The sequence below is a fragment of the Grampus griseus genome (genome assembly GCF_964374135.1).
Source record: "Grampus griseus genome assembly, chromosome: 5".
NCBI classification, from domain to species: domain Eukaryota; kingdom Metazoa; phylum Chordata; class Mammalia; order Artiodactyla; family Delphinidae; genus Grampus; species Grampus griseus.
Genome location: NC_138998.1, coordinates 17206755 through 17278843, shown reverse-complemented (window position 1 = coordinate 17278843; position 72089 = coordinate 17206755). Strand labels below are relative to the sequence as shown.

The following is a 72089-nucleotide window of genomic DNA, read 5'->3' as shown; positions in this document are numbered from 1 at the left end:
TAACCACTGGACCACCAGGGAAGTCCCACTAGTTCCCTATTGATGGATGCTACTGTTTGACAGGTTTTTTTTTTAAGTATTCGAGGTCAAATACATCCTAAGTGATACACTGGTCAGTAAAGAGCAGAGGGTGAGGGGGAAGCCCTAGGAAACCACTTTAGAGGTAGGATGAATTTCACCAGGCACACACATTGCATAGCTTTGGGTGATCTTGGTTCTAACTGATAGATTTAATTGCAGTGGGCTGGACGTGAGGTGAAGCAAAGTACCGGAAGCACTAAAGGAAACCAGGCCTTATTGTTGACCCTTAGAATCTGATGACAAGGAATGAGTTAACATGATGCACTGTTAACAGGCATTTTAATTCTTTCTCATAATGAAGAGTCCTGAATTCCTGAAAAGGGCACCAGATACAGAGTGAGGGAATTGGGATCTAACCCTGCAGAACATCAGATTCCTCAGAGAAAAGTGCTGTGGCCTCTACTGTTTCAGGACCAGACCCCCAAGGGAACAAGATACTGAGTGGGACTTTTCCTTGGCCTGGGAATTGATGGCCAGAGACAAAGGCGAAAACAGAGGATTCTACAGAGAAAGGTATCAAGGAGCCTCTAAAAATTGGGGCCAATCAGCGGCCCACCTCAGCCATCGCCCCCGTGCTCCTATGTATAAGCCAAAGACAGCTGGCAGGGGGTAGGAGTGAGGGTGAGAGGTGCGGAGCCAGGGGAGAAAGTGAAGTGTTGGAGTTGTGAGCCGTCAATTTATGGGGGTGGGAGGGTGTTGTGGTTATTTCTATGCAAACTTAAACTCAAGCGAAGGGGTCCCCAGGGGTTACTTGTAAAGTAACCTGCAGGAAGGGTGGGTGGCCACTGTATTAGTTTTCTATTACGATTATAACATTACTACAAATTTAGTATCTTAAAACAATGCAAGTTTATGATTTTACAGCTTTGGAAGTCAAATCCGTCTCCGTGAGCTAAAGTCAAGGTGCTGACGTGCTCGTTCTCTCGCTCTGGTTCTATCATCACACGGCCTTCTGCTAACTTCGACCTTCTTCCCTCCCATTAGGACCCATGTGGTTATCTTGGAGCTACCTGGATAATCCAGGCTAATCTCACTATCTCAAGATCCTTCATTGAACTGCATCTGCAAAGTCAGAGAGACTTACCTACCATATAAGATAACATATTCACTGGTTCCATGGGTTAGAACATGGACATCTTGGGAGGCCATTATTCAGCCAATCACAGTCATAGTTCCTTGATCGGAATCACCTTTGGCACTGGACTTGTTGAACTGCCCTCCGCTTACCTGAGTGGAGCAAAAGCGAATTGGAGAGGGATGTGGAATTGAGGGGGGATGGCCATGGGGCAGATGTCACTGGCCGGTTAGATAAGGATGTGAGAGTACCCAGGGCATCCAGAGAGCGGCCTTCACTTGGCGAGGGGGATCCTGGGAGAAAGTAGCTCTGGGTAGGACTGCTAGGTGCAGGAAGTGAGGGGTTAGGATTGGATGAAGTGGGCTTGAGCCAGATCTCCCAACTCGATGTGGGAGCAGGAGAGAAAGCAGACCACCACCTCTCCCCACATCAGGCCCTGCAGTCACAGTCTGGTTGGTTATTTGGAAGAGAAAATGTTGCATCAAACATAAGATGGGGAGGTATAAACTGCATGGGCTTTTTAATAACTTTTTTTTTTTTTTCATTTTGTGGTACGCGGGCCTCTCACTGTTGTGGCCTCTCCCGTTGCGGAGCACAGGCTCCGGACACACAGGCTCAGCGGCCATGGCTCACGGGCCCAGTCGCTCCGTGGCATGTGGGAACTTCCCGGGTCAGGACACGAACTCGTGTCCCCTGCATCGGCAGGTGGACTCTCAACCACTGTGCCACCAGGGAAGCCCTTAATAACTTTTGATAACCAGAAAGCTAGATCTACCCGAGATGTCATACTAGCCAGTAGGGAAAGAAGAGTCAACATTTGACAGTTGGGGTTCAGTGAAGAAAAAAGAAAAACAACAGTTATTTCATGTTTGTGTTACTAGCAAGGGCAGGCTCTTCAATAAACCAGTTATATTTCTTCATATCAGGGCTGGGACTCCAAGGAGAGAAGGAAGAATCTTAAAAAGACTAAGTCACAGCAGCTATCTTTGCTTAAGTGCCACTTGCAACATCCCAAGAATGAGCGTTTTCCCTCTGGGTCCACACTTGCCATAGTTATGTGTGGTTATCTGTGTAGTTGAATAGCGTGGAGGCCCACTTCTAGCTGAGTTAGAGGAAAGGATTTTCAATTTAGAAGTCCTCAGGTAAACTTCTTAAATGGTTGTTTTTCTGGAGTGACCCACAACTGAACCTCAAACTTGCCTGGAAGGAGGCATTTGAAGGTTACCTATCACCCTCCTGCAATAGCACCATTCTGCAATATTCCATTCCTGCAACTGTTCCATGGGAGGCAGTGGAACAAGGCGGGTAGCAGGGCAGACAATCCCACGTTCTAATCCTAGTTTATCACTTCCAGGTGTGTGACCTTAAGCAGGTTTCTGAACCTTTGAATCCAACATACCTAGTCCAGATAGGTAAAGCACAACCTTTTCTTGGTGGATTTTGGGCACTCTTCAGTATCTGGGGTGGTGGGGTCACGTTATGTGAACTGCTGCAAACCCACCCTTGAGTTTCAAGGAAAAGAGGTCTCAGGCTGACTTCTGCTACACACAGACATTTACTAGCAAGTAGGTACGAAACATGCATAGTCCCTGTTAGTAAGCTTGATGGAGTCCCAGCTATTGATTCCCCATAGTTCTTCTTGCATAAAAGTCACCTCTGAGGGAAATGCAGCTATATATGTATATATATATAATATATATATATACATATGTATATTAACATCTTTATTGGAGTATAATTGCTTTACAATGGTGTGTTAGTTTCTGCTTTATAACAAAGTGAATCAGCTATATGCATCCATATATCCCCATATCCCCTCCCTCTTGCGTCTCCCTCCCACCCTCCCTATCCCACCCCTCTAGGTGGTCACAAAGCACCGGGCTGATCTCCCTGTGCTATGCAGCAGCTTCCCACTAGCTATCTGTTTTACATTTGGTAGTGTACGTATGTCCATGCCACTCAAACTTCGTCCCAGCTTACCCTTCCCCCTCCCCGTGTCCTCAAGTCCATTCTCTACGTCTGCATCTTTATTCCTGTCCTGCCCCTGGGTTCTTCAGAACCGCCTTTTTTTTTTGGATTCCATATATATGTGTTAGCATACCATATTTTTCTCTTTCTGACTTACTTCACTTTGTATGACAGACTCTAGGTCCATCCACATCACTACAAATAACTCAATTTCTTTTTATGGCTGAGTAATATTCCATTGTATATATGTGCCACATCTTCTTTATCCATTCATCTGTCATACCGGTCAGAATGGACATCATCAAAAAAATCTCCAAACAGTAAATGCTGGAGAGAGTGTGGAGAAAAGGGAACCCTCTTGCACTGTTGATGGGAATGTAAATTGATACAGCCACTATGGAGAACAGTACGGAGGTTCCTTAAAAAACTAAAAGTAGAGTTACCGTATGACCCAGCAATCCCACTACTGGGCATATACCCTGAGAAAACCATAATGCAGCTATATTTTAGTGGCAGGATTCTGTGGGCTGTTTTGTTGGAGTCAACAGTCCTCTGGAATCAGCAGGTGCACACCAGACCTTTTACAAGGGTTGATCAGCCTTGGGGGTCATTGATAAGGGTTAAGTTTCTTAGGTACCACTGATGCCAGTGGGTTCTTTAAATTGTGTTATTCATCTATATATGTTGAACAAGCTGTTAACTTTACCAATGGAAAGTCATGTTTAGTATCCATTAGGCTAATGAAAAAACTTCAAGTGCTGGTGAGAGATAAAAATACCTGAGGAGCTTATAGCAGCTCCCTCTGGAGTGGGGCCTTTTGATTAAAGGCCAGCACACCACCCCTGGAGTGTATATTCCTGATTAGGGCATGACTGTCACAAGGGTGTAGCCCAAACTAACTAATACATATATTTAGAGCACACTGTTTATGTTGAAATATTTGAAAGCAAACTACAGATGACATGAGACCGCTCACACCCTGGCTTCCTCTTCCTCAAAATGAGGGTAATAAAACCTACCTCACATGGTTGTCACCAGACTGTTAAATTATGAGAAAGCTTACTATAGTGCCTGGTAAATAGTAGCGGCTCAGAAAGTGTTAGTGATATTGTTATTTTTTGCTTAGATACATCCAAGCAAACTTTTTTTTTTAAAAGATGTTGGGGGTAGGAGTTTATTAATTAATTAATTTATTTTGGCTGTGTTGGGTCTTCGTTCTGTGCGAGGGCTTTCTCTAGTTGCGGCGAGTGGGGGCCACTCTTCATTGCGGTGCGCGAGGCTGTCACTATCACGGCCTCTCTTGTTGTGGAACACGGGCTCCAGACGCGCAGGCTCAGTAGTTGTGGCTCACGGGCCCAGTTGCTCCACGGCATGTGGGATCCTCCCAGACCAGGGCTCGAACCCGTGTCCCCTGCATTAGCAGGCAGATTCTCAACTACTGCACCACCAGGGAAGCCCCCAAGCAAACTTTTTAAAGAAATTATGTACCCATTGAACACTTCGAAGTTGACATCTAAAATTTTTCATTACAGATTTTTATAATAGCAAAGGATTTAATTTCTGGCATGTAGTAATTATTAACATTTTAAATTAAAACTGATGTATCAATCCTTTAAATATATCCAATGGAATCTAAATACAATGATTGGGTGCCAGCTATCCCTATTTTAAAAACACATGAACAAGCTTTTCTTTCTTGTAAAACCTCTTCTGTGATATTTAAAGTAGAACATTTTATTTCTTTACTTTTTCTCCTTGAATTTGCATTTCCATTTCACTTACTCTACAGAATTTTATTCTAACATAATATACTTTTATGCTTGAAAGTCTTTTATTGATCACGCTATTGTATTTTCTGCAACAAATATGTGTATGTAAAAAAAGGTTTGTAATTATTTCCTGTTACCTCAGGGCTCCAAATGTTAAAAAACATTTAGCTTGGGTTGTCATTATAGTTATTTTTTTGTGTAGAGTTGATCAGAATAACAAACGTATGATACTTCTTTTTTTTTTTTTTTTTTTTTTTCCGGTACGCGGGCCTCTCACTGTTGTGGCCTCTCCCGTTGCGGAGCACAGGCTCCGGACGCACAGGCTCAGCGGCCATGGCTCACGGGCCCAGCCGCTCCGCGGCATGTGGGATTTTCCCGGACCGGGGCACGAACCCGAGTCCCCTGCGTCGGCAGGCGGACTCTCAACCACTGCACCACCAGGGAAGCCCCAAATGTATGATACATTTTGATAAACATGTGCCAAAGAAAAAGTAAGCTTGTATTAGAAATAAACTTAATAAAATGATTTTTTCAACTAATTCATGTATCTGGATGAATACTGTTTATTTCTAGAAGGAGACAGGAGTTGGGGAGAGCAAGAACAAGCTGGAACCCACAAAGGCAGACCGAAACCTTTCCCATTTTCCCAAATACTTTCCCATTTTTATTTTTATTGATATGAGAAATGAGGACATTTATTCATGTATACAGGAAGTTGGGCATGGAAGGACTCTTGCTCCAGCAATGACATTTAATTCTTTGAACTCTGTATATTTTAAGGGATATTATAACAACCCCTGAGAATTAACTTGTAAAGTAGATTATGAAAGCAGTGACGTTGTTGTTTAGATCATGTGGACCTGGTAGAATTGATTTATCCACCCCACCTGGGCAAGGAACCACAATTAGCTGAGGTGTTTGCTGAGGGCAACAGTAAAGGTAAGAACTAAAAACTCATGCGCAGTTGAAAAAATCTAATAGGGTATTTCTTTCTTTCTTTCTTTCTTTTTTTCGGTACGCGGGCTTCTCACTGCCGTGGCCTCTCCCGTTGCGGAGCACAGGCTCCGGACGCGCAGGCTCAGCGGCCATGGCTCATGGGCCCAGCCGCTCCACAGCATGTGGGATCTTCCCGGACCGGGGCACGAACCCGCGTCCCCTGCATCAGCAGGCGGACTCTCAACCACTGCGCCACCAGGGAAGCCCTCTTTCTTATTTTGATATATATCAGCCAGATAGTTTTGTTTTTCTTCCCTTATTATTCTTTTATCACATTTTAAAATGTGTCAATAGTATTTAACTTTATATCTCAGTATGTAAGTTACAGGATAGCAAAAGGGGCATGTGAGTCAGCTAGAAGAATGAACAGCACCCAAGAACAAAAAAAGGAACTTGGCGTCTCCTCTTGGGGAAGGGATTAGTGGGATTTTGATTGAGCTGTGGTTCAGCTCATTGGCAAGAGGCGGCAGCTGGGTCTACTTTAGCTTTTCTGACTCCTGGGCGGGGATGTGTGTTCAGCTAGAAAGGCCCTGGCTTTTGCAGGACACCATTAAGGTCAGAGGCAACAAGAGCTGACATAGGTTTTGGTCTGCCTTTGTGGGTTCCAGCTTGTTCTTGCTCTACCCGACTCTACAACCATCTTCTCTTCTTGACCCCCCTGTCCATCATCAGTCAGGAAGACAAGCCCTGACTGTGATAACTAATTTTATGTGTCAATTTAGCTCAGCTAAGGGATGCCCAGATAGCTGGGAAAATATTATTTCCCCGGGGGTGGGGAGTGGGAAGTCTGTGGCTTCTGGAAGAGACCAGCATTCGAACAGGTGAACTGAGTAAAGCAGCCCGCCCTCCCCCGTGCGCGTGGGCATCATCCAATCCACTGAGGGCCTGAATAAAACACAAAGGTGGCAGAAGGGCGAATTCACTCTCTCTTTGCCTGAGCTGAGACATTCATGTTCTCCTGCCCTGGTAAGTTGGTACTTCTGGTTCTCAGGTTTTTGGACTTAGATTAGGATTTACACCATTAGCCCTTGATTCTCAGGCCTTTGGACTCAGGCTAGATTATACCACCGGATTTCCTGGCTCTCCAGTTTGCTGATGGCAGTTGTGAGACTGATTTCTCAGCCTCCATAACTGCATGGGCAATTCCTATAATAAATCTCCTTTGATCTATATGTATAGCTGTCTATATATCTGTATCTACATCTATCCTATTGGTTCTGTGTCCTCAAGTCCGTTTTCTACGTCTGTGTCTTTATTCCTGCCCTGCCGCTAGGTTCAACATTACCATAATGTTTAGATTCCATATATATGTGTTAGCATACAGTATTTGTTTTTCTCTTTCTGACTTACTTCACTCTGTATGACAGACTCTAGGTCCATCCACCTCACTACAAATAACTCAGTTTCATTCCTCTTTATGGCTGAGTAATATTCCATTGTATATATGTGCCACATCTTCTTTATCCATTCATCTGTCAGTGGACATTTTGGTTGTTTCCATGTCCTGGCTGTTGTAAACAGTGCTGCCATGAACACTGTGGTACATGTCTCTTTTTGAATTATGGTTTTCTCAGGGTATATGCCCAGTAGTGGGATTGCTGGGTCATATGGTAGTTCCAATTTTAGTTTTTTGTTTTTCTTTTTGTGGTACGCGGGCCTCTCACTGTTGTGGCCTCTCCCGTTGCGGAGCACAGGCTCCGGACGCACCGGCTCAGCGGCCATGGCTCACGGGCCCAGCCGCTCCGTGGCATGTGGGATCCTCCCGGACCAGGGCACGAACCCGTGTCCCCTGCATCGGCAGGCGGGCTCTCAACCACTGCGCCACCAGGGAAGCCCTTGACTCTGTATTTTAATTCACAACATCCCAACACAAGCCAAACTACTCAGTTGCATTTCACAATTATAGTTCTATTTGACAGAATCCCTAATCCATTGGCTTTCACCGTTCTGCATTTCGTGCACCCCAACACCAGCTGGCCCGCTTAAAGTTTGAGCTCTGCCTTTAACCTTAGAGGTGTATAAGACAGAGAAAGGCAGGAGTTATGGGTTCCTGATTGATTAATTAACAAAGGGAGAGGTTTTTATACCCTGTGGCAATGCAACCGTAAGATTTGGAATAGGTGAGGGCTAGTGTGGGAGGGGACTATTGTGGTGCAGCCCCCTCTCCTAGGTGGATCAGTTTGAGCAGAGTACCTAAGGAAGCATAGGGTCTAGAAATCCGGTACCTTAAAATAATCCCTGCTCTAGTTTCTCTGGGAAGGTCTGTGTTTATCTGCAGAGGTGCAGGCTCTCGTGTGAAGACTGCTCATCTACACCTTGGCGTGGGTCCTCAGTATCCCCTGATGTCCTGCTTCTCTGGCCAGGTCTCAGTGCAGGGCGGCAGCTCGTGCCCTGTACAAAGGAGCCAGAGTGCAAGAGGAGGGAGGAAGTCCAGCCCCAGGCTCACCAGGCTTGCAGCCTGGCAAGGAAGGGCCTTCAGGTACCTCATCTTCTGGGGAGTTTTCTGTAACCTGTGCAGAGGTGACATCTGTGCTAGTGGAGACCCAGGTGCTGGGTGCCCATCCCTAACATTCTCCCGGTTCCATCGTCTTCCCAGTATCAGGGCTTTAGGCCTCCAGGGTAGGAACCCCAAATCATCTTCATTTTGGCGTTTCAGTGGCTTTGTGTTGATTGTGGAAGTGGGGGGGGTCTTTCTTAGATCATCTACTCAGTCATGTTCAGAGGACAGCAGATCTTGGAGTCTCAGGGGCACGCAGACTGTAAAGTAATCTTCATCGTATCCTCCCTTTTCTCCTTTAAACTCTTACTCCCTCACTGCAAAATCAGATGCTTTCAGCATCTTGAAAATTATACACGGATCCTTTTAACAATTTAGATATCCAATGCTTGCTACAGAAATATTTTTAGAATAGCATTTTCCTGATTATAAAAATGATACCTGTTCATCATAAAAAAATCTTGGAAATTTTTTGAATGAAGACAAAAAATTCTACCGTTCAGAATAAGTATTAACATTTTCTAATTATCTACTTTTCATGTGTAGATGTCTATGTAGCTCTATTTGACAATATTAAATGTAAGGTCGGATCTTAACAAACGGCACCGCGAAACAGAGGAAAGCTTCAAGTGAGCTTTATTAGGGAGCGCTCCCGGGCGAGGTTCACTGGTCCGAGAGAAAGGGGCCAGAGAAGTCGCACCCGGGCGAGGGTTGGGCAAGATTTTATAGGGGAAGAAGGGAAAGGGGTGTGGTGAATCTGGGAGGGCGCAGGGTATTCCTTATTTGGTGGTCTTTTCGGGTATCCTGGGGGACCGTTAGTCCCGCCCCTCGAAAGGCGGGAAGGCTGGGGCGGGTGCAAAGTCCCCAGGTCAGTTCCTGGAACTGGGTGGTCCGGAATGTCTCCAGGGCAGTTTCTGGAACTGGGTGGTCCGGAGAATTTCAGTCTGATGCAACCTGTGAATCTGATTGTGTTCCCCTGCCTCGGGCCAGTTGGCCTTACATTAATAATGACCTGTATTAACAGTTTTACATCTTGCTTTTGTCATTAAGTCTTCAAACAATTTGTTAAAAAATAATTAAAGAGTGTACTAGGAAAAGCACTGTGCTCGGCTGTAGGGTATACAGTGTGTGTGTGTGTGTGTGTGTGTGTGTGTGTGTGTGTGTGTGAACTCATATAGGCATGATTATATTTTCCAGCCTGTTCCCCAAAGTAAAGAGGCAATAGATGTTATCTCTGCCCTCCCAGACTTTCCAATCTAGTAGAAGAAATAATACATGTACGTAATTAATTTCAGTACAGTGGCAGCATATAATAAATCATGAATTCCTCAGAGATAACTTGGAGATGGGATGAATCTACACATGCATATTCTGGGCATTTTCCTGTTCTAGTAGCTGACATTGAAGAACTATAACAATAGTCTTGGAGCTTCCCCTGATCTGTGAATGAACAATTTCTGCTTTTCAAATGTAGAAATCATTGAAAAGTTTGGTATGCGCATGACAAAGGGATGTCGGGATCAATGGAATTTGTCTCATTTTCATTGTTCCCCACCTCTGAAAGGTCATTCTACCAACACTCTGTTTTGTCAGAGTCATTTAGAGTCCTGGGGAGCTCTGCCACCTGTCTCTGGAATGTTTTGAGGGTGAGGAATAGATGAGACATTCAAAGAATGAGGAGAGGTTTTGCTCCTCCCTCCTTGGTGTGCCATGGGAAATCACTAATTTGGAGTAATTAGGGCTAAGTAATGGAGAAGGCATAATGGGACATTAGCCATGCATATGACACAACAGGAGATTGCCCCTGCTAATGAGAGAAGACCCAGTCTCCAGTAATTCAGAGACTGCACAGTGAAGTCCCATCTGAAAAGTGAGACTTCCAGGCAGGAGGGGACTGGGAGATCAGAAGTGAGCCTATGATGGGTGAATGTACCCTTTACAGAGGCAGAGAATTCCCAGTGTGTCTCCTGGTGTGTTTCACGTAATTTTCTCCTGCTTCAGTGTCTGATCACCATTATTTATAAAAGGGATAATCCAAAGACCAAGGGGTCACCTATGCCTTTGTAGCTGAGGCTCTGCAGACTTAACTGGTTACCCTTCCAGAAAATGGAGGTGGTATTTCCAGTGCTTTTTATTGTCTTTCCTGGGAAGCTTTCAGGATTTCGGTGAATTTGCTTACACTCATACTCATGGAAAAATCCCATTAAATCTTGCTTCAGGGTGATTTGATTTTATTTGGGAAAGAAGGCTCTCTTCCCACCTTCCAACAAGGATTTGCATATGCTATTTATTCCCCCTTAGTGCAGATATGCAGATATTTTATAGGAAACTGTGCAGACCTTATTTGGCATTCTTTATTTAAGGAAAAGAATCACTATTTTGTTGGCACTCACCGTTTCTGCAGGGAGGAAAGTCATTACATGACAGGAGATGGGCCATCCAATACCAGGTGGAGAAATTTCAGAGAAAGCCGCCACCAGAGCGCACTGCTCCCAGAGCACTGTTCAGAGCGCGAATACACTTGGGTCGTCTGAGGGATGTAAACAGCCGGCCCAACTTCGGAGTATTTTTTGGATATGCTTGCATGGAAAAATCAGACTAAGAAAGTAAGTCAGGTTCCACCTTGAGAAAAGCTTCAGTGAATTTATCCCTGACTGCAAGGGAGCCCCTGTAATGACAACCCCATTCAGGTGGAAAATGATATTCTTGGTCATCTGACCATGGAAATTTTTTTTAGCAAGACAGGAAGTGGAAATTTAGTTTGTTATCAAATAATAGTGGTAAAAAGCAATAAAAGTCTTCCTCTGAGACAGGGACAAGGCAGTGAGGCTCCGCCAGAAGGCGTGCTGAATTGTCATTACCAGGGTGGTCATCTGTATTTGGTCCACCCATTTTCTCAGTCTACAGTTCACAAAAAATATTTGCCTAGGGGGTGCGATGTGTGGAGTAAATGCTTTTCTTTGTGCAAAGCCAAGATTCATTTAGAAAGGAGGACTGACCCCTGGTGACCTCTGTGCCCCTCTGCCGTCCAACTGAGCTCTTGGAAGGCAGAAATCTTTCTGACCACGTGAACTTCCTGCTTAAAATCCCTTAGGCTTCCGGATGATACCCACACTCTTTGAAGATCTGGTCACGGGCTATCCCTTTAGCATCTTCTCTGATAACTCTTCACTCTGCTCTCTGGGTGCCGGTCCTACCTACTTTTTTCTTTTTTTTAATCTAATACTTACCAAGCCTGTTCTATACTACAAGTCAAACACTGTGCTAAGGATTTTTACATGGGTTAGCTCATGTAGTCCTGATGGCAACTCTACGAGGTAGGCACACAGAGGTTAAGTGACTCACCTGAGGTCCAGTAGTTAATAAGTGCTAAAGCAGGATTTGAATCTGAGCAGTTTGACCACCGAGCCCATTCCCGTCACTGCTGGGCTCCACCGCCTTCTAACCTGAAGGCACCATGCTCTCCCGCCTCACTGTCTTTGTTTATGCTGTTCTTTTTGTTTTTCTTCCTCATGGATTCCTTTCCTTGTTTAGAAATCATATGGACGTCACCTCCTTCAGGAAGCCTTCTCACATGCACTCTCCCAGCACCTGTACTTAATTGTCATAGCCCTTGTCACACTTGTGTGTGTGTGTGTGTGATATTTTTTATAGTCTCCCTTGTCACTAGGCCAACAGCTTCTTTTAGGTAAGAATGACATCTTTGATCTCCACAGTCCTACTCTGAGTTCCCAGAACTTAGGAAGTCCTAGTAAGACAGTCAATACAGTTTTTTCTTTTAGGCAATGAATGCGTGACGTGTACCTTTTTCTCACCAAACAGTCTGGATATGAGGGTCCAGGGCGGGGGTAGCAGCTCTAGGGTGAAGGGTCCCAGTTTCCTATCTTTTTGATTCACTGTCCTGAAGGTGCTGCTGTCGTCCATGTGAGCCTAGATGGACCATCTCCACAGTGTCCACCCACATTCAAACAAGTGGGAAGAGTGAAGGGAATGACAAAGCCCTCACTCTTTCCCTTTAAGGACCCAACGTGGTATTTGCACTCCTGACTTCTGCTCACATACCATTGGCTGGAACTGAGTTACGTGGCTGCATCTCGCTGCTAGGGAGCCTGGGAAATGTATTCTGGGAGGCCATCTGCCCAGATAAAAGCTATTAGTGTAACTGCATTACTGTAGAAGGAGGGTAATGAATATTTGGGGATAACTATCAATTTCTGCCACAGTGAACAAGAATTTAAAAACCACCGGAGCGTCTATCTTGGGCATGTTAAGTTAAAACAGCAGGTGGAGTGTTTGAATTTTTAGTTTACTAAATAGAAATTTATTTTATAGAGTCTAAAGCCTTTAACAGTTTTCTGGCTGGAATCATTTGTCAGTGAACATAGGATTAGTGAATCAATTTAGTGGAACCATGGAGGAGTGGCCCGTCGGGGAAGGTTTCCTGGAGGAGAAGCATCCGATCTGATATTTGACGCATGTGTAGGAGTTAAGCCAGCTGATGACCAACCCATGTCTCCAGGTCCAGGGGCTGCAGTGGTGACCAGCTATGCCTGGCCCACCCCCAGCTTCACGCTTGCCCCTCAGACTTCTTGCCTTCTGTTCTGGGGCCTCCCTGTTGACACCGATGCATGGGAAGTTATGAAACCCCCATACATACACAACCGGAAAGGCAGGGCAGAAAACACCCCCTGGAATAAACCTTCAACCTGAGAGGAGAGCTGCTAGATACATTTTTTCCCCTTTCTCACCCAGCTGAACAGTCCTGAGGCACATTTTAAATGGCTTCTCAGGATTTCCCGGGAGGTCCAGTGGTTAAGACTCTGCGCTTCCATTGCAGGGGTCACAGGTTCATCCCTGGTCGCGGAATTAAGATCCCACATGCTGCAGGGGGTGGCAAAAAAAAAAAAAAAAAAAAAAAGCTTCTCAGAGGAGTGGCAGGAGGTCAAGCTTCTAGCACCCTCCATGCATCTCACCCTGACGTGGTACTCCTCCTTCCCTGTCTCCCTCCCGGTGTCCCTTGCTCCTGTTTCGTGGAATTTCCACCCCTAAATAAAGGAGAAGCACGGAAGCCTTCACCTCTCAGACTCTGCTTGCTGGAGAACACCTTGTTTCCTCAAATCCCGTTTCCCATTCCGTCAGCAGCAGGAAGCCATTCTCCTCTGTGCTATCTCTGTGAAAGGGGTAAGGTGCACAATAACCATCCACATGAGTACCCACCCCAACTTGCCCTGAAAGAGAGCGGAACTTCTGCAAAGACTCAGAGGCACAGGACATTTTCAGAAAGTCATTCAACCACACATTTCAATTTAGATCTCATTGATCCCATGTTAGCATGGGGAGACAGAGTTATTAAAGACTACGGTTGAGTGGTTCCTACCCTGGCCTCTGTCTCTCACAGAGGAGCTGTCATTGGCATGGGGTCGGGGAGGGGGGAAGGCAGGGAGGTGGACCTGCCAGCATCAGCGCCCCTCACAGCCTTCAGGAGTGGAGACAGATTTCTCCAGAGTCAAACTAATGTTAGGATGAAAGTCCCTCTCCCCAACCCCATACCCACAAAAAATCTCCCACAGAGACTCAGCAAGGCACAAGAATCTCATCTCGACTGTGGAGTCCCTACTTTTTAAAAAAGTCGCTTTAATTTTTATTTTTTATCGAAGTATTGTTGATTTACAATGTTGTGTTAGTTTCAGGTGTACGGCAAAGTGATTCAGTCGTATGTCTCTCTATATGTATACATACACACACACACACAAACACACAGTAGGTCCTTAGAGTTCCTACTTTACATAAAACCCAGAGGAAATCTTGTGAAGTTTCACCCGTTGACCAGTCTTGTTTTTGCCTTTTATTTGTTTAATTGTGAGAATATGACATTAAAGAAATTTGAGAAAAAAGATCAAAGGTCAGCCACAGTCCCTCTCACCGAATACAATGCCAGGGAGCAGCTGTGGTAGGTGATCTTCATGGTGTCATCTGCAGCCAGGAGCCTCTGGGTCTTGACTGTGATTGTGCTTCTCTCCCCTGTCCTGGTGAGGCTGGTGACAACCCATCACCTTCGCAAGCCCCCCAGTCAGCCCCAGCAGGGCCCCCACACTGCCATTCTCCCCTGTGCCTGGAGTGGAGCGGATCCTGGAAAGGTCTGAACTGGAGGGTACGATCCAGGTGGTTCCCTTATTAGCCCTACAGGGGCAACCCTCTGGGTGTGGAGGCATCTTCCTGCCATTGGGAAGAACTTGAATGTTTTTGACACAACAGCAAAACACATGGGCTTATGATTACTTTTCTTATAGAATCGTAAAAAATAAAGTGTAAAGGGAATCATCCACAATTCCATCATCTCCTGATAATCATTCTTACTATCTGAATATATTTTCTTGTATATGTACTTATAAAATGTTCTCTGCTCATCACGTGATTGCTTGAGCCTCCATGCTACCTTGTTAACAAGAAGCCCAGAATCTCTCCCTGGAATTCTGTTCTATAGGATGCCCCACTCCCCATGCTTATTTGTTGAAAAACTCCAGGAGCTTACTTGGGATAGAGCAGCTTAGTCCTGTTTCCAGATGCCAGGTGTGAGTACCCTCAGAAAACGTGATCATTCCTCTCCCACTCATTGCATCATAGAATTGCTCTTGAAGACCGATTCTGTGCTATTGGACAGATGACCTTGGTACTCTCTGAAGCATTACAGAGGTGCTTCACATGTTGGCTTCAAGGTCAGAGTCATGGAGTCCCAAAGCATGAAACAGCTGAGGAATGGCTCAGCTGGGAAGTAGCCCATCCCAAGGCCTTTGTGTTGAGTCTGGACCAACTCTAAACTCCCCCCAGTATTCACAGCAGCACTATTTACAAGAGCCAAGACATGGAAACACCCTAAGTGTCCATCGACAAAGGAATGGATGAAGAAGTTATGGTATATATACACAATGGAATACTCAGCCATAAAAAAGAATGAAATAATGCCATTTGTAGCAACATGAATGAACCTAGAGATTATCATACTAAGTGAAGTAAGTCAGACAGAGACAAGTATCATATAATATCGCTTATACGTGGGATCTACACAATTGATACAAATGAGCTTATTTACAAAACAGAAACAGACCCACAGACATAGAAAGCAAACATGGTTACCAAAGGGGAAAGGTAGTGGGGAGGGATAAATTAGGAGCTTGGGATTAAAATATATACACTACTGTATGTAAAATAGATAAATATCAAAGACCTACTGTGTAGCACAGGGAATTTTACTCAATATCTTGTAATTTATAATAGAAAAGAATCTAAAAAAGTATATATATTGATATATGTATATATATATATATATATATATATATATATATATATATATGACTGAATCGCTTTGCCGTATACCTGAAATGAATACAACATTGTCAATCAACTATATTTCAATAAAAATTTAAAAAAACTACCCCCTTTTCCTCAGGGTAATTTTGTATCATGGCATCATTGCCCTTTGCTGATAGTACTGGATCTTGCTTAAGACACCATGATTCTCCTAACAAGTTTCCCTAACTTGAATTTCAGTAAGCAGGGCTGGGGCATTACAGTACCTTCTTATCCAGAAGGAGCCTGGGCACTGTATGCTCATTTACCCATTCCCACAGTTCTCCAGTCCACCCTACTAGGGGGAAGGGAGCTTTTGCTAAGCTCCACAAAAGGTAGAGACCAGTCACACCCTTCTCTCCAGGGTCATGGGTGGCCGCCACCTACACTTCTATAATTAACGGGACTCCTCAAGCAATGGTATATCGGTCAGTGTTTAACCAGCAGATCTCTGAAAAGATAAAAAGCCCTGAGTTTTCGTTTGCCAATTTTTGTGACGGAAATATGCGTACCAATTTCAACCCATCCAGGTGATGCCACAGGACTTGGAGTTGGGTGTTGATGAACACCGTTGGCACGCTCTGCCCTGGGAGTCCAGCCAGCTGCAGGACACCGCTGCCTCACGTGACTGGGCAGGACAGAGACCTGCTCTGAGTGCACCTTTCATCTTTGCCTACAGAGAACTGCTAGAAGCATTTTCTAAGTAAGTGCATAAGTAACTAAAGTATACCACATTACATACCTAAAAACTGAGATCATACCAAACAATGTATTCTTTTAACATTGAAATAAGGCTTCTGGTATCCAGTTGTTTTTTGTACTTATCAAATATCTTAGAGGAGGTTGATTATTTTGTTTAATTATCAGGTTTAAAAACCTGTGCCCATCACTCGAAGCACCTCCCCCTGCCCATAACTTAGTAGGGCTCCTAGTGCAGAGAGCACCCCCTTCTGGGGCAGCTCCCTCCACCACGTTTCCCTTGTTTTCTGGGGATTTTGTCCATGGCCTTAAACATACATTGTGCTAAGATGTGATTTAGTTAAAATAGGAAAACCTTATAGGATCTGTGTATTGATTCAACATATTTTTATTCAGAACTTATGGTGTGCCAGGCACTGTTTTTCAGTGCTGAGATTTATCAGTGGACAAAACAGACAAAATTCCTGTCCTTGTGGAGCTAACATCCTAGCGAGGAGAGGCAGACAATGAATGAATGAATGAATGAATGAATCAGTGCTGGCAACAAGGACCAATGACATGCTGGGGCAGAATTCACTTTTTGCTGGAGGAAACAGGAGTCTTGGCACCTTTCAGAAAGATTCCAAACGTTGGTTAACTTGCTGTGGACTCTTGAAGGGCACTGTGTGAGGTCAGGGAGATGGCAGAACAGCATTCAGCTTTGATGTCTCCCTTTCTATCAACCCTCAAGACTCAGACTCAATGACTTGAGAGCAGTACCAGGGACCCTGGTCCAAGGGCCCTGGGAAAAGATGGGCTGGCCCGCCTCCCCTGTGCCCCCCGCTTACCCAGTGAGCCTTGAACTAATTAGCGAGCAGAGGGAGGGGTGGGGGAAGGAGTCCTGGAGGAAACCAGTGGCCTTGTAGTTCACTAGATGTAACACACTGGGCAGCTCGCTTACCTTCTCTGAATCTACTTCCTCGCCTGGAAAACAGGTTACTAAGTCCAACTTCAAGGTCGTTGTGAAGCTTACAATAGCATCTGATACACGGGAAAGCATATTGCAAACCTAACACAATTTAAATGCCATCTCTTTCATATCCTTTTGATTACGAGCTAAAAATATAGTGACAGGTGAGTTAGGCTGGAAATTGGTCATGTGCTTTCTTTGTGATTCTCTCTCTTGCTATGTAAACAGCATTTCCGATACAATACTAGATTCTGAAGCTATTTTCAAGTAGGGATTTAAAGCAGAGATTAAAGAAGCATGGATGGTAGCCGGTGGGAGTGTGAGACTTCTGATTAAGTGTGAACCTCCTCTGCTGTAGCAGAGGGCTCTTGGGATTTGACCTAATTGGCAGGTTGCAGCGGGTGCTTCCTTGTTCCTGGATTCTGGAAGGAAGGGAGAGGTTCCCATGGTGTGAGACTTGGGTGGAGGTGAGATGTATGGGCTGACAGAATGTTCAGGTGCAAGAGTGTTGGCGGAAAGACCCAGTCCATGTGGACAGTGGCCGCTTTACACCTCTCAACCTTCCTGCCGTCTTGCGTTAAATTCCATTCTGTGGAGTTTAAGGGAAAAGCCGTTTCCTACAGTTGTAAATTGCACACACAAGGTGACCCTTGTTGTAACTTAACAACAAACTTAATTTTGGGTCATTATTTGCCTGATACCACAATGCTACTATCATTTCATAGGCCGCTCGGCATGTTCACTGTTGCTCTAAAAACATCCAATTTATGTCAAGGCATTTGCATGAATGAAATGGTCACTTTTAAAATTTGGTAATAGCAATTGTCAGAATGTGGACCTAAGTCAGTGTTAGGAAACACTATCTATAGCCTTCAATACCATGTCTTTAAAGTACACGGACACATTGTGTTTAAAAACGTAAGTGAAGTTCTTCACTATTAAAGTTCCACTAATGCGTGAAGCATTTTTTTTCTTTCCTTGATGATTGTTGCACTATTGTCTGAAGGAGCCTGAAGTAGTTAATGTAACTGCTGTCATCCTAATAATTTTGGAAACAGATTGTGGGTTGTAGTTATTTAAAAATGAGAAAATTGGAGCTCAAGAAGGGAATGCTATTTTCTTCTGGTGCAAAATATCAAGGCAGACTAATTACAAGAAGTCAGTTTTTCTGACTAAACAGGTATCTGTTATGTCTTTTCCATAAAACGTGCACAATTACTGGGCTGTACTGTTCTTTTTCTTCTCAGTTTAGCTCTCTGGGCAGCTTGTCCCTTACCAGTCTGTCTTGAGACCTCTGGAGGTTCTTCCTCCCTGCCTCCCTCCCTGCCTCCCTCCCTGCCTCCCTCCCTCCCTTCCTTCCTTCCTTCCTTCCTTCATTCCTTCCTCCCTCCCTCCCTCCCTCCCTCCCTCCCTTCCTTCCTTCCTTCCTTCCTTCCTTCCTTTCTCTTTCTCTCACACTCATCAGCAGCCCTGCTTCACTCCCTATTCTTTTCATCAGTAAAGGCACCTGTCTTGATTAGATCACCAAAAGATACCTTTTAATCAACATCAAATGACTGATTAAATGTACCTCTCAGGGCTTCCCTGGTGGCGCAGTGGTTGAGAGTCCGCCTGCCGATGCAGGGGACACGGGTTCGTGCCCCGGTCCGGGAAGATCCCACATGCCGCGGAGCCGCTGGGCCCGTGAGTCATGGCCGCTGAGCCTGCGCGTCCGGAGCCTGTGCTCCGCAACGGGAGAGGCCACAACAGTGAGAGGCCTGCGTACCGCAAAAAAAAAAAAAAATGTATCTCTCAGATCAATAAATGACTTATAAGGCAATGGGTGAGAAGGAGGTACTGAGAAGAATAGAAGGGACTAGATGGCTTTAAGACTTATTGACTCACAGAAATGGAAAACAAATTTATGGTTACCAGAGTGTTAGCAGGGGGTGGGAGAGGTAAATTAGGAATTTGGGATTAACATACACACACTATTATGTATAAAATAGATAAACAACAAGGACCTACGGTATAGCACAGGAACTGTATTCAACGTCTTATAATAACCTATAATGGAAAAGAATCTGAAAAAGTGTGTGTGTATATATGTATATGGGAAGAAAGTAGGAAAAAACCCAGCCTGGGTATGGCCTGTATGTTGGAATGGCAGCTGTTCACACACATTTCTTTGGTTGTTCCCGGGAAGGGGTAGCACTTTGAGGGGCAGAGCAAGGAGATCCGTCACACCTTACATAGCTGGATCTCTTAAATTCTTGGATGATGATTTCATCCTTTCCATTACGCTAGCAGCTGCAACCTGAGTATGCAGGGCAAAGTGACCTAGATCATTCCAAGGAGCAAAGTATTTTCTATGGTGTACTGTTCCTTTTTTGAAATGGGAAATCTCATTCTATGGAAAAGACTCCAAATTGGTTTTTCATTTTACACGCTAATAGCCGGGGCAGCTACAAACAGCTTTAAGCAGTGATTACAGCTCTGTGCATGGAACAACTTTCTGCCTTTTGATTACCCTGGAAATTCAGGCTCTGGAGTGTATCTGATGTTACCCGGAGCTGGACTCACCGTTCGGAAATGACTCATAGTGGGCACGCTTGCCCTCACCTCCCCCGAGACCTGGTACTGATTGTGCTGTGAGACTGTCCTGTGAACTGCCCATCAGCCAGGGGCTGTTTTACTTTCTATGGTGACAGTTGAGTTCACTTAGCCAGCTCATTTGCACAGCTCTTTCCTCCCCGGTGGCTTTCAATTGCTCAGTTAGTGAATCTGTCTTACTTTTAAGTAGCGATCAAGCAGGTTGCTCACCTTCTACTTTGGTTCTGCCCGTCAGGGCTGCCCTGTCTTTCTGCCTGGTCAAGTCTGATTAATTCTTGCACATCGTGGCTTCTTGGGCTGCTGCCGAGGGGTAACCTGTGTGTTCCCCGCAGCACATCTCTCGTGGATGGTGGTCAGCCATTCGGGCACCCAGGGGAGAAAGGGGAAAGAGTCCAGGGAAGCTGGGGCTTCTGGGAGAGGAAGGGGCCATTTGCATTGCTGCCCCCCTCCTCGTTGGGTTACAATCTCATGCAAAACAAAAGCTAATTAGAGGTGAAGGGGCTTAATCAAGTAGGGGAGGGTCTGATTTCAGTGTTTGAAATAGGCCAAAGTACCAGCTTCTTTTTTTGCGGTACGTGGGCGTCTCGCTGCTGTGGCCTCTCCCGTTGCGGAGCACAGGCTCCAGACGCGCAGGCTCAGCGGCCATGGCTCACGGGCCCAGCCGCTCCGCGGCATAGCGGGATCTTCCCTGACCGGGGCACGAACCCGTGTCCCCTGCATCGGCAGGCGGACTCTCAACCACTGCGCCACCAGGGAAGCCCTCTGTTTCACTTTTAAATAAGTCATCTCAAACTAGCCAGACTTTTTTTTTTTTTTTTTTTTTTTGCGGTACGCGGGCGTCTCACTGCTGTGGCCTCTCCCGTTGCGGAGCACAGGCTCCGGACGCGCAGGCTCAGCGGCCATGGCTCTCCCTCCACCATAAACAGTCATGCCTCTCAAGACACGTGGTCAGAGGCAAAGACTTCTTGTCTTTGCAAATCTATCAGATCCTTATTATTTTACTATGGCCCCTTTCAAACAAATGGTGTTAGTACCCCTTATAAATAGCAATTTTTTACAAACAGCTTTATTGAGATATAATTTACGTTCCATAAAGTTCATCTGTTTACATGTTCTTTAGTGTATGTACAGAGTGTGTATTCAATTCTATGATGTAATTTTAGAACATTTTCATCATCCAGAAAAGAAACCTTGTACCCTTTAGCAGTCACTCTCCACCCATCCTCCCGGCCTACCCTCTCCTCCCAGCCCTAGGCAACCACGAATCTACTTTCTGCCTCTATAGATGCGTCTTTTCTGGTCATTTTATATAAATGGAATCATATAGTATGCGGTCTTTTGTGACAAACTTCTTTCACTTCGCACAATTTTTTGAAGTTCATCTATGTTATAGTCAACTGTGATGTGGTCATCTATGTAGGCCACTCCTTTTTATGGCTGAATAATATTCTATCATATGGATATACAATATGTTGTTTATTTATCGGTTGATGGACCTTTGGGTTGTTTCTACTCTTTGACTATTATAAATAGTAATTTATAATATAATGCTGATACAAACATTTGCATGAAAGTTTTTGTGTGGACATAGGCTTTTGTTTTCTGGGGTACATATCTAGGAGTGAATTGCTGGCTAATGTGGTAACTTCATGCTTAACATTTTGAGGAACTACCAAACTGGTTTCCAAAGTGGCTGTACCATTCTACATTTCCTCCAGCAATGAAGCAATCAGCATCCTTACCAACACTTGTCTTTTTGATTACAGCCATCCTAGTGGGTGTGAAGTAATATTTCTTAGGGTGTTAATTTGCATTTCCCTAATGGATAATGATGTTGAAGATCTTTTTGTGTGTTTATTTAGCCATTTGTAGATCTTCTTTGGAGAAATCTCTATTCAAATCACTTACACATTTAAAACTGAACTATTATTGAGTTATACATGTTCTTTACATATTCTGGGTACAAGTCTCTTATCAGATGCATGATTCTCAAATATTTTCTCTCAGTCTGTGGTTGTCTTTTCTTGATGGTGTTCTTTGAAGAACAAGTGTCTCTAATTTTGAGAGGTTCAGCTTATCAGTCTTTTCTTCTACTGCTTGTGCTTTTGGTATTGTATCTAAGATACCTTTGCCTAATACAAAATCTCAGATTTATTCCTATGTTTTCTTCTAAGACTCCTATAGTTTCAACTTTTACATTTAAATCTATGACCCACTTTGAGTTAAATTTTGTGTATTGTGTGAGATAAGGGTCCAACTTCATCTGTTGCATGTGAATATCTAGTTACCCCACCACCATTTATTGAAAAGACTATTCTTTCTCCCATTTAATTGTTTTGTCCTCTTGGTCAAAAATCAACTGACCGTGAAATTTAGGGTTTATTTCTGGACTCTTAATTCCCTTCCATTGATCTATATGTCTATCTTCAAACGTCCTAGTTCAGAAAAATCTTTTTATTAATTATAATATGCATATAGAAAAGAGCATACATTTAAATGTATAATTCTGATTAAATTTTGCAAGTGAACACAGCTGTGTCGCCAGTGCTCAGACTTGGAAATGTAACATTACTAGCACCCCACAACGCTCTTGTACCCCCGCTAGTCACTACTTCCACAGCTTATCGCTCTCCTGACCTTTATCACCACAGATCTGCCTATTTATTTTTTAATTAATTAATGAATTTTTTATTTATTTCAGTTTTGGCTGTGTTGGGTCTTCGTTGCTGTGCACAGGCCTTCTCCAGCCGCGGCGAGCGGGGGCCACTCTTGGCTGCTGTGCGTGGGCCTCTCATTGCGGTGGCCTCTCCTGCTGTGGAGCATGGGCTCCAGGTATGCAGGCTGCAGTAGGTTTGGTTCGCGGGCTCTAGAGCACAGGCTCAGTAGTTGTGGCGAAGCTTAGTTGCTCCATAGCATGGGGGATCTTCCCGGACCAGGGCCCGAACCCGTGTCCCCTGCGCTGGCAGGCAGACTCTCAACCACTGTGCCACCAGGGAAGCCCCAGTTCTGTCTCTTTTTGAACTATATATAAATGGAGCTGTGTAGCACATAGCATTTCCTGTCTGGCTTCTTTCCTTCAACATTACGTTTATGAGCTCCATCCATGTTGTTTCATGTAGCAAGAGTTCATTAGTAACTCATACGAGTTTTTGATATGGCATTATAAAATACGACAACATTTAATGATCTACGTAATTCAACAAAGCAATATTTTCCAAATGACTAGTGCATGGGAAAGATGCGTTGAAAGTGCAAGGTACACCAATGAATTTTAATATAACAGAGTTTGAAAAGCTCGTTGATACGGTTTCACTTTCTGCATTGCAACTAACCTTTCAGAAATGACTACTTGTAGAGTTCTGGTGTAGTATCAAAGAAGAATAGCCACAAAGCTATTCCATTTCTCCTTTGTTTTCCAGCTAAATATCTATGTGAGGCCAGATTTTCTTCATGTATTTCAGCCTAAAAGTGTATCACAACAGATTGAAATAAGAGGCAGATATGAGAATATATAGCCATCTCACGTTAAGCTGGCCATGAAAGAGACTTATGGAAATGTAAAGAAATGCCACTGCTTCCTTTGGAAAATACAGTTGTTTTTCATAAGATAGGTTAACATGTAATAGGTTTATTATTGTTATTTTAAATGAATGAATAGATAAATATTTAAACAAATTTTCAGCTTTAATTTCTAACAGGATAAATATTAACAGAATAACCCTGATAAACAAAAAGTTTTTGGGGTCATTGATAATTTTCAGGGCATAAAGACGTCCTGAGACCAAAAAGTCTGAGAACCACCGGGCTAGTGGGTAGTTAGGCATTCAACACATAAGCATACAAATAAGTGTGTAATTCTTAACCACCACAGTGAGTGTATAAAGGAGAACAAGGTGCTAAGAGAGACAAACCTGGGAGAGCTATTAGATGCGGGATAGTGTCGGAGAAGGTCCATCTGAGGAAGTGGTTTTTAAGCAGAGATCTGAAGAGTGAGATAGGGCTGAGCATCCTTGTTGGCAGAGGGAGGGGGATGTGCGCCAAGCTCCTGAGATGGGGGTGAGTTTGGCTTGGGTGGGGCATGGTGGTTAGCAAGAGAGGGGCATGAGATGAATCAGAAGTTAAATCCCACAGGCTCTTGGAGATCATGTTAAGATTTCAGCATTTTGTTCAAAGTCCATAAGCATGACTCTACTATGTAATATGATCAGATTCAAAGTTTTAAAAGATAATTGTTGTGTTGAAAACAGAAGAGGCCAAGAGAGAAAGGGAGAGGAGTACCTGGGCAGCTTTTTTTTTTTTCTTCCGGTACGCGGGCCTCTCACTGTTGTGGCCTCTCCCGTTGCGGAGCACAGGCTCCGGACGCGCAGGCTCAGCGGCCACGGCTCACAGGCCCAGCCGCTCCGCGGCATGTGGGATCCTCCCGGACGGGGGCACGAACCCATGTCCCTGGCATCGGCAGACGGACTCTCAACCACTGCGCCACCAGGGAAGCCCCGGGCAGCTATTTTAATAGTCCAGTGGTGTCTGCAACAGGAAGGCGGCAATGCAGATGGAAGTATTTTAGAGCTAACATTTATAGTTCTTGCTGCACCCCCTCCACACCCCTCCCCCCTCACCGCCATTGGAGCTGAAGAGAGAGAAAGACTCCAAGGAGAGCAGTACTACCCGCCATGCTTAGTGACACCAGTTCTAAGTATCACAAAAATTAAGTATCCGTCTCATCAATTTTATAATTATTTGCTTATTTTTGTGTGTGTGATTGAATTGACCACATTTAATTATTTTTGATGAGATTGAAAAAGTCACTCTCATAGCACCACCTTGTGGACAGCAGTGAGAAGTTTTAAAAATTGGGTTTAATAACTGGAGGAGAAAAAAAAAAAGACACACCAAGTTCTCCAGAAAGTTTACCAGTTATCAACCACCCCAGGTCCTTCTTGGAAAGAGAGGGGATATGAATACATTCAACAGAATTAATTTCCGGCTATCCTGAAACTGACAGGCTGTATTTATTCGAAGTCCATTCTCTCTGGTTGAGTTTTGACATAAAGAGTCACTGACTGAAAATACCTTTTATTCAGATGTCATCTGAGGGCCACCTTCCATATCTCTGTCTGCTCCTTCTCTGTCTCTTTTCCAGGCTCATCAGAACTTGCCTGACCACTAACAGTGGAACTCCTCGGGGCTCCGATTCAGGCCCAGTTCTCTTCTTACATCATATTCTCCTCAGGCAGATTTATTCCCGACCACCATGTTCCTCACCACTGGTACCTCCCAAATGTATTTATGTGGTTCAGACCTCTCCTCTGAGGTCCAGGTCGTTATTTCTAACCCACTGTTCTGCCTGTGCATGTGAATGTTTCCCATCCAAGACTGAACTTGGGATTTCCTCCCCTCCAAACGGCTGTTCTTTTAGTGTTTTTAAATTCAATGAAGACGAAAAACTTCCATCCAGAAGCTTAGCAGCTATTCCTGATGCCTCCTTCACCCTCACCCCCCCCCCACACCCCCGCCCCAGCAATCAATCTCTTGGCCTTGTCTGCTTTACCCACCACGTAGTTTCTCCTGAGTGGCCCACTTTGGCCGACCTTTATTGCCACCACTCTGCTCTGGTCATTTCTTGTCCAGACCCCTGCTGTAGCCTTCTAACTAGTCTCCGTGTCCACTGTGGGCTCTCTAATCCATTCTCCACACTGAGGCATTTTCTCAAAATGCACATCTTCTCAGGCCACTGCAAACCTTCCAAACCCATGCCTCCTAGTCTACAGTGCCTTGTGGTGGGTCCTTCCCTGCCCCTCCAGCTGCTTCTCAGCCACGCTCCACGCCACGCTCTGCGTGGCAGACCCGCTGCTTCTCTGTTCCTCAAGCGTGTCCACTGCAGGGATTGGCACCTGCTCGTCGCTCTGCCCGTCCCATGCTTATCTCCACTCAGCCTTCCTACCTCAGCTTAGCCCTCTGTTCCTCAGAGGTGCCTTTTCCTGAACTTCCAGCCTTTATTATAAGCTATTACACTTCAGAAATACCTTCCCTCTGAACACTTATCTCAGTTTCCAAGTTTATATTCACTAAAGTGGTTTCTTGATGAAAACCTTTGCTTCAAAAGAGCTCCAGAGGGAAGAGGGCCCACGGCTGAGTTTGCTCACTGTATCTCTCCAGCACGCAGCCACGTGCCTGCACATAGGTGATGTTTAAAAAGCTCCCTGTGGCTTTCCCTGGTGGCGCAGTGGTTGGGAGTCCGCCTGCCGATGCAGGCGACACGGGTTCGTGCCCCGGTCCGGGAAGATCCCACGTGCCGCAGAGCGGCTGGGCCCGTGAGCCATGGCCGCTGAGCCTGCGCGTCTGGAGCCTGTGCTCTGTGACGGGAGAGGCCACAACAGTGAGAGGCCCGCGTACCGCAAAATTAAAATAAATAAATAAAAAGCTCCCTGAATGAATGAGTGAACTGCTGTGTCTCTGAGGCCCTGACGAGGCAATTACAACAGTCCACAGTGCATATCCATAGTTTGTGTTACGAACTTGTAAATAAAATCAGGTCCAGGTGTGATGGAAGGTTGACCATAACCTGCAGATGCCAAACCTGGCCAGGGAACCTCAGGCCCGCCTGCCCCCTGGCCTGGTCCCGCCTGGTCTTGTGACATTGGTGAGCATACCCTTGACAAAAATGATACGGGCATCTTCACTAAGAACAAACAATGATTTTGAGGGACATACCAAAAGTATTTGCCGTCTCCTCAGGGGCACAGTCTCACTAAAAACACATTCAGTTTAGGTAACTGTTCAGAAAAATTATTATCTCTATCTTCACGCAAATAGCTTTTTCCTGCTTTTTGTTTTCGAAGCTGACAGGACAATTAAAGTCATTTATCTCAAAACACAGAAAGTTCAAAGGTGAACTGCCAGTCCTAGGAAATTTCTAGCTACTTTTCAATAACATGTTTCCACGTTACGAAAAGAATCAAACATTATTGGGTGCCACGTTCCAAAGATGAAATAAACACTCATTTTCACTGGATATTGACATACAAAGTGATTAATGCCTCTCTATGTCAAAATTATTACACAACTGTATATAAAACATGTTCTTAATCTTTCCTCTATTATTTTACTTATTAATACATTTGTTCCAGGAATAATTGAAGATAGTATAACAGCACATAAAATACAGCAAAGTAACATAAATTATAAATCAATTAAGAATTCAAAAGAAAAATAGGGTAGGATAGAAAATAGATTCAGAAATGAGGCCAATTAAAAAATGCCTTTTGTAAGGACTAATATACTGCAAGGCAACACTGCTGGTTGTCTGCACAACAGGTTGTCCTGCCCTTCTTCCTTCTACAGAGTCCTGATTCTGTTCTGATATCGAGTATCCTGTGCTCAGTCCTGGAGGATGAACCGTGGTTGATCTAAGAGAGTCATGGGCCCCTATCTGGACCATTTTGTTAGAAAGGAATGTCCTTGCTGTGTGAGACAATTTTAGTGAGATCTCTTACTTGTGGCTGGGAGGTTTCTGACGGATGCACTTGCTGTGGTTCTCATTAGGCTCTAAGCTTTCCAGCAGTCCACACCAAAAGGGAGATTTGGTTAGAAATAAGGCAGTGTCCGTAAAACAAAAACAGGCTCGCACCTCAGGAAAAGCACAATATTGCTAAGACTAAGCAGTATGCTGAGGGTCTGTAGGGATCCACTCACTTGTCCAATGTATTTAAAATCCCGAATGAAAGCATCCATGATAAGGATACTGTAATCGGCAATCCAAGCCATATTTGCCTTTTTCTTTTGACATAATTCATTATTCACCTTGAAGTTTCATTTTCTATATACTTCTCAAGTTGAAACATTATTCTTTGAGCCAAAAGAAAATGCACTTAACAAATTAATTTGGACAACGGGTGCAGACAAGTTGTTCTTTGCAAACGAACCTTTGGCTTATGACTACAAAGCCCTAATTCTATGAGTCGGTAGACCGGTGAGGTGGGTAGGAAAAAGGTCTAGATGGTCCCCATGTGCTTCTTTTAGAAAGAATGTGTGTCTTGCTCTGTGTATTTCTACAGAAAAAGTGTAAGCATTCAACAGGACAGGGAAAGATCGTATTCTAAAAAGAATTGTTTTCCCCCTTGAACAGTGACATAAGAAGACGTTTTACTTTTGTATCTAATTTTATTTTGTCTAGGAATCAGACTTCTTTTTCAGTTTATCTGTTTGTCCGTCTATGTATTTATATCCAGCTTATAAAGAAACGAAGCAAACATAGCACTGATAGAAAGAATATCTCCTGTGTGCTCTCCTTGATGGCTTGAACTCCCAGCCAGTTGCAATAGCCAGCCTACCAGGAATAGACCCCACTTCAAGCCCATTTACTATTTTAATGACAAGAACTTGCTAATGTGGGCACTCAGAATGTAACCTTGGAAGGGAATGCTCTTCATACCAGGAAATCTTTGAGAAGGCTTGAGTTCTTGCCATAACTAAAAATCTGATGATGTATTACTGATAACTTCATCCCCAAATGAAAGCTAGCTCCCTGCTTCCATAATCCCCGGGGAGAATCACACCGAGAAGAGAGGAATTTGGAGAGAACGTGAAGGAAAGAGACTTCAGTTTCTCTTTTGAATAAAAATGAAGGCACCAGTCTAGGTGAGTATAGAGGACACACCTTCCAGATGCTGCAGGAAGTGGCCTGCACGTCTCCTACAGCACTGATATAGCAACTGCAGACAGTTCATAGAGGACCAAAGAAAGAACAGACTGCTCATGGCGGGCGGGGTTTGGTGGGGCTTCGGAATGAGGAATGTAGATGTGAAATGGTCTCTCCCCCAATTAGGCTTTGTATCCCAGCGGTGCTGACACTTCAGACTTCATTGCACATCCTGGCTTTCTCTTTAGTAAAGGGGAACGGTTCCATTCCAGCTGACGGTGGCCTCTCCCCACCTAGTTCTGATTGCTGCCTCCACTGGAGAAAACCGTCTTCCTGGCCTGTGTTCATCTTCATGTCGGACTCTTTCCCAGTGATGGGAATGAGTATCTGAGGGGGGAAACAGCCAGCATTTAGACCCCAGCCTACGTATAGTATACGGTTTTGGAGGAAGCCAGGAAGGAAGGAAGGTAGGATGGGTGGGCAGGAGTTGGGCTCAGGAAGCTGTGTTCCTAGAACTGGGTAAGCAGAGGGGGATTCTAGTAGATGATGGTATTTAGACTCGCCCCATACAAAACACGACCATGATAACCTGGTTTGTTGTAGAGTTTGGAAATGGAATATTGATGACATGGAATGGCATGGTCCAGCACCAGATGGGACACATAGAGCCGGGTGTAGGTCACCAGATGTTGTCAGGAAAAACAAGAAAAGAGAGAGCTTACCACTTCTCAATGCTTCTAAGAGTACCTTTGCATTTGGGGGTGAAGGGCAAAGTATTCTCATGAGTAGTCAAGAACTGAGTTCCAGGCCCAGGTTGGTCTCAAATGACGTTTGAGAGGGTACTTAACATCTCTCAGCCTCATTTACTCAGTTAGAAATCATTTTTTGGCCACTTCAGTTTCCTCTGTGTAAAATAAATATCATAGTATCTACCTCAGATGACTGTTGGGAGAATTTAATGGGATAATGTATGTAAAGTTTTCAACACAGCACCCGGAACAAAACGTTTGCCATGCATGTGAGCTAATAAAAACAAAAACAAAAAACGGTGCTTTCCTCAAAGAAGAGAGTAAAGTAGAAACAATGATATATTTTAAGGAATGTATTGTCAATGTCCCACTAAATGAAATGGGCTCATGTATATCTATATATCTATATAAATATTTCTCATAAGTAGAGAAAAAGAATTAGGAGTCACACAGATAAAGCAGTCACTAAGATACTTTTCCAAATTTAGTCATAATAATGACAAGTTGCTTAACACCAGACCTGTGATACTGAATGCAAAGAGTCAGACATCAAATCAGCAAGGCTCCGCCTATGGTGCCGAGGTACCAGATACAGCCTCCCAGTCTCATCATGGTTTTTCCCTTGTCCAAAAGGCCAATGTTTAAAGACATCTTAAGATTAGTCTTTTTTCCTCATGTGTTTAAAAAAATATGGTGGGAATTGAAGTGGATTGTGTGGTCGCCCTTGGAGCAGAACCTCTAAGGTTTGCTGGGACTGTACCTTCATTATCGTTGCTTTCCTAGTGGCTGGCTGTTAGTAGGCCTCCAAAATGCTTTTTAAACTAATCTGAACACAAATGCCCTCTCAGTTTCGTTACTATGTCCCAGGATGATTGATCATCTGATGTTTGTTCTTGGGATAGAATAGACCAGTTGGAATCCCCCTGCCCCATCCCTTTCTTTTTCTAGTTCTTTCCTTGGGCATTACATGCCTTGTGCTCACAGATAGAAGACTCCAGGGAAGACTTTTTTGGAAATCTGACTCTCAACCTTTTGTTTTTTCTCTTACCTAAAAGTTGTTGGTTCCTCTGTGCTACTTCCGGACCCCCTGCCCTTATTTAAAGCAGGTTTAGAATTTCCACGTTACAATGCTTAGGTTAGGCCCATGGGATTGATGCCTAGGTTTCATCTCAGAGATCACACTTCTACCTCTTCCTGTAGAGCTAGCATGAGCTGTGAACCGGCAGTAGCCGCATCTCTCTGAGCGCGTTAAAGGTCAGGGCGCTTGGGATCTGGAATGCTCACCTACGGTAAGGTGCGCAGGCTTATTCTGTGCGGGCTGGCCACTGTAGAAGTACAGATCAAAGAGGCGCTCCACTTTCCAGTCTGATAACAGCTGCCTGTCTGTGCTAAAAAGGACGCTGTAATTTCCGTTGATGTTGCACAGCCAAATAGGTAACTTGGGAGTCTTCAGCATGCTGCCCACCTGCAAGGGGAGAGGGGAATGCAGATGAACATAGAGATTTGGCCACATTGTGAAAGATGCTGATATGGCATCAGGATCAAAAAGCAGCTTGGAGGCTCGGCGTTGTGCTGGGAGCTGCGCAGGGTGCAGTGTGTGAAGGAAGATTTCAAACGAAAGCTTCAGCATGAATGAATTTGCATTTATGAATGGTGTGGTGGTGACGCTGCAGTTTTTCTCTGCATGGATTGTATTTTAAAACATTTTGGGGATGGGCTCACGGAGGAGGTGGAACCATCTCAGTTCAGTTTGGAAGTGAGGTGGAGAATAAATAGATAAACTGAAATAGAAATGTAGGGGTGGAACAAGAGAACGTCAAGTGGTCTTTGTTGTTGACTAGTGTATTTACCCCCGTTCCCAAGGTAGGACAGTATTTCATTCAGCAGGTGGTCATTCAGGCAGCACTAACCATTTAGAATATAGGAAAAAGAGACTATTTAGAATATGGAAGTAGTGAATATTTTGAATACAAAAAAAAGCTTCTGGGAAATAAGGGGAACACACACACCCTCACTCACACAGATATACCTATATCTGCGTGTTAACGTGTAGATCAATTGTGAAGAGGTACTTGGAGCTGAGTGTACTAGTTTAATATTACCTATAATTTTAAGTTCACTGATTTAATCAGCTTGTTATCTGTTTTTCCCAGGCAACTGTCAATTCAGCCTTGAATTTTCAAGTTAGTGCATTAGATTCACAAAAACCCCACTCTGGGAGGTGCTGTAACAAAGGGTCCTGCACACTGCAGTAGCCCCTGAGGGTATCTCGATATTATAGTGTATTTTTCTTAATGGTGTCTCCCCTATTGTTTGAAGAGGCAGGGAAGCACATTTTGTTAAATGCCATTGAAACTCATTAATGTTAAAAAAAATTTTTTTTTCTACTTAAAGAGATAAACATGAGCTACATGGAAACCCCCATCATTTTCCCACGATGCCAGGGAGAGCTCTGGACCCTCAGCCCTGGCACGTCTTCCCATGACAAAAGGATTCAGTTCTGTTTCTTTTCTTCTCAGTCCTTCAAGTTGTCCTGTGTGCTCAGGAGCAAATTCTTTTGTGTGGGAAATCCAGCTTTCAGAAAATGGTCACGTGTTTTGTAAACCCAAGTACTAAAGGCTAATAACTTGACATTCTGATTTCTCAATAGCTCTATTCAAATCTCTTCCTTTTTCTAGAGTTTAAATTCTTCAGTTGTGGGTGAGTGGGTGAATCAGAGGTGCTTTTGTCTTTAAGCTTTTCTCTTCAGCTACTGGAGAAAAATTATATTACTGTGTTCAAAAGAAATGACCTCAGTTTTAGTTGACAGTTGGAAAAAGGGGTGCAAACCCAGCACCCCAGTCTGGATACGCTCATAGTGGGTGCAGGTGGTACCACACCAGCACTGGCCCCTCTGGGCTGAGTATAACATGAGCCTCTCACACACCAAACGTGGGGCAAGTCGCCCACTGGCTACGTCGGAAATAAAACACAGAGGATGTGCCGTTGAAGCAGCCCCATGTGTTTAAGTTCCAGGAGCCGCCCCCAAGTTCCAAAGAACACTGTCGCCATTCATAGTTATAAAATAAGCTCTTTCTTTCCCAGACCTTCTTGCGATGGTGCCTCCTGTGCTAAGGTTATGTGTAATCAAAATATGATCCATATGACTTGGGATTGTTAAGGTTGGAACACATGGATCAACCAATTAGGAAACTGAGGGCTGTTTGTAATCAAAAGCCACTCCATTTGAACTTCAGGTCGATGTTCTGGCTGATTTTAAACAAACGAAATTTCCTGTAAATTATGTGTGGGTGGATGTAATAGACTGTAGGCATATATGATATTGTTTCATGGAATCTTTGTAATGTAGGCAAAATTCAACAGGCACTCAGATTCATACTCTGCAAAGGGCTGACACCACACTGTAGTGATTTTATGCAACAATGCAATGGTTTTCTTTCCTGAACTCAAAACTACTCAAGATTTTATTAAAGTAGGAGGAAAATGAAGTAGTTATAAATATAACAATCTCCAACACCCAAAGTGATCACCCAGAGACCCCACACTAAACAGGCAGAGTCCCGCTTGCCTTGAGAGATTCTGGTCAAGAGGAAAATGTCTGTCACAGCACTTTGGGTTTTAACTCTGAGGGGTGAGCCTTCGGATTACAGCTGAGAACATACCTGGTTTAAAGGGAGTCCCACAAAACCAAAACTGAGCACCTCCCAATGGAACCCAGCCAAATATCATGCCCCTTTCATTCCTCTGAGCACCATGTAATCTGTTTGACTGGAATCTTCTGTTAAGAATTTGTATTGCGAGTTCAAGATGGCGGAGTAGAAGGACGTGTGCTCACTCCCTCTTGCGAGAGCACGGGTATCACAACTAAATGCTGAACAGTCATCGACAGGAAGACACTGGAACTCAACAAAAAGATACCCCACATCCAAAGACAAAGGAGAAGCCACAGTGAGATGGTAGGAGGGGCGCAATCACAATAAGATCAAATCCCATAACTGATGGGTGGGTGACTCACAGACTGGAGAACACTTATACCACAGAAGTCCACTCACCTGAGTGAAGGTTCTGAGCCCCACGTCAGACTTCCCAACCTGGGGGTCTGACAATGGGCAGAGGAATTCCTAGAGAATCAAACTTTGAAGCCTAGCGGGATTTGATTGCAGGACTTTGACAGGACTGGGGGAAACAGAGACTCCACTCTTGGAGGGCACACACAAAGTAGTGTGTGCATCGGGACCCAAGGGAAGGAGCAGTGACCCCACAGGAGACTGAACCAGACCTACCTGCTAGTGTTGGAGGGTCTCCTGTAGAGGCGGGGGGTGGCTGTGGCTCACCACGGGACAAGGACACTGGCAGCAGCAGTTCTGGGAAGTACTCCTTGGCATGAGCCCTCCCAGAGTCTGCCATTAGCCCCACCAAAGAGCCAGGTAGGCTCCAGTGTTGGGTTGCCTCAGACCAAACAACCAACAGGGAGGGAACTGAGCCCCACCCATCAGGAAGCTTGTACAAGCCTCTTAGATAGCCTCATCACCAGAGAGAAGACAGCAGAAGAAAGAAGAACTACAATCCTGCAGTCTGTGGAACAAAAACCACATTCACAGAAAGATAGACAAGATGAAAAGGCAGAGGGCTATGTACCAGATGAAGGAACAAGATAAAACCCCAGAAGAACAGCTAAATGAAGTGGAGATAGGCAACTTTCCAGGAAAAGAATTCAGAATAATGATAGTGAAGATGATCCAGAACCTCGGAAAAAGAATGGAGGCAAAGATCGAGAAGATGCAAGAAATGTTTAACAAAGACCTAGAAGAATTAAAGAACAAACACCTGGAAGAATTAAAGAACAAACAAACAGAGATAAACAATACAATAACTGAAATGAAAAATACACTAGAAGGAATCAATAGCAGAATAACTGAGGCAGAAGAACGGGTAAGTGACCTGGAAGACAGAATGGTGGAATTCACTGCTGTGGAACAGAATAAAGAAAAAAGAATGAAAAGAAATGAAGACAGCCTAAGAGACCTCTGGGACAACATTAAACACAACAACATTTGCATTATAGGGGTCCCAGAAGGAGAAGAGAGAGAGAAAGGACCCCAGAAAATATTTGAAGAGATTATAGTTGAAAACTTCCCTAACATGGGAAAGGAAATAGCCACCCAAGTCCAGGAAGTGCAGAGAGTCCCAGGCAGGATAAACCCAAGGAGAAACACGCCAAGAAACATAGTAATCAAATTGACAAAAATTAAAGACAAAGTATAATTATTGAAAGCAACAAGGGAAAAACAAAAAATAACATACAAGGGAACTCCCATAAGGTTAACAACTGATTTCTAGGCAGAAACTCTACAAGCCAGAAGGGAGTGGCATGATATACTTAAAGTGATGAAAGGGAAGAACCTACAACCAAGATTACTCTACCTGGCAAGGGTCTCATTCAGATTCGATGGAGAAATCAAAAGCTTTACAGACAAGCAAAAGCTAAGAGAATTCAGCACCACTAAACCAGCTCTACAACAAATGTTAAAGGAACTTCTGTAAGTGGGAAACGCAAGAGAAGAAAAGGACCTACAAAAACACACCCATAACAATTAAGAAAATGGTAATAGGAACATACATATCGATAATTACCTTAAACGTGAGTGGAATAAATGCTCCAACCAAAGACACAGGCTCACTGAATGGATACAAAAACAAGACCCATATATATGCTGTCTACAAGAGACCCACTTCAGACCTAGGGACACATACAGACTGAAAGTGAGGGGATGGAAAAAGATATTCCATGCAAATGGAAATCAAAAGAAAGCTGGAGTAACAATACTCGTACCAGGTAAAATAGACTTTAAAATAAAGAATGTTACAAGAGACAAGGGAGGACACTAAATAATGATTAAGGAATCAATCCAAGAAGAACATACAATTATAAATATGTATGCACCCAACTTAGGAGGCACCTCAATATGTAAGGCAACTGCTAACGGCTCTAAAATAGGAAATCGACAGTAACACAATAATAGTGGGGGACTTTAACACCTCATTTACACCAAAGGACAGATCATCCAAACAGAAAATTAATAAGGAAACACAAGTTTTAAATGACACAATAGACCAGATAGATTTAATTGATATTTATAGGACATTCCATCCAAAAACAGCAGATTATACTTTCTTCTCAAGTGTACACGGAACATTCTCCAGGATAGTTCACATCTTGGGTCACAAATCAAGCCTCGGTAAATTTAAGAAAATTGAAATCATATCAAGCATCTTTTCTGACCACAACGCTATGAGATTAGAAATCAATTACAGGGAAAAAAATGTAAAAAGCACAAATGCATGGAAGCTAAATAATACGCTACTAAATAACCAAGAGACCACTGAAGAGAGCAAAGAGGAAATCAAAAAATACCTAGAGACAAATGACAAGGAAAACACGACTATCCAAAACCTATGGGATGCAGCAAAAGCAGTTCTAAGAGGGAAGTTTATAGCTATACAAGCCTACCTCAAGAAACAAGAAAAATCTCAAATAAATAATCTAACCTTACACCTAAAGTAACTAGAGAAAGAAGAACAAACAAAACCCAAAGTTAGTAGAAGGAAAGAAATCATAAATATCAGAGGAGAAATAAATGAAATAGAAACAAAGAAAACAGTAGCAAAGATCAATAAAACTAAAAGCTGGTTCTTTGAGAAGATAAAAAAAATTGATAAACCATTAGCCAGACTCATCAAGAAAAAGAGGGAGAGGACTCAAATCAACAAAATTAGAAATGAAAAAGGAGAAGTAACAACTGACACAGCAGAAATACAAAGCATCGTAAGAGACTACTACAAACAACTCTATGCCAATAAAATGAACAACCTGGAAGAAATGGACAAATTCTTAGAAAGGTATAACCTTCCAAGACTGAACCAGGAAGAAATAGAAAATATGAACAGACCAATCACAAGCACTGATATTGAAATTGATTAAAAATCTTCCAACAAACAAAAGTCCAGGACCAGATGGCTTCACAGGTGAATTCTATCAAACACTTAGAGAAGAGCTAACACCCATCCTTCTCAAACTCTTCCAAAAAATTGCAGAGGAAGGAACACTCCCAAACTCATTCTATGAGGCCACCATCACCCTGATACCAAAACCAGACAAAGATGCTACGAAAAAAAGAATATTACAGACCAGTATCACTCATGAATATAGATGCAAAAATCTCAACAAAATACTAGTAAACAGAATTCAACAACACATTAAAAGGATCATACACCATGTTCAAGTGGGATTTATCCCAGGGATGCAAGGATTCTTCAATATATGCAAATCAATCAATGTGATACACCATATTAACAAATTGAAGAATAAAAACCATACAATCATCTCAATAGGTGCAGAAAAAGCTTTTGACAAAATTCAACACCGATTTATGATAAAAACTCTCCAGAAAGTGGGCATAGAGGGAACCTACCTCAACGTAATAAAGGCCATATACGACAAACCCACAGCAAACATCATTCTCAATGGTGAAAAACTGAAAACATTTCCTCTAAGATCAGGAACAAGACAAGGATGTCCACTCTAGCCATTATTATTCAGCATAGTTTTGGAAGTCCTAGCCATTGCAATCAGAGAAGAAAAAGAAATAAAAGGAATACACATTGGAAAAGAAGAAGTAAAACTGTCACTGTTTTCAGATGACATGATACTATACATAGAGAATCCTAAAGATGCCACCGGAAAACTACTAGAGCTAATCAATGAATTTGGTAAAGTTGCAGGATACAAAGTTAATGCACAGAAATCTCTTGCATTCCTATACACTAATGATGAAAAACCTGAAAGAGAAATTAAGGAAACACTACCATTTACCATTGCAACAAAAAGAATAAAATACCTAGGAATAAACCTACCTAAGGAGACAAAAGACCTGTATGCAGAAAACTATGACACTGATGAAAGAAATTAAAGATGATACAAACAGATGGAGAGATATACCATGTTCTTAGATTAGAAGAATCAATATTGTGAAAGTGACTATACTACCCAGAGCAATCTACAGAATCAGTGCAATCCCTATCAAATTACCAATGGCATTTTTTACAGAAGTAGAACAAAAAATCTTAAAATTTGTTTGGAGACACCAAAGACCCCGAATCGGCAAAGCAGTCTTGAGGGAAAAAAAACCGAAGCTGGAGGAATCAGACTCCCTGACTTCACACTATACTACAAGTCTACAGTAATGAAGACAGTATGGTACTGGCACAAAAACAGAAATATAGATCAATGGAACAGGATAGAAAGCCCAGAGATAAACCCGCGCACCTATGATCAACTAATCTATGACAAAGGAAGCAAGGATACACAATGGAGAAAAGACAGTCTCTTCAATAAGTGGTGCTGGGAAAACTGGACAGCTACATCTAAAAGAATGAAATTAGAACACTCCCTAACACCATACGCAAAAATAAACTCAAAATGGATTAGAGACCTAAATATAAGACCGGACACTATAAAACTCTTAGAGGAAAACATAGGAAGGACACTCTCTGACATAAATCACAGCAAGATCTTTTTTGATGCACTTCCTATTGTAATGGAAATAAAAACAAAAATAAACAAATGGGACCTAATGAAACTTAAAAGCCTTTGCAAAGCAAAGGAAACTACAAACAAGACAAAAAGACAACCCTCAGAATGGGAGAAAATATTTGCAAACGAATCAACGGACAAAGGATTAATCTCCAAAATTTACAAGTAGCTCATGCAGCTCAATATTAAAAAAACAAACAACCCAATCAAAAAATTGGCAGAAGACCTAAATAGACATTTCTCCAACGAAGACATACAGATGCCCAAGAGACACATGAAAAGCTGCTCAACATCACTAATTTTTAGAGAAATACACATCAAAACTACAATGCGGTATCACCTCACACCAGTTAGAATGGGCATCATCAGAAAATCTACAAGCAACAAATGCTCGAGAGGGTTTGGAGAAAAGGTAACCCTCTTGCACTGTTGGTAGAAATGTAAATTGATACAGCCACTATGGAGAAAAGTATGGAGGTTCCTTAAAAAACTAAAAATAGGGCTTCCCTGGTGGCGCAGTGGTTGAGAGTCCGCTTGCCAATGCAGGGGACACGGGTTCATGCCCCGGTCTGGGAAGATCCCACATGCAGCGGAGCGGCTGGACCCGTGAGCCATGGCCACTAAGTCTGTGCGTCCGGAGCCTGTGCTCCGCAACGGGAGAGGACACAACAGTGAGAGGCTCACGTACGGAAAATAAAAAAACAAACAAAAAACTAAAAATAGATTTACCATATGATCCAGCAATCCCACTACTGGGCATATACCCAGAGAAAACCATAATTCAAAAAGACACATGCACTCCAATGTTCATTGCAGCACTATTTACAATAGCCAGGTCATGGAAGCAGCCTAAATGCCCACCAAAAGACGAATGGTTAAAGAAGATGTGGTCCATATATACAATGGAATATTACTCAGCCATAGAAAGGAACGAAATTGGGTCATTTGTAGAGACATGGATGGATCTAGAGACTGTCATACAGAGTGAAGTAAGTCAGAAAGAGAAAAACAAATATCGTATATTAACGCATATATGTGGAACCTAGAAAAATGGTACAGATGAACCGGTTTGCAGGACAAAAATAGAGACACAGATGTAGAGAACAAACGTATGGACACCAAGCGGGGAAAGTGGCAGAGGGGTGGGGTGGTGGTGTGATGAATTGGGAGTTTGGGATTGACATGTATACACTGATGTGTATAAAATGGATGACTAATAAGAACCTGCTGTATAAAAAAATAAATAAAATTAAATTAAAAAAAAAGAATTTGTATTGCTTTGGGGTAGACACAGTTTATCAGCCAAGCTCCCCCAAAGGAGGATTCTAAATATGTTTTACTGGTGAGATTCCACCAATGCAGAATTGGTGCGTGTTGCCTCATGTTGCCATGGTAAGAAGGAAATTAAATTGTGATACAGTGGTGCTATAAATAAAATACCTTTCTCCTTAAATTCACTCATCGTGTAATAAGCCCAGTGTGTTCAGCCTTACATGCAGCAGTCAAGCCTTCCATAACATGTATCCTTTAATGTAAAGTTATGAAGATAGGAAGAAGGACGGGACAATTCTAAGCACCAGAGGGTGAGGATGGCGTCCACGTAATGCTTTCCTATGCTGCCGTCTAGAACAATGGCTCTTACAGTATGCCTTTGCACAGCGAGCTTGATGTTGAAGTCCCAAGGCCCCCAGCCGGTGATCTGAACCAGAGAAAGGTGTTGGAAGTGTTGTGCGTTTTTCGCTGATTCCTGGTGACAATTTGTGTGCATGAGTGCTCGTGGTTGGACTCTCATCTCTGCCACCTGGAACCTGAGTTGATGTAAATTCTCTCAGTGAGTTTGCAGGGATGTTGTCATGTTTGCGGGGCACTACCTCAGTGACTCAGTGGTAGAGAACAGTGGGTGGAGCTTCATCTGGTACTTTGAGGGTTGGCTATCTTCCTATCAGTCTCTTTAAAGGGAAAGTGTAAAAAGGGAAGAGGGTAGGACTCGGGTGGTGATGTGCTCTGCCAGGGCTGCCGGGGGAATAAATCCAGCAAGATATAAATGGCTTCAGTCCCTTCTAAAAACCAGAGTTGATTTTTCTTCTCTGTGGCAGGTGCGAAGGTAATGTAAACCTCCTAAGGCTTTCCAGATGGTGTTAGATTCCAACTGCTTTATGTTCTCACTTAGGTATTGGAACCTCACACTCAAACCTGTACCTTCAAATAGAAAAGTGACGGGAGGCTTCAAAATAGTGCCTCGTCCTGAGGGGAGCTGGCTGTGTGCTGCAGGAACCAGCCGTCTGCTGGGCTCTGGGGGCCTTGCCATGTCATCTAATGAGAGCTCCTTTTTCATTTTTTAATCTCACCCGCTGGGCTGTGACATTGGGACTGAAAGACGTATGTTTTTGCAATCTCTGCAATTTTGTCACCGAGTAAGAAGAGATTCACTTCGGGAAGACAGATGCAGTGGTACAGGAGGGGTTTCACCTCGACAGCAGAATCTGTCAGGCAGCACGTTGGTTTTCTTTTGAACTCAGAAACCTTCTTGTATTAGGTTTCTATTACCAGTGCCTACACAGAATCTTCTGATTTAGAGCATCCACCCCAGGCAGGAGTCCCTAAGTACCCATAAAATGCTTAAACCTAGATGCTTTTGGCATATTCACGTGTCCTGTGCAGAGTCACCATGCCTCAGAGCAGAAAGGGAGGGGAGTGATTGTGAGATCCTCAATCCAGTGATGCTTAAAGCATTGTCCTAGACCCACATCTGGTTCTTTTCTGAGCAAATTGTTGTTCTGCAAGAAGTTCTATGATAAAATGTTGTGAAATACTAGACATCTGTATGCACGGCAGTCAGATGGGGCTTCTGGTTAGCATGTCTCTGAGTGCCACTGAGCTTGTCCTTCTAGCACGTAAGTGAGAGTTGTGGTCTGACAAACCACAGGTGAAGGGTAACAGGTGCTTGAAAGGGTGTGTGCTACCAGTACCTGCAGTTCATGATCAACTCAAACTCACCACTGCTTTAACCTAGAAGTCAGTGGATAAAGTTCTAGATGTTGAGCACGACCGTCATGCATTCTAAAACGGAGCCATGATCTTGCCACCATCTAACTGTTGTAGTTCAGCATCACTGGACCTGTGATTGATCTCATAGATTATGTAATACAGATCTACATCTCTATGTCCATACATTGATGTGATCGATTACGAAAGTACTTCTGATGATATAATGCCAGGGTGACATTTTGTATTTACCACTTTATCAGAAAACAAGCCAAGGTGATCATGACAGGCAACGTGGCACAGTGGGCTGAAGGGGCCTTGGAATGTAGCTGGGTCTGGGGTCAGAACCCTGGCTCTGACACTTCCCTAGCTGGTGGCCTAGGGCAACTTCCTATACTTTTCTCAGTCTGGATTTTCTCATCTCTAAAATGAATGACCAAACAACAGCCAGTGTACTTGAACTAACACTGATTATACCTTTGAGTGGAAGTGAGGAGGAAATGAAAGAAGATATCATTACCAGTGGCTTAGAGAGAGCCTGGCACACAGTACGTGCTCTACACAAGTGGCCGTTGGCACTATAATGACTAAATGAGCTTTAAAAAATGCCATCTTCAGGGATGATGAGAAAATATAAAATTCTTATATCCATAAAATCATTCTATGTAAAAATTATTTTAATAATAATAGATGAGTTGTGGATTGCTCTTATCCTGGAATATAATGAGCTGCTATAGAAACTAAAAAAGCACCTTCAGATTAAATAAACCTTATATGTACACATGTGGCTGCCGAATAGTCATATATCTCAGCAGTTCAAGTAAGAATACTACCCACCAGCCTATATCTGCTCTTTAATACATTTGTTCTGAAACCAAACTTGAAGCGCACGTGAGAGACAACATAATAAACATCCTCCGGGTTTCAAGCCATTAGTGTACAATTTCAGGCAATTTTTACCGCGGGTAGGGTTCATAGGCGTCTCCCTGGGGAGAGAACACTGACTCTAAGAAGAAAGGACGAAAAGCCACATTAGTCACTTTTCGAAAAGATGGAAGCTTTGATTCCTACATGTGATTTCTATGTAGATTTAAAAGCTAACCTGGCCTGTCGCCATCCTTTGCCCTACTTCCAATCTGCGAGCGGGCCTTTGGACGGTGGTCCTGAGGTCGGGTACATTTTGCCCTCTTCCCAGCAGGAAAGCTCTTATTTATTTTTTTTACCTTAGGCCTCGGTCTCTTGATTGACTTTAAGGTCCCAACAAACATCCACTTTATTATTGGAAGATATTTTAGGCTCTGCAGGTATTTTTCTTTAGAGCATGATTTAATAGCACTATTGGTCAGAGCTGACTTGTATCAAAAGAAATGCATGGAAAATGGTAGCACTGGACGGCTGTGAATTCTTGACTCTCTGAGGCTCTCTCTCTCTCTCTCTCAATCTCTCTTTCTTGGAGCAAGGGCGGGGGTGGTGGTGGTGGGGTGCGTAGCCTTCGATATAGTTTCTTGTGTTCGAGCAGCTTAGTAGCTATTTAGCAAACACCTGTTTAATTGTAATTTAAGATAAGGTTTGAAACTTGCCCCGAAAGCCTTGCAAACGGTAAAAAGGAATAGAAAGCTGTCAACCTTTCTGATACTGATTGAAAGAAGATACTTTTTCTTGTAATTTCAGTTGAAATAGCTAGTTTTCCAATTCTGCACGCCATGGATTTAATCAGCTAAGTCTAACAAGATTTTTTTTTTTTCTGTTTTTTAGAGCAGTGATTCAGGCAGGGCAATTTTGTCCCCCAGGGGACATTTGGCAATGTCTGAAGACATTTTTCGTTGTCACACTGGGCGGGGGGCATAGTGGGTAAAAGCCAGGATGCTGCTAAACATCCCATAATGCACAGGACAGCCCCCATCACAGAGAATTATCTAGTCCAAAATATCAGTAGTGCTGAGGTTAAGCAGCCCTGTTCCAGAACAGAGGTTTCTAACCTTGGGTGCACATTAGAATCACCTGAAGACTTAAAAAAAAATTCAATGCCCAGGTGCTCTCCAGCCCAGATAAACAGAGTCATTGGGTAGGACAAGGCTATACAATTTGTCGGGTCCAGTACAAAATGAAAAAGTGGGGGCCTTTGTTGAAAAAGTGTTAAGGATGTTAAGGCAGTGACAACAGAGCATCAAACCAAGTGCAGCACCTTGTAAGTGTGGGGCTGAGTGTGAGCACACAGGTCCTACACACGTGTAGTTGACACTGTTCTGGAGGGTGACCTGGGCATTGATAGTTTTAAAAGCTCTACAAGTGGACCAAAGACTGACAGACACCTCACCAAAGAAGACAGACAGATGGCAAATAAGTATATGCAAAGATGTTCCACATCATATACTATAATAGTATCAGGGCGATGCCAAAAATACCCCAATAATTGAGATACCACTACATACCTATTAGAATGGCCGAAATCTAGAACACTGACAATACCAAATGCTGACAAGAATGTAGGGCAACAGGACATCTCATCCATTGCTGGTAGGAATGTAAAATGGCATAGCCCCTTTGGAAGGCAACTTGGTAGTTTCTTACAAAACTAAACATACCATATGATCTAGCATTTGCCCTGCTTGGTATTTACCCAAAGGAGGTGAAAATTTACATCCACACAAAAAACCTGCACATGGATGTTTATAGCAGCTTTATTCGTAATTACCAAAACTTGGAAGCAGCCAAGATACCTTTTGTAAGTGAATGGATAAATAAACCATGGTTTATCAGTGGAATAATATCTGTTCAATGAAATGTTACTCACAATATTCCAATGGAATATTATTCAGTGCTATAAAGAAATGAGATATCAAACTGAAAATACATGGAGGAAATTTAAATGCATAGTATTAAGTGAAAGAAGCCAATCTAAAAAGGCTACATACTCTATGATTCCAACTAGGTAACCTTCTGGAAAAGGCAAAACTATGAAGACAGTAAAAAGATCATTGGTGACTGGGGTTGGGGGGGACGGAGGGTTGCACAGCAGGGCACAGAGGATTTTTAGGGCGGTGAAACTACTCTGTATAATGCTATAATTGTGGATACGTGTCATTGTACCTTTGTCCAAACCCAGAGAATGTAAACACCAAGAGTGAACCCTAATGTAAACGATGGACTTTGGATGATAACGATATGTCAGTGTAGGTCCATCAGTTGTAACAAATCTACCACTCTCGTGATGGATACTGGTAATGTGGAGGCCATGCCTGTGTAGGGACAGGGGATACATGGAAATCTTTGTAAATACTTTCCACTTTGCCGTGAGCCTAAAGCTGCTTTAAAAGAATAAAGTCGCTTGAGAAAACAAAACTCTCCAGGTGATTTCAATGTGCAGCCAGTGTCAGGATCGCTGTTATTTAGTTTTTATTGCCTATCCTTCCTACAGCACTCAGTTTATGTCCGTGGTATTGGCCCATGTACAACTCCTCTTTGTATCGGACACAGAATCTCACAATCAATAGATGCTGAATGAACATGGCTGAATAAAACACTCTACTGTTATTCCTTATCATCTATTATGAAGCCTTATGTGTGGAGAGGTCATTCAGGCTTTCCAAACAGGCTTCAGCGTTCATGGTTTTGTTTGCTGTTCACATCAGTCATGTGGTTGCAGGGCAAGTGTTAGGACATTAGTCTGTGGATGAGGAAGCAGGCTCAGAGCAGGTAAGTGACTGGCCCAAGTCACACTCCTGTGAGTGGCAGGGCAAGGCCTCCAGCCAAGTCTCCTGGTTCCCAGGACAGGGCTGTTTTCCACGTGTTATGGGAACCTTCTCACTTTTACACCAGGTTTCTAAAGTATGGTGCACGTGCCCCTTGGTGGCATGTGGCGTGGAAGTCAGGGCACAAGGGGTGAACTTTAAAACAAAACACGTTTCCTTATTTATTTAATATGTATTAGAAAAAAATAGCATATCAAGTCCATAGTTTGTATTACTGCTGCAGAAAACGTTAGATTCAAATTGTAAAAGTGAATTGATTTAAAGGAAAATATTAAGCAAATAACAGCAGAGGTGGTGCAAAGATATAACAAAGCTTTTGAATTACCTACTTAAATGACAGAACTATGAGAAACACTTTAAATCTTTGTAGTTTAAAATGAGGATACAGTGAAATAATATTGTGAAAGAGCTTTGTAATAGTAGGCAAAGCACTAAAATTGTTGTGATTTTTGCACCCTCACTCCTTGAAATTTGCCCCCAGTGTATCCTACCAGACTGAGTCTTGGCCTGTTACTGGGCTCTGATTGGTACAGAATGCTTTACCATGGACCTCAAGTGACCATGCATGGTTGAAAGAAAAGAAAAATACGTAAAATGAAATCTGTAAGTCCCCTATTTCTGGCTTAGTTTTCCTTGTCATTATATATATATATATATATATATATATATATATATATATATATATATATATATATATCAAATTCTAAGATGAATTCCCAAATTGTCTGGAACAAACGATTAGGAACTTTCTAATAATAATAAATCCATTCTCTCTAGGGCATATTCAAAGTACAGTCTTCACATTCATACAGTGAAAATCTTTGTATCCTTTAAATGTGATGAAAGATATATATTCATTGGCATATAAGGACGTTAGTGTTAAATGCAGGGTTCAGAGGAGTAGGATAGAACATATTTATACGAGAAAGAGAAGGAAGCATTTCTGAGAGGATTGACCCTGGGTGATGGGATTGGGTTCATTTCTTTTGCTTTTAGCTTATCTGTCACTTCTCATTTTTTTCTTTTTCTTTTTTTAAATTGAAGTATAGTTGATTTACAATGTTATGTTAGTTTCTGGTGTCATTTTTCTATGATGGACTAGATTTCAAACTCAGGGAATACTAGGTAAACTTTTAAGACACACTTGTACACAAAATATACTAATTCTGCGAAAGTCAGACACTACGTTCCCAGTGCTATCAGATGTGATTTGTATGTGTTGTGAGCTGCTGATTTCATGATTAACACATTGTAGCTGGAGCCAACAGTAGGAGGAAAGACAGATGAAGCTATGGATATAAAAGGACATTATAAAGTGTAAAGCCCTGTACGTTGAAAGGGATTTTGAGCTGGAACCAGGAGAGTGAAGGACAGGCTCTGAGTAATGGGACCTCATTTGGTGCTGGTGGGCGGTGAGCCTGGGGGGGGTTGTCACCGTCACATTGAATTCCATCCCAGCTAGTGTTAGGGCCGCTCCAAGGAAGTGTTGGCTTTTCATAGAATCTGCCTTGCCTTCCCTGGGTTTTGTAATGGCATTTTGGTGAAAATATCACAGAAGCATCTTTGATTTGTGGTTCGGGTGGGTACACCTGCTTCCTCACTCTCTCTCCTGGTTGTTTTTACAGAACCACATCTTAACTTAATTCTCTGGCTGTGTTTTCAACAGCACAGTCTACTTTCTGGTTGTCAGAGGTTGTACATCCCCTGAGCTAGAAAGCTTTTTGAGAGGTGTTTCGTAAGTGGGATTCCCTTTTTTTTTCAGTTATTCTTTTTAAAGCTTTGAGCGATAGATAGAATATATGCATTCATGTTTGCATAATACACGGTTGGGAAGGTAACCATTCTCTGCTGACAGTATTGATTTCTGATGAGTGGGGAGGCCAGGAGACTTTATTTGTATATTTCAAGTATTGTTTAAAAATTATTTGCATATTACTCGTATTACCTATACTCTGTATACATAAAAATATATAAAGTAAAATAGGAAGCAAGTAGACTTGGATATTTCCATTTAGTCGCTGAAAAATCTCCACATGTGTCTATATGTGCAAGTGGAAGGCATGCAGGGAAGTAGTAAAGGAAAAAGTAAGCTCCGATTTGAATTGCCTTGTCCAGATAGTGACACTCTGGTGGTGTGGTTGAGAATTGGAACACACTCACCTGTGAAAGTCTATCATCCTCTGAGGTGTCCTTATGCCACTGCAAATAGCCGATGTCACTGCGGGTCAGGACCCCACATAACGTTTCCTGAGACTTTCCTTTCTGATAGCCGTTAAAGACGTGTGGACTGGCTCTTCCAGTTAAAATCATGTTCAGAACTGCCTAGATGACACATTTTACAAATATTTACATTTCAGGTAGCGATGACACAAGGACTTAATTTCTTTTTTCTTTTAATCATCATAAAATGTATCATTTGTAGTGAAAAGAATGAAATCCCACAATATATAATTCTGGGAAAACGTATGTCATGAATGTTTGGTAGTGTTAAAACAGGAGTTTATTGATTTTTTTTTCTTGAGCCATGCCCCGTAACTCCCCATGGGACCTTCCTCCCTTCATATTTTTTTTAAACTTAGGTTTCCATAGTTGTGATTGAAGCTGCATGAAGCTAAGAAGTTTTCATAGTGCTTTTCTTTCAGTTATTAGGGACTCCTGGGCGGTCTTGTCAAGATATTTTCTAATGTTTCTAGAATCTCAGGGATGGCAGGCTCTCAGAGGTAAACTAGAAAGGACTGTAATGGAAAGTGGGAAGATAGAATCTGATAACAAACTCAGGGGAGCATCTTAGTTTTTCAAAGATAATTTGATCACTCTTCACTTAAGGAGAGAATATGCTTAGTTGAAAGGAAAAAAAAAAAAAAGGCCTAGGGCTTCCTTGGTGGTGCAGTGGTTGAGAGTCCGCCTGCCATGTAGGGGCTGCAGGTTCGTGCCCTGGTCTGGGAAGATTCCACATGCCACGGAGCGGCTGAGCCCGTGAGCCATGACCGCTGAGCCTGCGCGTCCGGAGCCTGTACTCCGCAACGGGAGAGGCCACAACAGTGAGAGGCCCGCGTACCACCAAAAAAAAAAAAAAAAAAAAAAAAAGCCTAATTGAGATGCTACAATAAAAAGGCAAAGTCTTCCAACCCACCTGCCTGCACAGGAAACCTCCAGCATTTGGTCGTAGCAGATGAGTGGTGGAGACGTCCAGGTCCTTCTGAAGCCTGCAGAGTGGGAGAAGCCATCAGCACTCACGGCCGGTGATGCTCCAGGGACATGCAGCCTCTCCTCCCTCCGCCCCCCCAACGCAGAGCAGCAGTGACTTGGGCTTGCCTGGTCACTGTCCTTCCCATGTGCCTGGCACGTTTCCATCTGTCACTGGGAAAGCTTCTAGGACTGGGGCTGCAGAGGTGACGGGGCAAGCTCTGGATGCCGTTGGGGGAAGCCAGTGATAAGTGGTCAGGGAGGAGGACGAAGCGGCAGACCTCACACGTTAGAATCCCTGGGTGTGGGCTCCGTGTGGGTGCTGGGCTCTGTAGCAAAACTGTTTGCGCTGAGTGCCAAGGGACACTTGACTTAGGGCGGTGACACGTGACCCCTCCAGAGAGTGCTGGCCCAAGGCAGAGTTGACCAGACTGCTCAAGTGGAAACCACCAGCTGGGGAGTTAAGCCCATGTCTCGGCTGAAGCCTCTACTGTTTCACCAGGGCCAAGGGGTCAGGGTTCCACCCAGGACAGTATAATATCGAGGTGGAAAGTGGCTCGTGTTGTCGCCCGGAGGGAGATGCTGAGCTGTAGGAGCTGTATGTGTTCTTGAACGAACCTGTTCACAGGACTGGAAGGTCAAGCACTTCTGTGAATAAGACCTAAAGACGTGGGTCAAACATCAGATGTAATTCAGGGCAGTGTTTCCTAAATGATGGCATGAAGTTAGGTGGTATAGATATGAGCATTAAAAAAATTTACAGTAATGTGTTTAATACATTTTTTCTTTAGCACAGCAACTATGTGATTTAGAGGATATTAATGTTTAAGAAGAGGATGATATCTAAATGTCTGTTGATTTTGAATTTTTTCATTTTTTTTTGGCCGTGCCACACAGCATGCAGGGTCTTAGTTCCCTGACCAGGGATTGAAACCGTGCCTCCCCTGCAGTGGAAGCACAGAGTCTTAACCACTGGACCACCAGGGAAGTCCCAAGTGTGTGTAGATTTAAGGACATTGTTAAGCAAATAATAATATAGATCATAAAAGTATGATATGCAAAAGACAAGTTTTCAGGAACTGCTTCAAGGCTTGAAATTCTTCCTTTCTGGGGGCCCTCTGTTTCTCTCTCTCTGACTCTCAAAAGCTTACCCTTTTCTCAGGGTCCAGAAGAAAGTCTGTTTCTTCCCAGAAGCCTTCCTTGGCTACCTTATCTGTTGGGGCCCCTCCCTCCTCTGGAATCCGTTAAGATTCATTGTCTCTGTACTTCATTTGGCACGTTAAGTACCACCTGGGACTGCTCAGCCTCTCTGTGTACCCCTGGTTTTTCCCAAATTGGAACCTGCAAGGAGGTCAGGGCCATATTCTCTTTTATTGGTATTTCCCACAGTGCCAAGAACAGGGCTTTGCATTTCATAGGGACAAAATAAATATTTGTGGATATATATTTTATCGTACATAGAAATCATAAAATATTTTCATTTACGAAAACTGTACAAATAAGCCTGAGTGGTATCTGCCAATATTTATAACCACAAGAAAAAGGAACCTACTACTGTGCTAGAAAAGTAGATTCAGACTTTTCTGATGACATCCACTCTCCCACGAATATGGCCAAACTGACTACAGAAAAGGATGCATCAACAGAAGAGTGTCCACTAGAAAAAAATTGCACTCATGTCTCCAATAAGGCATGAAAATATTTTCCAACACGAGAGCATTGTTTATGGGACCCCAGAGCTATAGGAAATACCTGTGCAAATATTTGTAGAATTTACCTTTCAAATGTCCTGGAGAAGATCAGACTGTAAAGAAACAAGATGACACCATGGCTTCCTTCTCCTTTGAACTATTTGAAAAACAAAGGAAAAACACGTTTGCATAAACACAGTACATCTCTGTGTATCTGTGGACATGAATTCAAGGATTTACACCTGAGAGATTTTTTTCTAGCTGCCGAAAGGACCATGGGAGCTCTCTCTGCTTCTCTAGGTCACCTCAACCCTCAGATGCATCCTCTTTCCTTGCTTCAGGCGTGCCAATGGCACCATCATTCTCTTGGTTTTCAACCCATCTTTCCTCCACTTCTATCATGTGATTCTCTTCGAATCATGGCTAAGACATAGTGTATACTTCCTCTCCATTTTCCAGCGTCTATCCTAGCTCAGTTCCTCAGAGCTGCTCTGGCTGGCCCTTATCCAGCCTCCCTCCATCAGTGCATCCTTCCTCATCATCCTGTTAAACTCAGGGGGAGCAGAGAAGCGTTCTAGAAATAGCTTTGGACTTATACAAACCTGAGTTCAAAACCAGTTCTACTATATTAACTCCAGCTTCTTTAAGTTTCAATCTCATCTGCAAATGTAGATAAAAAGACCCTTTTCCTAGGATTGTTGCAAAAGTTAAATGAAATAATGCACAGGACCTACCGTAGTTCTTAGAACATGCTAGAACCACAGCAAAATTACTGTCTGTCCCTCTCTAAGGCACTTCTCCCTGTCTCTTTTCCTGGCCAGGTTACTCTTCTGCTCCGAACTTTCCAAAGGTGCCCTGTGAGCTCCAGGATAAAATCCATCCTCATTCAGGGCCTCTCACTGGTTGGCCTTATCTTAGCTTTGTGTCAATACTCTACCTGCAGAAAAGAAGCTCCTTGGCTGGCTTTCAAGGTGCCCAGGGTTAAAGCCTCTTCTTTAAAGGCATTATAGCAGGAAGCCTTCTGCTAAAATGCATGCACTTTTCCTTTTGTGGATTAATTTGTCCCCTTCACTATCTATGCCCTTGTAGGGGCTGGATCTTCAGGCAGGAGAAGAAATTTCAGTGCCCACAGAAGCCAGATGGGAACCCAAATGGGTGTACGCCAGGACGTGAGGGAAACGGGGAGAGGTGGGGCCCGAGGCAAGGGACAGCACTTGTGTGTCAGTTTCCTGTTGCTGCCTTAACAGACGACCACAGACGTGTTGGCTTAAAACCACAGGAATCCATCATCTCACAGTTCTGGAGGTTAGACGTCCAGCCCTGGTGTCACTGGACTCCATTCAAACTACTGGTTGGCCTGTGCTCCTTCTGGAGGCTATGATGTCTCCTAGCCTTTTCCAGCTTCTTGAAGCTGTCCTTATTCCTTGGTTCATGACTCCACATCACATAGCCTCTTCTCCTCTGCTTCCCTCATCACATCCCTTTTTCTGAATCTCCTGCCGTCCTCTTTCTCTTATAAAACCCTTAGGATTCATTGGGTCCCTCAGAAAAATTCAGAATAATCTCCCGATCTGAGATCTTGAACTTAACCACATCTGCAGAGTCCTTTTTACCAGTTAGGTAACATCATTCAGTCTATCATAACTTGTCTAATGGGAGTCACTGCTCCCTTTATCAGCTGATTGAAGACATGCTAGAATACAGGCCTAGTGCTGTCAGAGTTTCTGATTTTGGGTGGGAGTGGGGAGGACCTAAACATTTAGTTTTTGTGTGTGGTTTTTTTTGCTGTTGGTTTTTTTTTTTTTTTTTGCTGCTCTGTGCAGATTGAGGGGCGGCTTCACCTTAGTTCCCCGACCGAGGATTGAACCTGTGCCCTCAGCAGCGAAAGTGAGGAGTCCTAACCACTGGACCACCAGGGAATGCCTGAACATTTAGGTTTTTACGTGGAATTTTCTGATTATTTTTGAAGTTCACCAAGCCGAGTTTTTAAAAATACAACACCATATGAGCTAATGCTGCAGATCCTATGTAATAGATGTATTAGTTTCCTAGACCTACCCTACAAATGGCCAGAAATTTGAATGGCTTGAAACAGTAGGAATTTATTGTTTCACAGTTCTGAAAGCTAGAAGTCTGAAATCAAGGTGTCAGAGGCGGGCCATGCTCTCTCTGAAGGCCTTAGGGGAGGATCCTTCCTTGTATCTTCCTAGCTTCCGGTGGCTGCTGGCTGGTGTCCTTGGTTTGGGACAGTCTGCCTTCATTATCACATGGCATTCTCCCTGCATGTGTCGGTGTCTATGACCAAATTTCTGTCTCCTTATAAAGATACCAGTCATTGGATTAAGGCCCACTCTAATCCAGCATGACCTGATCTTAACATGATTACATCTGCAAAGAAACTCTTTCCAAATAAGAACACATTCACAGGTACTGGGGGTTAGGGCTTAAACATATCCCTTTTCTGGGGAGAGGGGAGATGCAATTCAACCCATAATAACAATAGGCCTGCTGCCCACATGTAACCCTCAGACCTCTAGCTTGTGATCTCTGCCTGAAGACAGGGCACAGAACTGCTTCATTTTGATAGTGAATGGTGTTTGGTAAAGGTCTGGATGGGGGCTGATCACACACGCAGCCCCGGTTAGGGAGTGCCCTTCAGAGGAGTATCTATGCATCCAGATGCCCCCTCACTCAGGAAATGGTGCCAACCCTTTCCCCGCGCGGCTATGGTAATGGTCAGCTTGGGTCCGCTTGACACCACTCTTGTGCAAAGCCCACCTGCACCATGCAGTCTGATTCTGCTTCCTTTCATTACTTATTCCAGCTCAACTCTTAGTCTTTTTTTAAATTTTATTTTTAAATTAATTTTTATTAATTAAACATTAGTTTAAAAATTAAGTAGAGTTGATTTACAATGTTGTGTTAGTTTCTGCTTTACAGCAAAGTGAATCAGTTATACATATACATATATACCCTCTTTTTAAGATTCTTTTCCCATATAGGTCATTACAGAGTATTGAGTTCTCTGTGCTGTACAGTAGGTCCCCATTATCAACTCTTTGTCCTTGAGGGGGAAAACCTATGTATAGCTCTAGCTCTAATCATCTTATTCTCAACTCTGGCTACACTTAAGAAGCCCTTGCAGATGTGAAAGACTTTCTTATTGAATCAGACTCTCCCAGGTCTGAGTTGAAGAGATGGAAGACAGAGAGGAAAGGGTTTGCCTCTGTTTGCTGGCAGAGTCATTTCTTACATGGTTCCTCTCCGTGTAGCCCCATTAAACATCTCCCTCTACCACAAAAAGTCCCTAAGCAGGCTTCTAGCTTAACATTTCATGTCAGGTATTTAAAATCTATCATATAGCTTCCATTAGTTTCATATTGCTGCTGTAACAAATTACCATACATTTAGTAGCTTAAATAATACAGGTTTATTATCTTAACAGTTCTAGAGGTTAGAAGACTGAAATGGGTCTTACTGGCCTAAAATCAAGATGTTAGCAGCCCTGCGTTCTTTCTGGAGGCTCTAGGGGAGAATCTGTTTCCTTGCCCTTTCCAGGTTCTAGCAGCCCTGCCCACGTTCCTTGGTTCATGGCCCCCACCTTTGACCTTCGATGCCGGCAACAGTGGGTGGTACTCTTTTCACATCACATCAGTCTCCCCCTGTCTTACGCCTTCCTCATCCACATTTAAAGTCCCTTGAGATTACACTGGGCCCACCCGGATAATCCAGGGTAATCTCCCTATTTTAGAGTCATCTGATTAACGAGCTTAATTCCTCTTTACCATGTAATGAAACATTCACAGGTTCTAGGGGGTAGGGTATGGACATCTTTCAGGGGACCATTCTTCTGCCTACCACATAGACCCAAGAGAGGGTGGGGGAGGACGGTCTGGGGTAACTAGTTTAAGCAAGACCATGTAGCTAGTGTGTGACTGAGAACTCATGCCCAAGTTTTCTGTCCCTATGACCTTTGAAAGGAATGGGGTTGTGAGTTTCATGAATCAAATTTTCCCTTTCCATACAAGCCACATTTATATGGCTTCATGGTTACTCTAATTTTCCTCTGCTACATTGTAAGGTTCTGATTCTTTAGAAAATCAACTTTCATTTCTTTATCCACAGAGGAAACTTAAAAAAGCACCTTCCTGGGGCTTCCCTGGTGGCGCAGTGGTTGAGAGTCCGCCTGCCGATGCAGAGGACACGGGTTCGTGCCCTGGTCCGGGAAGATCCCACGTGCCGCGGAGCGGCTGGGCCCGTGAGCCATGGTCGCTGAGCCTGCGCGTCCGGAGCCTGTGCTCCGCAATGGGAGAGGCCACAACAGTGAGAGGCCCGCGTACCGCAAAAGGAAAAAAAAAAAAAAAAAGCACCTTCCGTTTTCCACCATCCCTATCCCCTACTTTGTGTCCTTCCCACAAAGGAGGTGGGGGAGATTCATTGCAGGGGAGGGCATTGTGTGGAAGGTGCTGATAGAAGACGTGAAAGGGGGCCACCTTTTTCAGACTGGCAGTCATTTTTCTGAGCCAATGTGAATGGCCGTTTTGGCAATTTAGACTACCATTTTTGTGTTTTATCCCTTAGATGAGGCAAGGCTGCTCTAACATTTTCTCTTCCCATAAAAGCAATCTTATTGTATATGCCCTCTATAGTATTATTCTCTGCGTTTGATTAGCCAAGGAGAAAGAGGCATTTGTGAGTGGGCCTGTGTGTGATCTGGCCTCTTTCTAGATTGTGGGGAGGGAGAGACAGGTTTCTCTTTCCCTCATTCTGCCCTCTCTTAGTCCTCAAAATGACCTGCTTTTCTTAACAAGCATCATTAGAAATACACTTTATAAAAGGAAGAAGATTCCTGTACGATCAGTTCAACATAAAGGAATTATCTCAACCCTTAAATACTTACACACTGTACGTGATCATAGATGAATTTCTCCGTGGCTTCTTTCTCTAAAAGTTCAAACAGCTGGAGCTATAAATCAGAAATAGAAGATAAAAATGAAAAGGAAGGTGAAAGTTATAGCTAGAAGATGTCAACTCACTGTTAGTACCTCAAGGGAGTTCTTTGTTTCATTGTAAAATCACATGGCTAGAAACTGACATATACACAAGGCCCTGTAAAACATACATGGTAAGATTGGGTGGCCACCGGCCTCACTTTTACATTCCTCAGTTTTAAACCAATATGGTGTCTTGAGCAGGAAAACTGTAAACAGATTTTTTCCCTAATAGGTAGAATTCAGCCACGTTTAGAAGAGTGGCTATGGAAATGGAGTTTATGATAATTTCAGGCATGGGGTATTCTTTAAAAAATTTTTTTGTTGTTGAAGTATAGTTGATATACAATATTATATAAGTTACAGGTGTACAATATAGTGGTTCACAATTTTTAAAGGTAATACTTCATTTATAGTTATTATAAAATATTGGCTCTATTCCCTGTGTTGTACAACATGCTTGTAGCTTATTTTATATATAATAGTGTGCACCTCTTAATCCCCTCCCCCTGTGTTGCCCCTCCCCTTTCCCTCTCCCCACTGATAACTACTACTTTGTTCTCTATGTCTGTGAATCTGCTTCTTTCTGTTGGGTATGGAGTATTCTTGATCATGGTGAATTCTGGAAGGAGAAATTCACAGCAGGCATCTCTATTTTGGCTGCTTGGATTACTTATGCCCTTGATCCTGGCCTCTTTGGCAGGTGCCTTTGGCCACATCAGATGCTTACATCGTGGAGGTCCACCCAGGAGCATCAGTTCCACCTCCAGTTCCATGGCGAGTCTAATACTCACCCAGGCTTCACCATCCGTTATCTGGTAGGACAGGACGGACAGGAGTGCACTCACCCGTTCAGTGAAACCGTCCCCAGAGTAGTCAGGAGTCGGGGCGACGTAAGTGTCCTCGGTGACAAGGCAGATGGTGGCTTTCCTAGCTGCTCCTGCGGCCCACAGGATGCCTGCGAGCGCCGCGGCCAGCGCGTGCTTCTGCCCCTGCTTGCTCATCGCGCACAAACTTCAGCCCGGGGTTGGGGGGGGAGGGTAGGAACGCATTGCAATGAGTGCCCCTTAGCTGAGGGCCTGGACCTCCACTTTCATGGACCCTCTGAGTACAGGATGGGTCAGTTTGGTTCCTTCATCAACCTACACTGTGAGAACATTGTGGAGGGCCTCATCCTCTCTGCACGCACTGAATGGGCATCCTCACCCCAGAGCATTAATCCTCTGGTTTCTCCACTGATCCCTCCCTGTGCATTACTGCCCCTGCTGAATCTCAACACTGTCTTCTCTCCTGAACTCCAGCCAGGCTCCATCCCAACTCTCTAACCTGATAACACAGGCCCTTCCCGAGTGCAACCCCAAACAATCCTTCCAGTTTTATCTCCCAGGTTTCCATTTTGCAAACCCTCTGCCCCAGATGGACTAGTTCCCTAGACATAGTTTCTGCATTCTACCTCCATGCTTTTTCTCATGTACTTGTCTGCCTTTAATATGCAAGTTCTGTCTGTTCTTCCTGACTGATCACGTCCTACGAATCATTTGAGGCCCACTTCCCCCTTACTAACTTATAGTTTACACTCATCTGGTACTCACTGGGCCCAGAATTGTTCTAAGCACCTAACACATATTACCTCATTTAATCCTTATGACAACCTGTGAGGTGGATGCTATCAATATTATTAGTCCCATTTTAGAGATGAGGAAAGTAAGACAGGGGGTTGAGTACTCTGCCCCTGGTCATTCACCTTTAAAGCAGTAGAGCAGTGATTTGAATGCGGGCAGTGTGCCTCCTGACTTAACCATTAGATTGTTCTTAACCATTAGATTCCATCAAATAATCCCAGTGGGTGAGAATTCCCCGGAAATGGGAGCCAATCTTTACATCACAGACCTTTCCTATGCTCATTTTCTAAATGTTTAACATTGACAACTGTCTTCCTGGTGAAGAAACACATGACAGAGGTTAGTGAATGAACTCAGCCATGATTTATAGCAGCGGTCCCCAACCTTTCTGGCACCGGGGACTGGTTTCGTGGAAGACAATTTTTCCACGAACGGGTGGGGGGGTGGCTTGGGGATGATTCAAGCACATTACATTCATTGTGCACTTTATTTCTATTATTATTACATTGTAATATATAATGAAGTAATTATACAGCTCACCATAATGCTGACTGGAGGTGGAGCTCAGGCAGTAACGCGAGCAATGGGGAGCGGCTGTAAATACAGATGAAGCTTCGCTCGCTCGCCTGCCGCTCACCTCCTGCTGTGTGGCCCGGTTCCTAACAGGCCACGGACTGTTACCAGTCTGTGGCCCGGTGGTTGGGGACTCCTGATTTATAGAATCCATCTAGCTCTATGGTGATATCGAAATCAGTAGCAGGACCCTCACACTCCAAAACCCTTGTCCAAGGTAGAATGAGAGTCAAACAAAGTGCTGTGAGACTGCAGGGGCAGGAGGGAGAACTTGTGACTGGGAAGGTTCAGGAAGGCTTCATGGAGCAGGTCGATAATAGCAATTACTCATTAGCATTTATGTGATACCTGCCATGAGCCAGGTACTGTGCTAACTGCTTGCTATTCATGGAGCAAATGCTGTATGTGTTCCATCTAGGTCCCTTGGGATCCCTTTTACTCAGTTGGTGGACATGCCCACCCCCTGTTGCTTTGGGCACTGCTGCTAGGGCCTCATACTTTTCAACTTTCTCGGATGAACTGGAGCCACCTTCCCTGGAAGTGACTGGGAGTTGTGCCACCTGCCCATAGGAGGGTCCATAGCGGATGCCTGATGAGGGTGGGAGGTGTAAAGGCCCCGCCCCCTTATCTGCAGATGGAGCAGTTGCCCCCCAGAGCTCCCATGGCTCAGGCGGAGGCTAGACATCACTGGCAGCCACAGTCCTCCTCTGCTTCTCCTCCTTCCCTAGCCTGCTCCCCTGCTCTCTTAGGGGTTTCTCCTGAGGGCATGCATTCCCTTAATAAATCACCTGCATGAAGAATTCCCATCTCTGGCTCTGCTTCTAAGGAAGCTGGTAATTCACGTTCTTAGAATAGATGAGACGTTCAGTTCCTGTTCTGGGTGATAAGTTACCCTGCCTGAGGGTAGGTAGATGCCTTTTAATTATTTCTGTTTCCTCTAATATCATAGAGTTTGATAGGGGTTTATTAGCATCTAAGAACAAAATAATTTGAACTGATTTTTTAAATAGGCAACTACCAAACACTGTACTTTGTCAGCGTGATTAAAGAGGAGGACGAATCCTTCATTTATTAGGTTTGTCATCACCCCTTTCGTTCTCTCTCTGGAACTGTTAGTTTGGGACTTCCTATCAAATGTTGTCAGGTAAGCCTGTCTGGAGACCTGGTGCTTCGTCTCCTCTGTCAGGGGGCTCTGCAGTGGAGCATAAAAACTGTCAGGGTTACCCCTGCCACTGAACACTGAAAGGGACTCTGGAAGAGCTCTACCTACTCACGAAATTCAGTCCTTCTGGGAGAGCCAGAGCCATTTCTGTCTTACGAGGCAAGTCCTCTTATGAGGCAAGTCTCCTTCCTGAGGCAACCTGGGGGATTTTCCCTGGTGGTTATCTAGCCTACAAAGGTTCTCGGGAAATGGGTAATTCTTTGCAAATACTTTTCATAGGCCTCTTACCTGAGAAAGTTACAGTTTTTTCCCTTCCTTGTAAACAACAAATATTTAATGATGCATCCTTGTACAGCCATCTGAATGCTTCGGGCACCTCCCTGAAAAGCGGAGGGTCAGCAGTGAGGAGTTTACAATGGTGGTGGAACCCTCAGGGCCCACGTTATAAAAAAGAGGTCTTGGAAATGGATGTCATTATTTATTCTTCTCGGCAGCCTTTTCCCTTCTGGGACACAGCATCCCCTAGGCTTCTCTACATGTGCCACCGCTCCTCATGGGCTGTGGCTGGGCTAGAATCTGCAATGACTAGCTTCTCTGTGGAGCCCCATAGACGGGCACCCCGGGATGCCTGTCCCCCTCCGCCCCACCTTCACTGGGCTCGTGCCTCATGTCCAACCGTTAGATTTGCAGGAGGTAAGGAACCAGTCGGCTAGCTCTTGAAATTCTGCCTGGCTAGGGATCAATGGTTTGAATTACTGAGGTTTTAAACAAGCCAGAAAGAAACTCCTAGATCTCTTCCAGCCTCTAGATTCTTAGGAATGCTTAGGACCTGGAGAAAAGTGCCAGGAAAACGAAAATTTGGAAGAGAGTGGGGAGGAGTTTGAGACTTTGTGACATCCTAGATAGCGTGTCATAATTTTCAATAGTCTGTTATCATTTAAGTTTACATTTTAAATCGTCGATATGTTTCTACATATGATGATAATGAAAACATGCCTCGTATGGAGGAGGATGGAAGGAAACACAGACAGGGAGCATGGGATTAGGACTTTAAAAAATTATCACCTGGGCTTCCCTGGTGGCGCAGTGGTTGAGAGTCCGCCTGCCGATGCAGGGGACGCGGGTTCGTGCCCCGGTCCGGGAAGATCCCACATGCTGTGGAGCGGCTGGGCCCGTGAGCCATGGCCGCTGAGCCAGCGCATCCGGAGACAGTGCTCCGCAACGGGAGAGGCCGCGACAGTAAGAGGCCCACGTACCACAAAAAAAAAAAAAAAAAAAAAAAAATTATCACCTGCTATTACCTTTCCCACTTCCAAAGCGAAAGCCAGGTCAGAAAAAGGATCATGAAACCGGAAATAGGCCTTTGTCCAGTCAGAGCTGAAGACCTGGGCTGTATTTCCAAAGAGGATCTGGCGCAGTTTCTGAAAAGAGGGGAAATAAATGGTTCAAACAAGACACAAGCCCTCAGCAAACAGACTTAAGCAAGGTGGTGAAACCATGGAGGAGGGCCTGTCCCCTTCCTAGAGTCAGGTTCACACATTACTCTATTCCCTGATTGTAATTGTCCAGCTCTGTGCAAAAGGTTTGCATAGCGTTCACTTAGGACATTTTATCCTGAAGGCTGAGAGTGTCAACTGTGCACCTTTTTATCCCCATCCGAGTTCTGTCTCTGCGTCTGTCTCACCCTCCATTGCCAGCCATCTTCCCTGTACCCCCTTAAGATCCATGACGGGCGACTACGCTCTCCTTATGCCTCGCATTCCTCTAACCATGACTCTGTAACTCCTATCTCTCCCACGTTAGGGTCTTTCTCTCTTGCTCCAGAAAAAAGGAATAGGCAGGACTCTGATTCCAGCAGTCTGAGTACAATAGTGGTGTAAATTGGTATTAAACAAGCAGCCTCTGTTTTTTTGCCCTAGAATCTTTAAGTTTTTTTCTGGATACTCTGCAGCATGTTAAGATTGGAGAGGGTCTTTTAGAAAATCCCAGAAAATTGGGTACAAGCCTTTGTAAACCAAACCCGTGACAAAAAGGGAATCCCTTTATAATCAGAGGCATATTAATCATTCGGCTTGTGCTAGGTCCTGTGTGGGGTATGGGTATGGAGAGAGAACTTCCGACTGAAGTACTCAGGAGGGCTTCGTGGAAGAGGTGGCATTTAAACTAGGCTGGCAGATGGTGTCTAGCATTTATTGAGTATTTTCTACGCACCAGGCACTGGGCTAAGTGCTTTGCATTCATTATGTTAATTCAATTCCTTGAGAAAGGTACTGTTATCATCCTCCTTTTACAGGAAAGTATTTGCCTAAGGTCACCCAGCAAATCAGGCAGGGCTGGTATTCGTACCCATGCTAACACCACTGATCTGCCTCCCCAGCTTTAATCGTGTATGTACCATCCTTATAACTGCTGTCATTTTTGTATGCCAATAATTATTGAATTAATATTTCTCATTAGCTTGGGACATTCTTTTATAACTTAGAAAACATTTATTTAAAGCATTTCTTTCTTTCTTTCTTTCTTTCTTTCTTTCTTTCTTGGTGGGGAAGTTGGCAGTTTCTCGTTTATTTCAAATCAGTTCACCGTCATTAAGAGCTTACAAAGGGTCAGATATGTGCATTATCTCATTTAATCCCCATTTTACAAGGAAACATTCATTTAAATAAATAAATAAAGCGTTTATTTAAAAGGACACTTTATACCACATCCTTAAATGAGAATCAAAATCACTTGCCATAATAAAAAAAAAATAGAGATATAACGATGTTATTAGATTATGCTAGAAACCGTTGCCTGTGAAAGCTCTGACTGAGCCCTGCGCTCTTTGTAATTAAAAGGGAGATAAGAGGTGTTAAAGAGGTGTGAATGTGTGCTGCCCTTTACCGGGTCTTCTCCCTGGCCTGCCAGAGTGGAGAAGGGGCTGACTTTCCCACGAGGTAACTCAGTGCTATTCAGTGTCGCTTACTGCCATATCCCCAAAGCACCCCATGCTCCAGCACAGGCACATGTCCCACACTCTGTGACAGACCACACAGTGGTCTGTCGCCTGTAAAGGCGGGGAGGCTGGGTAGAGAGAGAGATCTGCAAACGCACACACATGGTACCAGGGTATCCAGGGACAGTGAGTGGTTCACTGGGTCTAGAACACTGTGTGTTCTGGGGCCCCAGGGCAGGAAGTCAGTGGAAGCTCAGAATGGAAAGTACCTTGGGTCTGATCCTGGAGGGCTTTGAATATCACACTCAGGCATTTGGAGCCAGTTGAAGAGTGTGGACAAAAGGAACATGGAGCCCAGCCGGTCAGAGCCAGGGTACCTCTTCCCAGCTGTGCATAGCGTGGGCTCTAATGGTTTCCAAGAAGGACAGATGCAGGAGAAGCAAGCATCTGGAATGGTCTTCCCCATCTCAAACCAGGGTCTGGTTCCATGGCTGGAGTTTATTTCCTGGCCACCTCTGCACCCACCCTCAAAAGAAAAGATTGCCTCTACAGAGAAATAGAGACAGGTGCATTTCAGAATAAGCAAGAGCCTAGAATTGCACCTGAAGGAAAATTATCTGTCCGGTGGCCATCAAGGAGAGGGAGGAGAAGGCTGCTCTTGGGAGACACAGACTCGGTGTGCACCGCAACCAAAGAGGGCCACCAACCCAGGACATCCCCAGCAGAGCCCTGAATATGGACAGAAAGTGTCTCCCTGACATCAAGACTGCACAGAAGAAAACTGCTCACTCCTGACTCCAGGGTTGAGAAGCCCCAGCTCTGCTTGGACATGCCGACCACATGAACGGGGACAGATTGTCAAACCTCTCTAAGGCTTTCTTTGCTTATCCTGAAACGGGGATAACCCCTGCTCTGTCCCCATCACTGAAATTGAAAGCTACCACTGCAAGAGGAGAAGTATGGAAAGGACTGTGGGAACCATAAGTGCTGTTATTACCTTTGTGAAAACACAGCCTGTCTACACTGGAACCTCTCATGTTGCATGGAAGAAAGTCCCAGCCCAGATGGAAAAAGCCCAGACACTGGCAGGGGTAAGGGAGGAGAAGCTATGGATAATGTGACAGCCTAAGACAATTGTGGCTGAGAAAGCTGAGAATTCAAATTCAATTTAAAAAGCTCAGTAAGCCAGATCAAACTCCCGTTTCTGTTGCCAGCTGCCCCCTCCAACTTAGGGAGAGCCACTGTCCAGCTTCACCTCGGGAAGGCCTAGAACAGGGGGGCTGCAGGCTTCTCAGGGAGCCCCCAGTGTCCAGGGTGGCAACAGAGATGACTCACCTTACTTATGTAACACTGACTTTCTTTTCTTTTTTAAATTTTATTAATTTAATTTAATTTAATTTTTTTGCTGTATGCGGGCCTCTCACTGTTGTGGCCTCTCCCGTTGCGGAGCACAGGCTCCGGACGCGCAGGCTCAGCGGCCATGGCTCACGGGCCCAGCCGCTCCGCGGCATGTGGGATCCTCCCGGACCGGGGCACGAACCCGCGTCCCCTGCATCGGCAGGCGGACTCTCAACCACTGCGCCACCAGGGAAGCCCTCTTTTCTTTTTTTTTAAAAATTTTTATTGGAGTATAGTTGATTTAGAATGTTGTGTTAGTTTCTGCTGTACGGCAAAAGTGAATCAGTTATACGTATACATATACCCACTCTTTTTAAGATTCTTTTCCCATATAGGCCATTACAGAGTACCGAGTAGAGTTCCCTGTGCTGTTCAGTAGGTCCTTATTAGTTATCTATTTTATATATAGTAGTGTGTATATGTCAATCCCAATCTCCCAATTTATCCCTCCTCCCAACACTGACTTTCATATCAGTATAATTTATAACAAGATTAACCTGACACATAGTCAGTGATACATGTATGTTGTTGTGCTGCCTGGTAACTAGACACAAATGGCAAATGGTCCTAATAAATGACTATAATGATTGTTATTACTTAACACAATCAGGCACGGTTTTTCTCTCTTCACTTTGTTAGTTTTCCAGGAATACCTCTCTTCCCTGATTGCTGTGGTGATGATAACGATGGTGATCATTCTCTCTCTCTCTCTGTTTCTCTGTCTCTCTGTCTCTCTGTCTGTCTCTCTCTCGCTCTCTCTCTCTGTCTCACACACACATACACACACACACGTCCTGGATCATTCTTCCCAACAGATTTCATTTCCTTACCCTGACTGCCTTGTCCATTGTCCCTGGTCTTAGAGGGACCTCTTGTGACCACCTGTCCCCGTCCAGTCCTCTCCCACATGCTCCCTGCCCACAATTTGAAGTAGAATAATTTGCTTTGAAGCTCCTTCCCTAAATCTTTTCCTGCTTTAGAAATTACTGGACCATCATGGAATCAGAGAGGTTAGAATTACTGCGTCCTAAGAAGACATTTCTAAACTAGCCCATCAAATAGAGTGGTAGTCTCTTTAGCTGGTTGCGTTCACCATCAATTTCTCAGCATCTGGTGCAGTACCTGGTACCTAGCAGGCTCGCAAGAAGTAGTTGTTGAATTTTTAAAAATCGAATTTGGCTCTCGTTTTACAGTTAAAGGACTTGGGGGCCCAGAGCAGTGAAGTGGTATGCCCAGGGTCACGTAGATAGTAAATGGTAGTGCCAGGAATCAAATGCAAGCCTTTCAACTGGTACCAGTCAGGGTCCCAGCAGGAAACAGATGGCACTCGAGTCAGGATAATTAACTTGAGGAAACTTTAATTCAGGGACCATTTACAAAGATGTGGGCTGCATGTGGGGCAGCAAGAGTGGCTAATGCAGGGCCCCAGGGTTAGCAAGAGTGAGAAGTTTTTATGTCGCTGACACCTGGAGGGGTGGAAGGGATGAGGGAGTCCTGGGAGAGGACTGCCTTCTGAGGAGAGGGATTCAGCCAGCTTTGCACACCTGACTTCATTCCCTTCCGTCCCTCCAGGCTCCCTCCAGGGCTCCCATTGGTCAAACTCAACAGGAAGTCAGAGGAGGGAGCCCTACTGATGGGGTGAGTACAGCTCAGTCTGCAGTGCAGAAAGCAGGGCGGACAGGGGTAGAGTATGCTTCTGAAGGGGCACACAAATGACACCCACTACCCTGTACAGCGATGCCTCTCTTGGGGATCACCCAAGAGGCAATGAATGAATGAATGAAACACCTACTGAGGACCATCTATCAGCCAGACCTATGTTGGGGTTACCAGGCTGTGCTTCCTGCTCCCCTAAAGCCAGCCCATTGCCTGTTACCCTCGATTAGAGCTTCATTTTTCTGGCTCTCCCCCGGAATATTTTGATCTCCCAGTATTACAGTTTTAATATGATCCTGCTGGGTGATATTGCAAATACACTAGGAGTTTGTTTATTGGCTGCTGATAAAAGAGGCAATAGGAATGTATTCCAGGCTGGGTCCCGCAGAAGGGCCTGACTGTGAAGGAGGATGAAAAACTTCTGCTGCTGGGAAGCACAGCGGGGGAGGGGGTGTTGCTGTGGAAGAGCCCAGAGGAGGACTCTCACCTTCTCCGATGATGCCACCTGGGCCAGCAGCCTTGCCCGCCGTTCATTACACCACATACACTATAAGACGTGCGGCTGGGGGAAGGAAGAACCCTGTGGTACTGGAAATAGGGCAACAAAAGGCGAGAAACAGGAGAGCTGGGGAAAGCAAAGGGGCATTGGCTGTTTTGCCCACTCTCTACTTTCTCAGCAGATTCCCAGCAAAAAGTGTGTGCCAGTGTCAGGAAATCCTATGAATCGCAATTCCAAATGGAGGCGGGAAATGAGAACAGCAGAATGACAACGAAAAACACTCTCATGTGAGTGCTAGGATCCAATCGCTCTAATAATTTGCCAGGCGGCTGCACGGCCAAAATGTCGATTAGAATTGGTCAAGCTTCCAAACTGCCTCCCTGGACACGAGTATTCAGAACCGCAAGGCTCATCATCTTGAAATCCCAGGGTGTGTTTAATTAATGCTACTGTTATTTAAAGGATACATTATCATCTGGTCCTCATAATGGGAATACGTCCAAATTTGTTTTTTTTTTTTTTTGAAGAAAAATCAATTCTCTTTGCTTCTGGGACTTCCTGAACCCTCCATCAGGTCTGATTCTTTCGTCTCCCAGCCTTTTCCAAAGGGAGAGAATTACCTTGGAAAAGTCACTGAGGAGGTCTCCAATTGCATCATGTCTGTGTTTGTAGGCAAGTGGGAGAATTCAGACCCAGACTCTCCTGCCTCCACAATAGAGAGAGGAACTAGAAGACTTTGGAAACACCTGTGAATGCCTTTTTTTTCCCTGTTTTTAAAAGGCATGACGGTGTTTTTAGAAATAGATTGTCCATTCACATGGTTCAAAATCCAGAGAGTACAAAAAGCTATGCTGAGAAGACTCCCCCCGACCCAGGGCCCTTGCCCCTCTCCCTCCGCCTACTGTCACATTTTAGGAAGTCTTCTGGAATTTCTGTGTGCATATACAGGCAAACACGGTATCAGTGTAGAATCAGTTTTCTCTATTTTCCGTACAAAAGGTAGCCTATTTCCTGATATGTGTAAATTTTAAAATGACATTCTTCATAGAAATTCATTAGTAGCCAATAATACTTTTTTATTAAAGTGTTCATTAAAAACCTTTTACAGTAAAATGTGGATACACTCGGCCCTCTGTATCTGCGGATATGGGGGGGGGCAATTGTATTAGGCCATTTTCTATAAGGGACTCGAGCATCAGAGGATTTTGGTTTCCTCTGGGGGGTCCTGAAACCAATCTCCCGAGGATATTGAGGGGCACTGTAGTTGCTCTAACTACTGTTTCTACAGCACAGTGTAGGCAGAATAACCACTGAGCCTGGAGATGCTAATAGGATTACACGTCACCTGTCTTCATTCCTCAAAAGGAGAGTGATGAACTAGACACCTAAGACACAAGTTAAGGCACCATCCAGGAACTGTGAGGCCAACGAGCAACGTGCAGCATCTCAAGAGAGCCCTGCTGGCCTGTCTTCCTGTGACATCTGGCACTGGAGCACAAGAGGGAAGGTGGATTGAGGCAGAAAGATCTGTGAAGATAAGAAAGAGCACGTGGGCCTCCCAGCACGTTTGTGCCGCAACCTCAGCAGTGGAGAGAGTTGCTCTGTGAAGCCTGTGCGGATGTACGTGATGAAAAAGAACACGGGGGCTGTAGTCCCTGTGTACGATGATGTTCCACCTGGGGAGCCTCAGGAACAGCTACACTGAGGGTTAGAAATACTGCAGTCGGGGCCAGCCTGGCCTCTGGGCTCGACAAGCAGGGGGAGACTGTGAGGTTTCCCCAGAGGGGGTCTGGCCCCCACTCTTGCCTCTCATCAGGGACCCTGCCTGCAGGGCACAGACTACAGAGCTTTATGTCCATGGCAGGTCTGACCGTAGGCCTTGCTGGTCTTTACCCAGAAGACCAGGCTGGTCCCGGGTGGGTTCTGCAAGCGTGCCCAGGTGCAGGGCCGCGTGTCCTCAGAAAGGAAGTGCTTCTTCCGACTTTTGTCCTTAGGGCCCCAAGGAGAGGTTTCTGCCTAAGTATCTAGAATGTGGTCTGGAGGCTGAGGAAATGGGATGAATGTGGGAAAACTGTCCCTAAAAGCCCTGATTTTCACTATGATTGAAAGGGCCATATTACAGGACAATCCTGTTGGCGGGATCTCTCACCCTCTCTGGTGCTTTTTCCCTGCCTCGACCCCTGGCTTTACTTCCCCAATTCCCGATCATGCCTCTTTGACCATGACAGCTGGTCCTTTGGCCATTCGCCAAGGCATTGCCCCCAGCCCATGCAGTGAGGTGTGTCTGGGTCTCTGCCTCAGCCCCTCTCCCCAGCCCTGGTCAAGTTTTGAATGGAACAAACAGTCCCTGGGAACAGTAGCTTCCAGGTCCACTTGGATTCTTGAACATCGGGTTCTTTTCAAATCTGCTTATTTGTTGGCAGCCCCAGGGAACGTTTCTTTCTTGAGATCATCTCTTTGCCCCAAGACTGGGCCTGGACATGTGTCCCCATCTCCCTCCTTCCTGCCCACACAGGACAGGGGTCCTGTCTCCCACATCTACCTCGTCTTCCACCTTTGCAGTCCTCACCGGCTGCCCTGTCCTACCTTATATGTAAATTATTTGAATTTAACTCCCTCATGGCTTCACACTTGACTGTCACACTGAGGGAGTAAATAAAGAGAGACTGAGAGTTTGGGAGGAAAAGCCTGTAACGTCACCGGTGTCCTTGAAAAATACCATAAATAAGTCATTTTAATTATATTCGCCTTTTACCAGTAACCACCGTCTGTAGTCTTATCTTCCATAATACTCTCACATGACAGCAGATAAGATTCCCCTGCCTTGTTGTTTGGGGAAGATTACGTTTCATTTCATGTTTAATTGACAAGCTGTACTTACCGTGGCCACTGCTAGGGAGATGGGAAGGCCGCCCGATTTTGAAGAGATGATAGAGGGTTTGGGAATAGAACAAAGGCTACTCGATGGCCAATGTCCGTGTCCTTTTGGCTGAGGTATTCCTGTTCCATCTTCAGTTTCACCGGCAGATATACGGTTGCCTTCACGATTCTGTGTAAAGTGCCACCACCAAAAAACAAAGCAAACAGAGCTGGTGATGACCTTTTTTCCTCTCTTTTCTCTCTGAAATATCAGTGTTCAGAAAATGTTGTCTCCCTTTTAAAGCTGTCTGAAAATTTTCATAAATAGCAATAAAAGAGGCAGAAAAATCCCAGTGTCTGTGTCAAAAGGGTTTCTCCTAAGTTTTATGTGACTCGGAGAGGTTAAGTGTAACTATGGAAACATAATTAACGCTATCAAGACCTTGACTTGAAATTATGTTTATAGAAGAATGTAAGTGTCACCGTCTCTTGTTTTGAGAAGGCAACATTTTATAAACAATGAGTGAATCTTTCCAGTCTATATGAGGTATTTCTCATTACGTTGTTAACTGGCCAGTAAACAAAGTCAGGTTACCTCCTTTTAATTCTCTCAGATTCCTGTTGCCTAGCAAGTGAATATAATAATTTTCTTCCTTAAAAAAATCCACCCCCTACCTTTAAGAAAAACATCTATTTTTACTTTTCTTAACTGATTCTTACGGCATTTAAATATGAGTTAGCATTGATTCTTCTTCCAATTTACTTCTATCCTAATTTCATGAAACAAATTTGCCCAGTTGGTAGCTGAAACATGAAGGAAACTGCCTTCCTAGTTTTTCTGGATTCCTAGAGGCTAAGATGCTTTCTTATCTCAGAAACACAGCATCCAAGTCACAGACTACTGGTGGGATAAGATGCATTTCGCAAATCACATGGAAAATCTTTACATTTTTGGCAGGGGGTTTCCCCCACCTTGTGTAAAGCATAACTTGACATTTATTTTTTTTTCCTTGTAAAGATTGTTTTATCTTTTGACTATTCTATTCCCCCAAATGATAGCTACCTCCATTTAATACTTTCAGGACTAAAACAGAAGTATTATCTCCCCAATTCTAACAGACTGGGTCAGAGAGTTTCAGCACATATAATAAGGCTTTTGATCACAGGTTACTTGGAGCAAGGTGCTTTAGTGGTAATAGTTAAAATATTAATAATTCAGTTGTTTGATTGTATCGTATATTAGTGCCAAGAAAATCACCTTAATATTTTATGCTGTGTTTGTTCAGTGATTGAATTAATATCTGAAACACAAAGTCCATTACCTTCTAACCTTTTCAGGTGATGTGAGAGAAAAACATCTTTCATCTTATACTGTATAACAGATTTTAAAATACATGTTAACACCTGAATTCAGTCATCTTTTCCTTATTTGAAGATGGTAAGGAAAACAATTTTTCAGAAGCTGAAACAAGACAATAACTATTTTCAGAACTACTTTTCTCCAGGATCACTGAAGCACTTGGGTGTCAGAATCTAGTGTTATTTCACAAGTGTAGGAACTCTAGATTCTCATATTTTTTTTTTCTAAAATAATAACCACATGGTGCTTTTAATGATGAAGAGGAGATCAGCTCGGTGCTCTGTGGTGACCTAGATGCGTGGGATGGGGTGGGGCGGGAGGGAGGTCCAAGAGGGAGGGGACATATGTATACATACAGCTGATTCACTTCACTGTACGGCAGAAACTAACACAACATTGTAAAGCAACTGTACCCCAATTAAAAAGAAAAAGTAGGAAGAGATTTTTCTGAAAAAAGAAGGCGCAAGAAAAGATCTTCAACAAGGTTTCTAGTTTTGTGTTTTCACACGTTAAATGCTGGGTGCCTGAGTGACATTATGTGCACAGAATAAATGCAGATTATGCTGTTAATGTGATTGTTTTGAAGAAGCAGCTAGAGGGAAACACACTGGCTCTGAGAAAAATAATTACCTGAGAAGTTGTATTATTGGTTCCCAACCTATAAATGAAAGAGAAAACATCAAGAAAATTACTCACTATGTTCAACCCTTATACCCTCAAACCTCTTCAACTTCAACCTTGCTAGGGATGGCTCTTTCTGCAAACAGTCATACCTGAAGCATTTAAAATGTAAATCTGTAACGGACACTTCTCACGTGGCAAGCATAAAAGCTGATTACTTAAACACCTAAAATCCCTCTGGTTCTCGAGAAATGAGAAAATGAGAACATCTTACCGGTGATAACTAAAGATTTCCCTCCACTTGTCCAGAAATGAAATCTTCCTAGTTATCTCCTCTAAATCCAGCTCTTGGGAGCTCTGTTCCCGGTCCGAGGGCTCCATGGCTGTTTAGATAATGTAAGGAATTAGAAGAAGGAAGTTGTTCAGGTGGGAGAGAGAGAGCTAGCAGTGAAGTGAGATGGCTGGCATAGATGCCCAGGTGAAGTGTGTGCAGCCCCTACTTTTTGACCAGCAAGGAGATCACGCCACCCAGTTGCAGCTTTGGGCGTTTTGTAAGCCCCCGCTATCAGATAATGATTAAACTTTCATTAGAGGTAGAATACTTTTGTGTTTTTCTTCACTGTATGGACGCCATGAATGTTTAATCCAAGACACAGATTTATAAACAAAGGGACTGCAATTACTTACCTGTATCAGAGCAACTGGGATAATTTAATCGATGAGAGATACCATGCTGGTGGAATGTGATAGCACCTTATTCTGTGGTACCTCCTTGGAAATACGTAGTCAAAGAGGATAAAAGCCATCATGCTGATATTGAAAAATGATAGCAACTACTATTGGGTAATACGTAGGCCGAGGAAGAATCTGGCCAAAGGATATTTGATATAGATTTTAGTCCACAGAAATATTACACAATTTGAAGAGGGACTGGTTTGATTTGTTTTGGGGAGAAATTTAAAGGTATGTCTCTTCCTATTGGCTGAATGAATTGTAGCTGTAATAACTGGCATAAAAAAGAATATTGATGGTTGTGTTGGTTAATTTTATGTGTCAACTTGCTAGACTATGGTACCGAGTTTTTGGTCAAATACCAGTCCAGATGTTGCTGTAAAGATATTTTTTAGATATGATTAACATTTAAATGGTAGAATTATGGTTCCTCTGGGTATATGCCCAGGAGTGGGATTGCTGGGTCGTGTGGTAGTTCTATTTTTAGTTTTTTAAGGAACCTCCATACTGTTCTCCAGAGTGGCTGTACCAATTTACATTCCCACCAGCAGTGCAAGAGGGTTCCCTTTTCTTCACACCCTCTCCAGCATTTATTGTTTGTAGATTTTTTTGATGACGGCCATTCTGACAGGTGTGACAGATGAATGGATAAAGAATATACAATGGAATATTGCTCAGCCATAAAAAGGAATGAAATTGGGTCATTTGTAGAGACGTGGATGGATCTAGAGACTGTCATACAGAGTGAAGTAAGTCAGAAAGAGAAAAACAAATATCGTATATTAACGCATAAATGTGGAACCTAGGAAAATGGTACAGATGAAGCAGTCTGCAGGGCAGAAATAGAGACATAGATATAGAGAACAAATGTATGGACACCAAGGGGAGAAAGCGGAGGTGGGAGATGGTGGTGGTGGTGTGATGAATTGAAGATTGGGATTGACATATATACACTAATGTGTATAAAATGGATAACTAACAAGAACTGCTGTATAAAAAATAAATAAAATTCAAAAATTCAAAAAAAATTTAAATTAGTGATTTTGAGTAAAGCAGATTATCCTTTGTAATGTGGGTGAGTCTTATCCAATCAGTTGAAGGCCTTAAGAGAAAAGACCAAGGTCCGCAGAGAAAGAAGGAATTTGACCTCTAAACTGCCTTTAGACCTGAGCCTGCAACATCAACTCTTCCCTGGGCCCCCAGCCTGCCAGCCTGCCGTGCATATTTCAGACTTGCCAGTCCCCACAATCATGTGGCCAATTAGTTTAAGGAAATATATTATATTATATATATATAGAGAGAGAGAGAGAGAGAAAAGAGAGAGAGAGAGAAATCCACATGTCCTATTGGTTCTGTTTCTCTGGAGAACCCTGAGAAATACAATGGTTTTATCAAAACAAATAATGGTTACCAGAAAAGAGTTCCTGTCTTTTCTGACCTAAATTGGACCTCTTCAGCAGGAGGTCACTTTCTCTATGACATATCTGATCATGAGTTTTGTAAAATTCTGGTAATACTAAGAGGTCAAAGCAAAGAGGCTATGTGGATTTATGATGACTGGAGTAGTCAGGGCTGAGGGGACTGGTTATATATTGAAACACAGCAAGTCACCACATCAACCAGAGGCAGATTTAAATGTCCGCAGTTTTGCTTGGGAACGCTCTACTTCCAGTTTCTTAAACTAACTTTTAGGGATTGTTTAACCATTTCATATTCACAGGTCTCATAAACTTCCACCAGGTTCAGTACTTTCATTGTAAACATAAGAGGCATAAAGAAATCCTTTCTTATCTCCCTCCTCTAACCATACATCCTCCTTTAAAAAAAGCTTTACTCCGCTTTCCTCTTTATAATTTTATAGTTTTAATGGGGGCATCAGTATTTAATATTTATTGGGCACCCCCTAACCCCCGCTATAGAATAACAATGAAAATACTTGATCCTTGCGCTCAAATAATATAAAGATGAGAAATGTCTTGGAATTTCCAATTTAGAAAGTCATATTAAAAAATTAATTCTGGATCTACCATTTAAATAATTTAACAACCCTAAACCAAGAAAGAGGAGTAGCTGAGAAAACTATTTTTCGTAAGAATCATTATTAAGTCTGTATA

The 72089-nt window shown here is 43.6% G+C and overlaps 1 protein-coding gene across 1 annotated transcript; it reads right to left on the bottom strand.

Moving 5' to 3' along the window:
* Nucleotides 1–28855: 28855 nt before the first annotated feature.
* Nucleotides 28856–69624, bottom strand: MINDY4B (MINDY family member 4B; the record flags this gene model as incomplete). Its single annotated transcript, XM_082654644.1, has 12 exons — nt 28856–28998; nt 30645–30825; nt 46851–47012; nt 47824–47896; nt 49654–49724; nt 54468–54533; nt 55407–55572; nt 58204–58295; nt 59217–59336; nt 67285–67452; nt 69253–69280; nt 69518–69624. The coding sequence occupies 12 exons, from the start codon at nt 69622–69624 to the stop codon at nt 28856–28858; spliced, it is 1377 nt and encodes a 458-aa protein (XP_082510770.1).
* Nucleotides 69625–72089: the final 2465 nt, after the last annotated feature.